The sequence below is a fragment of the Eptesicus fuscus genome, chromosome 9 (assembly GCF_027574615.1).
Source record: "Eptesicus fuscus isolate TK198812 chromosome 9, DD_ASM_mEF_20220401, whole genome shotgun sequence".
Lineage (NCBI taxonomy): Eukaryota > Metazoa > Chordata > Mammalia > Chiroptera > Vespertilionidae > Eptesicus > Eptesicus fuscus.
In genome coordinates, this window is record NC_072481.1 from 32270314 (window position 1) to 32341198 (window position 70885).

General features: G+C 48.4%; 2 protein-coding genes, 1 long non-coding RNA gene and 1 other non-coding gene across 4 annotated transcripts; 2 read left to right on the plus strand and 2 right to left on the minus strand.

The window, feature by feature from the left end:
* Positions 1-5004: 5004 nt before the first annotated feature.
* Positions 5005-13047, minus strand: DMRTB1 (DMRT like family B with proline rich C-terminal 1). Its single transcript, XM_054720881.1, has 4 exons — positions 12507-13047; positions 10534-10739; positions 7122-7377; positions 5005-5831 (listed from the first exon to the last, which is right to left on the minus strand). Exons 1-4 carry the CDS (start codon positions 13039-13041, stop codon positions 5767-5769), a joined length of 1062 nt encoding a protein of 353 aa, XP_054576856.1. The 5' UTR covers positions 13042-13047; the 3' UTR covers positions 5005-5766.
* Positions 13048-26511: 13464 nt separating this feature from the next.
* Positions 26512-49816, plus strand: LOC103284199 (uncharacterized). Its single transcript, XR_003616711.2, has 3 exons — positions 26512-26714; positions 35871-36014; positions 49588-49816. It is a non-coding gene; the product is annotated as an uncharacterized LOC103284199 (long non-coding RNA).
* On the plus strand, positions 27055-28289 carry LOC129147069 (phosphate carrier protein, mitochondrial-like). Its single transcript, XM_054720880.1, has one exon. The coding sequence runs from the start codon at positions 27055-27057 to the stop codon at positions 28045-28047; it is 993 nt and encodes a 330-aa protein (XP_054576855.1). The 3' UTR covers positions 28048-28289.
* On the minus strand, positions 49332-49438 carry LOC114230815 (U6 spliceosomal RNA). The gene has a single exon (XR_003616791.1). It is a non-coding gene; the product is annotated as a U6 spliceosomal RNA (small nuclear RNA).
* Positions 49817-70885: the final 21069 nt, after the last annotated feature.

Below are 70885 nucleotides of genomic sequence, written 5' to 3' on the forward strand. Positions count from 1 at the left end.
GGAAACTGAGTAAAGGCACATGAGATTTCTCTGTATCATTTCTTACAACCTCATGTGAATCTATAATTACCTCAAAATTAAAGATGAGTTAAACACGTTGAGCTTGTACGAATCATCTCTGGAAGGAGACACAAAAGTGGGGGACCTCTCCAAGGAGAGAAATGAGAATGGGTAACGGGGGGGTTGATCCTTTTAAATTGTCATCATTTCCATGCATTACTTTATTCACAATTAATTATTTTAAAACAAAGGTCTGGAGAAAGAGGAAGAAATGAGCCTAAAAAGAAACTAGCTCAGTAAAGATCAAAACTATCTCCTAGGTTCCATTTGAATTAAAAGCATTGTAATCGATAAAGTTCCAATCTACCTTGTGAGAGGGCTTAGATTTAAATTTAAAAAACTATTATGGTAATACTCATTTTTTTAAAAATCGACTTCATGCTTTGTTTATTTTCAAAACAAAATGAAAGGGTTTGGAAATTAAAAAAAAAAATAAGTTTCATTCCTTGTGTAAAACATGAGCTAGATAGGCTGTTCTTTATACTTGGCCTGTCCACCCTGGCTGGGCTGGGTGGACGGCAGTCGGGCAGCAAATCCTGGGGGACTGCAACTTCCCCAAGGCCCACAACTCCCCACCCTGAGAAGCAGGAGAGCACAATGTGGTTAGGAACTTAGCTCTGGAGTCGGGTGGAACCTGGATTTAATCCCAGCTCTACCACTCATAGATAGTATCCCAAGCACAAGAACCTAACCTCTGTAGGCCTCAGTCTTGCCATCTGTGAGATGGGAGCCTATGGTGCCTGCCTGGGCGGTCATTATGAGCATTCGCAGAGAGAATTTGTGGAAAGCGCTCACCATGTGGGGAGCTCCAGGAAGTAAAGAACCACAGCTGTGGGCCTTCACCTCCGCACATGGACCATGACATCCCCGGTGCCCTACTCTGTGCACTGACAGGTGGTGTTTCCCAGGAGAAGAGGCCATGGCTCTTTCTTGGGCTTCTGAGCAGCTCCCAGTAAGAGAGGCCCAGGCCCAGGCCCACAAAGGCCACGGCGTCCAGAAGTGGAAGGGGCTTTAAGAAACCTCAGGGCTGCAGAGAGAGAAACTCATCCCCTGCCCTAGGCCCAGAGAGGTATGTTTTTTCCCGAGGATCCAGAGAAGCTCCATCGGGAGGGCTTCTCTCTGCAGCCTTTGGTCCCTTAGACACACCGTGCTCCGCGCTGGCCACAGGAGCCGGCCCCTGTCAGTCCAGCTGGCAGCGGGGCTGTGCTGAGCCCAGGCCGTGGCGGAGGCTCCGGCCCTAGGAGCCCCTCGCTGATCGCCTTGACGCCTACTTGAGCGCTCGCTCCGGAGGCTCTGTGTGCTGTGGCCGGTGCAGCGGGCAGTGGTTTCAGGAGGCAAATGTCTGGAGGCTGCTCTCCCCAGTCGTCCTGGAATCTGCCCAGAATCTAGGGTGCATTCACGTGGTCCGTGTTCAAAACACGTCAAGATGAAAACTCGGGGCAAAACAGATGTTCAAAACTCTAGACCTGGTGTCCAGGGATGTGTGCTGCTCTCTGCATGCCCTTGGCCACTTGGGATTTGTGTGGCTTTGGGAACATTACTATCCCTCTGTGTCTCTTTCCTCCGTAAAATAGAGGTGACGGCCCATGTCTTCCCTGGGTTGTTGTGAGGCTCAGATGAGGAAAGGGTGCAATGCCTCCCTTAGCATCGTTTTGGTGAGGCCTGACTTCCTGTGCGGGGTCCCAGCAGACAGAGCAAAAACGTGAGGCGAAGAGGCTGCGTGAGGGGCCTGAGGCAGAGCACACCAACCCTCCACCCAAAAAGTCCACAAGGAGGCCCAGAAACTCAGCCATTTATTCTGCAACAGTCACTCAGAAACTACTGGCCTAGCCAATGCTGAGCTCCACAAGCCGGGACACAAAGACAAATGAAGACACTGCCTCCAGGAAGCCCACAGACTTGTAGGAGGGACATCTCCTCAGTGGGATCAGTGTGGCAGAGGGCGGGGCAGGGCCTGGGCAGTCCCTGCAGAGCCTCCTAATCCAGGTGGAGGAGGCCTGGAGGAGGGGGTGCCTGGCCTTAGTCTGAAAGGATGAGTAGGAGATGAGCTGGTGAAGGCAGAAGGAGTCTAGGCAGAAGACTCAGCATGTGCAAAAGTGCAGAACGGAGAGAAAGAGGGGACTATGTCATGGGATACGGGGGCTGGGGTTCAGGCTGGTGTCTGAAGACAAAGATAGGAGGGCATTGATTTCACAGGCAGGGCAGTGCAAAGACAATGGCTGCGAGGTTGGTGACCACATGGTGGCCTGCTGAAAGAAGGTTGAAAACATGCAATACCTGACTATTTAGTCAGAAACACTGACCTCTTTCACCTGAGATCGTCAAATTAAAAAAAATGACAACAGTCAATACAAAGTCATCTGGTGTGAATAAATCAAAATTATACCTTTTTTGTAAGATCAGCAAAAAATGTGTTTTTTGGTGTGCTGCAGAATTTTAGAAATTAATTTGTGTGCCATGATGAAAAAGGTTGAAAATTCCTGGCCTGGCCCACAGGCTTATCGTTTTTATTTTCCAGGAGGAATACAGGTCTTCCAGTCACGTCAAGGCCCAGCTGCAGAAACCTATTGCTGCAGCCAGGCTGGCTCGAAGCTTCTCCTTGGATGCAGGTTGCTAGGCAAAAGGCCCCGCCCCCACAGTGGTCTGGCCTCCATCGGCCCCGCCCACAGCTGCCGCTCGCACGCCCTCTCCTGGCGGCGCCATGCAAGTGCACGGGCGTCAGGGAATGCCGGCCTGCTGGCTGCCTCCCGGAACATCCTCCTGGCTTACAGCCAAGCCTCCGCCATTTGAGATGAGCAGTGCTGCCCCTGCCCACTGGTCTCTTTGCAGCCCATCCTTTCCTGCCTGACTCCACACCTGCAGAACCCAGGCTGGGCCAGCCGGTGAGGGAGAGGAGGCTGCAAAGGTGGGCGGGCAGTTGGTTTGAAGATGCAGGTCTTTACTCTGAGAGCAGTAGGGAGCCATGAAAGGCATGTGAGCAAGGAAGTAACATGCGCAGATCTGTTCTTTCAATGCTCATTCTGCTGCTGGAGAACAGTCTGGAAGAGCAGGGCATTCAGGAGCATGGGCTGGATTGACTGGCAAGGCTATAGGGCGCAAGGGTCCACTGAACCCCTGCCCCCGCCCCCCACCCAGGGTAAGTGATCATGGTGAGAGCCCACAGGAAAGGACAGAACTTGGGGGGGGAAGGAAGGAAGCCAGGCCTCCGACCCTGCCCCACAGTTGGGTTTTTTCACCCCAGCAGGCACCTTCAAGGCTCCAGGAAAGATGCAGAGCATCTCAAGATTCATCAGATCCCAGGCCCATTGGAGAACTGAGAGCCCCGTGGACATGGACTCCTACAATAAGGCAACAGAACATTTTTCTTGCCAGGCTACAGCTTCCCATCTCAAACCCCATATGCTAACTAACATCCTGTTTTCTTGCATTGGTCTGGATTGGTCACAGACTTGATCAGAAATGGAAAAACAGCTTTATTAATGCAGCTTGGTTGGAAAAAATCTTTCAAAACATGGACTCTAGAATAAAACAAAATGCAATTTAAAAATAAAATAAAAAGCAAGGGCTGATCAACCCCACCTAGCCAACTGACAGGTCAGGGGTCCAGTGAGGGCAGGGTGAGTGGGGGTAAGTGGAACCAGAAGTCAGGTCTTCTCCTACCCGCCCAGGGCTTCTGTAGCATTATGGCCCTGGGGACAGGACCAGCATTTGGGTGGCTGTCAGCTCCAGCCACCAAGCCAAGCTAGTGCAAAACCACTGCATCATCAGGCTCAGACTGAAGCCCATGCCTGGCTTTGCCCTGCCGAAACGACTCTGTTTACAATGCAGTAACTGAATAGTCCCATGACTGTGCCTGCCCCAGTGCCTTTCAACAGAGCAGGCCCGGCCCTGGGCCCCCAGCCACCACGCTGACGAGGACAGAAGACTACTTCTCAGTGATCCTCCTGCTACTTGTCCTAGGAGGATGGCTGGGCACCCATGCCCACAGGCAGGACACAAGCAGGTCAGCCTGTTCTCCTGCATGCTCCTCACCCTGGAATCCTTCCCTCCAGATCCCTTGCCCTCTTTCTGCCCACCTAAGAGGGAGTGCCGGTTTTCACCTAACTCATTCTTGCCCTTTGAAAAGGTGCGGTCCTGGCTGGCATGGCTCAGTTGGTTAGAGGTTTGGCCTGTACAGCAAAGGGTCAATGGTTCAATTCCCAGTCAAGGGCATGTACCTGGGTTGCAGGTTCAGTCCCCAAGTGCAGGAAGCAATGGATCGATGTGTCTCTAACACATTGATATTTCTCTCTCTCCCCCTTCTTTCTCCCTCTCCCCTCCTTTCCACTTTCTCTGAAAATCAATGAAAAAAATAACCTTGGGTGAGGATTAAAAAATAAAAGGCAGATGAAGCCCTGCCTCTTCCAGGCTTCCTCTGACCATCCCCGCAGCTCCTCTTCCTCTCTGTCCCCGTCCCATGCCACCGGACAGTATGTTTCTATTAGATTCCACGCTCACGGGCAGAGCTGGTGATTGCCAGGCTCTAAATCCAGTAGAGATGTCGGATGGTTTTTAAATGAAGGGACAAGTGAAACCCGGGGGAGAGCCCCAAGGTCCTAAAACAGCAGAATGGGACCAAGCTCTGTGTTTTAAAGCCATGTCCCTCTGCAGGGCCATGAAAGGAGCTGGGGAAGGGAAACAAACATCTTCACATTTTATGTGTCTCCATCAGATTTCCTGAAGAGGTTTCCATTTCTTAAAACAACAACAACAATTGAAGTAAGTCTGGCCCCAGTCACTTGGTAACTGAAGGGATGGGGAGGAGGTGCAGGGAAGGGCTGGCCTAAGCAAGCACACAGACGCAGGCTGACAGGCCACAAACCCGGGTCCCGACCACTCTACCCAACACTGCCTTCCACATGGATTTAAACAGAATAAATTTCCACACGGATTTCCATTGCGCATTTTATTTCAACAGTCAACTGGCCCCAGAGAAGAAGTGCTGACATCACAGGTACTTTGGAAGCACCAGTCTATTCTGAGAGCTGTATCCGTGCTTACAAATGGCCTACTTTTTAAAGCTGGCAATCACTATAAAAACACCAAATGATAAAACGTTAATGCATTTTTTTAAAACCAGAAATGATGCCTATAAATGGCTTAAACTTTATGGAGGGGGGTGAAGTAGCCCCAGGGGTCACGATGCTTGCTAGTAAAGGCCCCTGGAGAAGGGGCGAGGGGCAGTGGGAGACGGGGCAGCAGAGAAGGACACTCAGAACCTGCTGTCAGTGCCCGGTCCTGGCTGCTCGCACCAGCCACTGCGGGTGCTGGAAGCCCCGGACCAGGCGGAGGCAGAGGCTGAAATACATGGTGCCTCCTGTCCTGCAGCGGGGCCTGAGGAAATCAAACAACGCTTCTGAGGGCGAGTCACCAACGGGCCGCACAGCCAGAGATGGTTAAATTCATTCCTAAACGGGCGTCCCACCGGCCCCCACTCCTCAGAGTCCTGGTCCTCCCCTGGTTAACTTCATCCTCCATTCTCCTGTTCCAGCTCACACTTCAGGATTGAAACTTAGAAACCTCCCTCTTTCCTCCTATCTTGAAATGGGAATTAACTCTATTTATGTCTATCACTGTCCACCCTCCCTATACATCACTGAACACAGACAAGAAAATCATTGCTGTCACCCTCCCAATGCCCCATTTTGCTGGCCAGCGGCCCGGGGCCTAGTCGGACTGCTCCTGAGACGATGGCTGGCTGGGCTCACGAGGCACCCCTTCAACCTGGTCCTCTGCAAAGAACAAAAAAAGGGGGATGCATTAGAAATAGGAAAAAAATGGCCTATTTTCAGGTGTAAGCTTTCTACAAGGCATTCTCATCATTCCCAGGCCCGAAGGAGAATTAATTTGCCTTGATTTGTTCGGTGTCAGGAGGCTGGAATTCTAGTCCTCATATGATACAGGTTCAAGTTCAAACTCCAGTTCTGCCTGCCACAGGCTGGGTGGCAGAAACAAGCTACCCTGAAGCTCTGAACCCCAGTTCCTCCTTCTGTAAATGAAATGATGCCCACCTTGCAACATCAGGTCAGCATGGGAGCAGGGGAAACTGTGAGAACTAACTCCCACTAATGGCTTCATCATTTCAGGTTCTGGTTAAGCCTCAGAATAACCTCATGAGGTAGGGGCATTATCAGTCCACTTTGACAGATACAGACACGGAGGCACCAAGGAGTGGCTTTGCTTCTTGCCCACGGTCACACAGCTGGTAAGTGCTGGAGCCAGGACTTTATGCCCACGCCGTCCAGCACTTCACTAGACCATCTATCTCTCCAGCTAACAGATGTAGGCGTCTCACACACAGCAGGTGTGCAACAGGCCTCAGTTTCCTCTTCAGTAAAATGAGGATATCACCAGACTAACCTCAGGGGAGGGTTAAAAGGGAAAAAAATCCTTGAACATAGAAGTAACACAACCCAGAGATGGTTAAATTCATTCTGCAAAGGGCCCTAAAAAACAAACTCCTCAAAGCATTTCCACATCTAAAATTCCAGTTGACCCTCACAGGGCCCATGTTACAGATGAAATTTACTAGAGGCGGGTGTGTGAGTGACTAAGATCACCCAGTGCACCGTGGCAGAGCTAAGGACAGGGTCTCTCTCCAGAGTGGCTCGAGGAGAGGAATCATCCCTGCCAGACCCAAACTGGCTCCTGCTGCTGCTCCAGGCTCGGCATTTGTCCTTTCCCCAGCCAGAGGCCTGGCACCTCTGTTCTGGGCACACCACACACACCTCCCTCCGCATCTTTGCCCAGGGGCACGAATAGAGCCAGACACACAATCCTGTTGAAATCTGAGCTCTGCCATTTATATCTACAAGAACCCCTCTGGGCTCTCTTGGTTTCCCCACCTCCTTGATGCCTGCCTATAGAATAAGGGGAGGAATATAAGGAAAACACTTATCCCAGGCCCAGCACATGTTAATTCTGTTCTCCATCTCCCCTCTCTCCACATCTATTTTGATTAGCCCCCTTCCTCCAGAAAGCCTCCCTGGCTCCCCCACCACCCAGAAGGCTGGTGCTCTTACCCACGGCCTCCTGGTCCCCATCAGACAGGACGGTCAGTGAGAAAGATGCCGGTGGCGGTGGTGGCGGCGGTGGCGGAAGGAAATGGATGCCAGCGAGGAAGCCTGGCGGGAGGAACGGGGGCGGTGGTGACAGTGGTGGCGGCAGCAGCGGTGGTGGCAGCAGGGGTGATGGCGGCGGCAGCAGAGGCCGCGGCGGTGGCAGTGGCGGTGGCAGCGGGGGATAGCTCGGCTGGAAGTTTTCCACTGGCTCGGGCACCTGCATGGTGCACTCAGCAGAGAAGCCAAACAGGGGAGCGCGTTAGCCAGATGGGCTGATCAAACATGATCTGTTCTCTCTAACTGGGGGGCTCCCAGGGGCTGGACACAAGGCACTTGAAATGAGGGGCTCAGCAAACAAATGATTGAAGGCAAGAAGGAACGCAGGCACACCTCAGATACGCCTGGGAACAGCCACTCAGTCACCCTGACCGAGTCCTCTCTCTAAGCTTAGATCCGTTACCTCATTTCATCCTTATGATCCTCACTGTAATGATGAAATACAGGGTCAGCGAATGAAGCTACAGCCCCAGGGCCACAGAGCTGGTGAGAGGCTGAGGCAGAACTGGACCCCACGTCTGTCTGACCCGGCTGCTCTGCGCTAGGCCAGGGTCCCAGTGCATTCCCAACCTCCTGTGTCCCATTGTCTGTAATGACTTAGACTCAAGAGTCAGGGCCTTCTCCTGGGTGTCGTGCAGCTGCTACTGAGTCAGAAAAGCTGGGTGACCTCAGGAAGAGTGGCTTCAGCCATCAGCTATTCTGTGCTTCTGTTGCTTCTTAGAAGATGGAAGCCAACCCCATGACATAGGACCCCAAGGCTGGAAGAAAGGGATCTAGAGGGGTGATGACTACACAGCTCAAAGTTTATCTAAGACATGAATGTAATAAAAAATAGGAATGAATGTCAGTATAGTTCCTATTATTTACTTCTCCATCCAGATACATCAGAGCAGCACTTCACAAGCTGTGTTCCAGAGAACCTTCGCGTCCTACGAGATTATTTTTAAGTGCTTTTAAGTGTTCTTTGTCAAGGGAGTTTGAAAAACTCCACATAGTGACTCACCACAATGGCGAGTCACATGTAAGCACATTAAAGCCTTGAGGCAGTCTGCAAAAATCTCCTTAGATTAACCCAGCATGTGCTAACTTCATTTGACCACCGAGAAGGGAAGAAAGCCTACTTTCCAGTACCTACGACATGCCAGACCCTGTGCAGACACTTCATATACATCACACCTTCCTCTATCGATGGCCCTGTGAGACAGGTACTCGCACCCCTGTTGTTCAGTAGAAGAGCTGAGTGAGGTCCTCGGAGGTAGGTAACTTCCCCAGGCCATAGACTAGTAAAAAGAAGTACGACTGGACCCAGGTCTGTCCAACTCCAGGCCTGTGATCTTTTGTGGGAGGAGAACAAAAGAAGCAAAGCAGCAGCAGGTGGGACAGAGACAGAAATAAAAGGTGGAAGACGTCTCTTGGGGTTATCTCGGAGCCTGGGCAGGGGCAGCAGGACAAGGGTGAAAGCAATTCATAGGCTCTCGGGTTTGAAACAGCTTTACAAATAAATGTTGGATCCGCTATCCAGACAGGAAAGGGTCGGAGGGGGATTATTAGCCCTTTAATTCCAAGCTACTTGGCTGTTTCTCCCTGGATCACAGCTCCTGCCTGGGGCCTGTGGTGCCAGCTCAGGCCCAGATAAACCAACTGAGATCACACTCTTAACAATGGCCGTCTGGCAGGCCTGTCAATCAGAGCGCTGCTCTGGACGCCAGGCTTCTGTGTGAGCAGACGGTGGGAGCGTGCTCCACTTGGCCAGAACCCTCTCTTTGTGTGGAGGCTAGAGATGCCATGCTGTCCCTGGGCTGCAAGGGGGTGGCCAGCACCCACAGATTCCAGGTGGGGCAGGGCGGTGGGGAGAGTTATGTTTACCTCTGCCTAAGAGACAGGCTCAGGGTAGCAGAAAGCACCTGGGCTCCAAAGGCAGGGCCATCCAGGTATGCATCCTGTTCTGTCACTAATCTGCTGTGCAATTTTGATCCCAGTGCCTCACTCACTAGTTCTGTGACGTTGGACAAACCCATAACTTCTCCGCGCCTTCTTCCTCTACCCTGCAATGGAATAATAACACGTGCTTTGAAGGCTCAACTAGAGGTGGGTAGGCACCCTAGGAATGATCAAGACCAGTGGTCTTCAGGCTTTTCCCCCTTGAACAATGGAAAATGATTTATAAATAAAATTTTACAATGTCTAAAAGAGAGAAGAGATACTATTGAGGCTGAAGCAAGAGTGGGGACGAGCATCCTATGTGCCTGACCTGCCTGGACAGAGCTAGAACCCCACAGTACTGGCTCTATACTCTGTGGCCAGTGGCTCCATTATGTGACTGTCAAGCTTTCATCTTTCTTCTTGATTGCTTTCCACATTAAACCAAAGAAGCCTGCTCTCCCCCAACTCTCCTCTACCCAAGGGGAAATGTGTCTGTAACCCGAGGATAGGCTTTCAGCGCTGAGGTAATGGTGGTCTACATTCCCAGGCACTTGAGCTGCATTTGAGCCAACCTCCCCCACAGATTCAGCCTTCTGGGCCCAAAGTCAGGACTGTCACACAGGCCGTTCACTATCCTGTTACTCTGATGTCCATCAGGAGTTGCCACAAGGGAGAGGGCTTTTAAACTATTCTGGTCTGGAAGGAGCTGGCAAGCAAAGTCACAAAACCTGGTCACCCCAACATGTATCTCATACGACAGGGATGGCCTGACTTACCGTCATTATTCAAAACTTCAGGCTTACAGAACACACCAGTTAGTAACTCACCATAGACCTCATAAAAGGATTACATCTCATTCCTTCTTTCAACTCATAGATCCTTAGGTGATAGGTGTTTGGGGAAAGGTTTCCATATTTTCCATGACTAAGCTTAAATGCCACTTCCTCTTGAAAACCCTCTGCAGTCTCCAGTGGCCATACCCTGGGGCAGGGGACCCACAGCTGCTCCTGGCTCTGCCCTCAACTGTATGGCACTAGGACAGTGGTATTTCCTTCCTGGTAGCAGCAAAACGAAGAGCCCTTGTGGCCCCAGCATTCCATGAGTCCAGGCTGATGGTCACTTGTCAGTGTTCCCAGGTTTACCTACGTGTCTGCATTCCTTCTTGCCTGAGCTCCCAGAGCCTTTTAGCCTACAGCTCTGAAAAGCAAATGCCACAGCTCAGGCTGACCTGTCTACACATGATGAGACTCATCTACGTGTGTGCCCTCCCAGAGGTGCACTGTACAGGCCCAGGGGCCTGGCACAGAGTGGGCACACCAATGGCTTTCTGGGATTGAGCAGCAGAGCAGATGGGATAAGGAGGAACCCAGAAAGGGGTTGGGATGGGACTCACCGAGCCTCCTCCATGGTAGTGGCTGAAGGACACATGCCGGAAGCCCTGCTGCAGGGAGATCCCCAGGCCTGGGGATGGATCCTGGTAGCCCATCGGGAATGGGCGATAGGAGTACATGCCGGAGCAGCTGGGATACAGCTTGGAAGGCTCTCTCTCCAGGTACTCAGACTGCACCATAGCATCCGAGTTGATGCTCAGAGAGAGCCCTGAAAGAGCAAGCAATGGGAGAAGTATTAAAAACACAAAGAGCGAGGGGGGAAAAGCATCACAGTACCGTCCAAAGACGGGGTAAACATTCAGATCCATTACAAAGAGCTCCCACATCCATTATGCTTTGCACCCTCCCTGCTTTTTACACTGTTCAGCCCTGTCCCACGTTCTTAGAAAAAGTCCTCAGCACAGCCATGACGCCCCAGGCGGCCGACCCTGCCTCCCCTCCAGCCTCCTCCAGTGCGAGAACCTGGCAGCTTCTTCTTTTTCGCATCCCCCTCAAAGCCCTTGCAGACGCTCTTCCCTAACCTTGGAGGGCTCTCCCTTCAACCCACTTTGCCTCCTAAGTCCTCAGGCCTCCTCCTTAAGACCTCGGCTAAGCTGTTAACTATGAGAGCTCTCTACACTGATGGGCGATTCTTTATTATTGCTGCTCCTCTCACAAGACAAGATGCTTAGGGAAGGAATCTGACTCCCCCGCACCTTTTGCCACTATGTCTGGCAGTTAAGTGCTCAGCCCCTGTGCGTGGGGAGATGGAAATAAGGAAGCACTGTGCCAGTGGAAAGGTATCCTCCTATAGGACTGCTATTTCAGGTCTGTCCTCCTCATCTAGTTCCGGGGACCAGATTTTCCTAGAATATCCCAGAAGACAGAAATGGCCTTTGGGGAGCACCCAGGCCGATCTCTTTGGCACACAGACGGGAGACTGACCCAGAACGAAGCAGCTTGCCTAAGGTGACAGAGTGAGCCGCCCCAGTCACCTGACTCGGACTTGTGCTCTTTCTATTGCACACCATAGGGAACACCAACAGGGGTCTGCACTTTCAAACGGCCGTTTTTTAAAAGCCTCGGACCTACATGTGACCTGAAGTACTTTAATAGTGAAAGCATAATTTACATTGTTACATAAAGAACATTGTAACTTATGCACATGGTGGGCAGGAGAAAAAAATAGGCAATATCTCAATGAACTATCTTCTCCTCCTTTGTGGAGCAGGAAGGCTGTCGCATCCCCACCCACGCCCAGGGAAAGGGTACAAAATGAGGTGCGCAGGCGCACTGGGCCAGGGCTCCGGTGTAGGGCGGGGCCTTCAGAAAGAGGAGAAGGGTGCGCAGGCGCAGTCATAGTTTAGCTAGCCCATCCGTCCGCAGGAAGTCCTGCCATTGGTAGCCTCCCGCCCAAAAAAAGAGCGGGAAAGAGCGCGCAGGCGGGTTGGAGCAAGGCACAGAGGAAGGGAGGTCTTCTGGGAAGCCTCCAGCTCCTGGAAATGGGGGAAAGTGCGCAGGCGCGGTCAGCATGGCGCTGGCCCACCCACAGAGACATTCTTCCTGTGGGGGAGGTGCCTGCAGCCCAAGAAAAGAGCGGGAAGAGATGCGCAAGCGCAGTAGGGCCCATGTCTCCACAAGACGCCCAGCTAAGCGGACTGGAGGCCATTTTTTTTTTCTTGCAAGATGGAAAGGCAAAGATTGTAACTAAATACTGGAGACCATTTTTTTTTTCTTGCAAGATGGAAAGGCAAAAATTGTAGCTAAATATTGAAAGCCATCTTCACCACCCACTCTTTTCTATCTCTTTTACCTTTATGCAAAAAGGCACTCAATCCGAATCCGTATGTGGAGAAAGGTTTCTGAAAGCAAATTTAACTCAGAAAGTATTTCCCCACCCCCACCCCAAGTCACTCCAGGGACACGAACATGAGGTGCAAGGAGGCTGCAGCCCTGAGAGGAACCGATGGCACAAGAAGGGGCCTGGGGGTCTTACCGAAGGCGAACGGCGGCGGCGGCGGCGGCGGCGGCCTGGGCATGGGCTGCAGAGGCCGGCTCGGCTCCAGGGGACCGGAACCTCCCTGGCCTGCGGCCTCCGCCCCGAGCTGGGGCCTCACGAAACTGGGCCTGGCCACGGCTGCCGGGTCACTCGGGCCCACGTGGCCGCGGCCGCCCAGGACTGGCTGGAAGGCACTCGGGCCCGGGCTTGGGCCGCGCGGGGGTCTCTCCAGCAAGTAGGCGGCCGCGCGGCCCTCGGGGCCCGGCTCCAGGTCTCCAGGAGCGGTGAGCGGAGGCAGCGGGCGGAGGCTGGAGGCCGGGGCGATGGCCGCGGCCCTTGAGGCCAGCTCCCGGTCCTCTTCAGAGGCCTGCTTCTTGAGCATCTTCTGCGCGGCCATGATCTTCTGGCGTTCGGTGATGAGGTAGCACTTCTCGCAGTTGCACTGCTTCCAGCGACACTTGCCCGCATGGCCCTTGACGGCCACCAGGTACCCGTGGTTGCGGCACCGCGAGCAGTTGGGGGTGCGGAGCATCTTGTCGGCCAGCTTGGCGGGGTCTGCCTTCATAGCACAACCGCCACCTCCGGGAGCTGCGGAGCAAGTGAAGCGGCGAAGCCGAGCCCCAGAAGTCCCTGCTGCTGGGGACACTGGATACACTTGTAACGAAGTGGATCTCAGTACAGCCCCGGAACTGCCGCAAGACCCTTGCACTTTCCCAACTTTGGAGGGGGTGCAAAATTTGGAGTTTCTGTGCCTTAATTCGATGCAGGGGGTTAAATAAGTTTTACGTGAAACGCAATTGCATGTATGTCATCTGGGTTATCTGACGGTTTAGGCATTTAATTTTCCAAAGTTTCTATTCTCGTTACCCCCGAGACAGGTGGTTTGTGACGTTAGTCGGCGCGGTGATGTGCAGTGGTCCAGGGATTTAAAGCTCCAGGAACACAGCTCTCGGCAAAGCCGTTCCAGTAGGAAAGCATTCTACGACGCGAGCCGTGTTTCTCCCTCCAAAGCAGCTGCCTCCTCTGCACTTCATTTCTCTACCCTGCAGAGAAGCAGCCCTTCCCAGTGATGCTTCTAGAATATTCTCAAGAGCACGGTGCAGTGTGATCGTGGCTCAAGGGTGCATCCTATGAGTAGCTCCCATTGAAGAGTCTTGTTGGTATAGGAGTTCATTGCTGTCGATGCTTTCCAAAGTAAAGCATACTTAGGATGCTTTAAAGTAAAATAGACTTAGCATGAGTTTGAATCATTGCTTAACTTTGCCATGAATTTAGTTTTACCTGTAAAGCGACCCAAATCTTGGGACATCTGAAAAGCTGGCATGAATTTCATCGTTTCCCAAATCACTTCATTTTCTTATTTGACAGACATTTGTGACCCCTGAGGTCTTTGTCTTTTTTAGGTTCCCAGAAAGAAAAACAATGGGCCACTCACACCTAAGTTGAAAGCTTATAATCATAGAATCAAGCATATTTAAGGAGGTAGTTGTGGTTAACACCTGACTAAAAGGTGCCCTTTAAATTGCCTTTCTCTGAAACTCTCTGGTGGCAGAAGGGCAGAAGCTGAGGCCTCGTGCCCGCCTGGGTTTTCCTGGGCCTCTGGTTGCGGCTGACTCTGCATGTCTCACCGGCCGCCTGGGAATAGGAGACTGTGCCATTCTGAGGCTGGTTAGATACTGGGAGGCTTTTGTAAAGGAGTTTCTAAAGCCTTTTTTTTTTTTTGCTTTAAAGAAATATATTCCTATCTTATTAAGAGGGCAAGAGTATATCCTTCTGTATTATTTGGCCCTTCAGGAATTTCACTGGTAATTTTACATCCATTTAAAGAAATCTAGGTTTGTCTCTGCTTTGCTCTAATATCCTCTATCTTAATTTTTTGTTGTTGTTGTTAATCCTCCCCCAAGGATATTTTTTCCATTGATTTTTAGAGAGAGTGGAAGGGAGGGGGAGAGACAGAGTGAAAGAAACATCAATGTGAGAGAGACACATCGATTGGTTGCTTCTCCCATGTACCCCAACCTGGGCCAGAGATAGAGCCTGCAACCGAGGTGCGGGCCTTTGACCAGAGTCAAACCCGCAACCCTTCAGTCCAAGGGCCAATGCTCTAACCATTTAGCTAGACAGGCTAGGACTCTATCTTAATTTTTTGTTTTAAAAACATGGTCCCATAGATAAAAGGACAAGCAAGCTCTTTTCTGACTCTACCTAATTCAAAATATCAAATTTTTCACAATCCTGTCATTTGAAAATGGTACTTAAAAATCATAGTTTCAGTACTACTGTCAAAAATCTGGATCATTAGCTTCATTGTTTAATGATATTGCAAATTGTAAGGTCACTTTCTACATTATCAAATTTAAATTTTTAACATCAGGTGACATCAGATGATAAGGCCTAAAAAAGAAAACCGCTCTTTTATATATTTTATGCCTGAGCACCCATGCTCTCTTCATCTTCCTATTAATGATTTAAAGTAAATCCTATTTGAAGCCAACTATATGAATTAACATATTTTAGCCTTGTTTACTACAAAATGCTTCCATATTTACTTTATAGCATTAGGGGTAAAATATACCCAAGGTGATGTGAGTTTGCATAGTGTTTTGAGAATATTAATAAACAACCATATATCTTTTTAATCAGTAGTCACATTGTAAGATGTAGAAACCCCAGAGTTTATACAGTAAATAAATCTAAGAAGAAAAAAAGACTAGTTTATTTCTCTTCCTTGCCAAAGTCTCAATTTGTGTAGGTAAATTCCAACAGAGCTTTATTTATTTCACTCTTGGAAATTCAGACAAATTGATAGTTTTGTTCTATTTAGCTTGAGGACTGATTACTTCTTAGGCTGCTGCTTTTCTACTATATATATTTCTTTAAATTGTTCCTTAAAAAAGTGGTAACAGATGGCAATGACATAAACGTGAAAAACTGGAAGTCAAAAGGATGGGAGCAATAAGTACACAACATTCCCTTTCCTTCCCTACACCTAACCTTAGGAAATTTATGTTTAAGAAAGTCTGCATTGTCATAAGCAGTAGTTTATAAAATTATAAGTTATAATTGCCAAGAAATCAGCAGTTAGACTAATTAACCATGAAAGGGCAGGTTGGTGGTCATATCTGACTCACAGCTTCATTTATGTCCCCTTTTCCCTCAGATTCCCAAGTTTTCTACCTTGAATAATGTCTCTTCTCTTTAGTTCATATGGTTGCTATTGGTAATGTTTAATTCATATTCATTGTAAAGAGCCCTATATTATGCAATGCATGCGGTATTATTTATAATTATCAAATATTGTATGCACTGCAATATGTCCTTACTAGTAACACACAAGAGTAAGAAAGGCTTTTTTTGCTAATAGCATCTTTCCCCCAGCAGCTATAACCCAGATATCTGCTATCTTCCCTTCTTCAGGCTCTCTGAGCAATGAAAAGTTTAGTGAAGATTTTGTAGGGAATGACGGGAAGTATTTATATGACACATCCTATACTCGATGCTTTAAAATCCTGCCGTAGCATGTCTGTTCTCTCATGATCCTCTTCTGCTGTGCTACACCCACTGGAAACTGTCTGCCCTCCCTTTTCTCCCCCCACCCCTCGTATCCAGCCTCTCTAGCTTTCTTTTCTAAATTTTTTGAGAGCTCTGTAACAGCTGTGACTATCTTATTTTCCTTTATGTCTAGCACAAAATAGACATTCAGTAAATATTTGTTGAATGTATAAATGAATCTTGCCTCCCTCTCCTGCCAATGTCAAAGTTATAATTGGCACAGTAAATCAACTTGGCTTCAGCAATTTTCACCAAACATTATACAAAACAGAAAGCCCAAAGTGAATAGGATCACTCTCGTGAGAAGCAGAATTTGGGGATTAACTTTGGTTCCTTGAATTCACCCCTATCCCTAATTGTTTGATAATAGTAAATGTAATAGCTAGCACTAAGTGTCTATATGTGCCAGTAATTCTTAAGTCCTAATGTGTATGAATGCATCTAATTCTCATAACAACTCTCTAAGGTAGGTGCTATTATTTTCACCCTCATTTTATACATGAAGAAACTAAGGCCTAGGGAGGTTAAGTAACTTGCCCAAAGTTTTATAGCCATTAAATGGCAGAGCCATGATTCAAAAACAGGAAATCGATCCTCAGAGTCCATATTCTTAACCATATATCTGCTAACTCAATATTTCTTTAAAACAAACACAGCGCTCTCCTCAAGAAAAGTTTGGTGATGAATAGAAATGTTTGTCTTATTACATGTCCTGTCACAGTTGAGGCAAAAGGGGGTGAAGGTGGGAGCAACCTGGGGAAACTTCCTAGGACACCCAGCTTAGTCGTTTTCCTCCACCAACAGCCAGTAGTTATTGAGTACCAACTATGTGCTAAATGTAAGGGGCACAGAAGTAAATAAGAAGACGGGATCCTTACCTTTAGGCATACTTTCTATCTGGCAAACCATACAGTAAACAATTCCAAACAAAAGGGGAATGGTGGGGGTGAGGAAGGGGGCAGGATACTATGGGAACCCACATGAGGATCCTAACCTAGATCAAGAAATCATGGAAGACTTCCTTGAAGGGCTGATTTCTAAGCTGAGGTCTAAAGGATGAGTAGGAATTAGCCAGGTACAGGAGTAGGGAAGGTGTGTTCCTGACAGAGGGAACAACATGGAAGTCTGCAGTGTGGCTCTAATAGTGAGGTCAGGAAACTGGAGAGAGATGAGGTGTAGAGGTTAAGCAGTAGCCAGGCGTTGGAGGGAATGTTGGGGGAAATGATGGGAGTTGCTCTCTAAGACTAAGGAGAGAACATGACATGGCAAGAGGCAGGCCAAACTAGAATCCACACATCCAGACGTCTAACCCCTGCCCTTGGTTTTTCCTTCAGAAAGTGGAACAATAAGTAGCTAGGACTTGCAGAAGGTATGACAGTATTAAAATGGAGTTAAGTGGGGTGTGAGGTTCGTCATGGCCCTGAACTAGTACGATGCTAGGCAGTATTGTTCCTCCTAACCCTGGAGCCCTGCTGACTGGTTCTTATGAATCTCTTAGGAATCATAAAGAGGCTAGGTACAAAGCAGCGGTGATGGAAGACAAAGGAGTGATAGAAAATCAAACAGAAAGTAGTTGAAGAAGCTATATATAGGTAAAGACAGGAACAAACAATTCTGTGGAGCAGATACAAAGTACAACTTTGGGGCAGAGAGGGCATGCTCAAAGTGGCATTGTTAGCTGAATTAGACCCAGTAGCACTGACATTTATTTGGTTTGGTTTTTACTTGCTAATTTGATGGTAAAATGTATTTTTACACACAGAGAAACTTTCACAATATATGTATCAATACATGTACTTTTGATAGTACTATCAAATTTCTGTAAATATCAATAATTTTTTGTCTTAAAAGATATGAGGCAATCGTCCCTATAAATACATTATTAGAAGGGAATGATGGCTTTAATATCTCTGTTCTTTGTTGAAATGCAAATTTGATTTAACACAACATGTAGGGCACTTTTCCCTGGTGAGATTAGAGTCAAAAAGAACAAAGGAGCAAAGAAAATTAAATTTAATCTCCCCTTTTCTATGTATGTTTCTTACCTAGTTTCTTAGAACACTAAATTCCTATTTACTAAGAGAGAGAGAGAGAGAGAGAGAGAGAGAGAGAGAGAGAGAGAACACTAAATTCCTATTTTAAAAGGAGAGTGAGAGAGCCCAGAATTTCCCCTTGAATTCTTCTATGAAAATGGCAAGCAGAGATCAGGAATTTATCTTTCAAGAGACCTTTTCATTTTATGTCACAGCGTCAGTAAAAATTCAATCCATGTTATTACTGTAAACAGATGACAAGAAAAACTACTCTAGAGACACGCAAACTAGGTGAGAGCCTGATCATTACTTATTAGCTGTGTTACCTTGGATAAATCATTTCACTTCTTTGGGTCTCAGTAGTAATAGCAGTAGTAAAAATATTTGTACAAGGTATTGCAAAGTCCAGTGTCCTCCATTTACCCCCAATAATATTAATATTTCATGAATGCTTACAGTTTTGCAGGCATGGTCTCATTTAAACCACAAAACAACATCTGTAAGGTAGGTACATTTATTGTCTCCATTTGACAAATGGTAAAACTGAAGCTTAGAGAAGTTAAGAAATTTCTTATCCAAGGTATACAGGAAATGGCAGACACATGTATGAATGGCCTCTAAGGCATTCTTTTTAAAGAATATATTTTTTATTGACTTCAGAGAGGAAGGGAGAGGGAGGGAGAGAGAGAGAAACATCAATGATGGAAGAGAATCATTGATTGGCTGCCTCCCGCAGGCCCCCTACTGGGGATCAAGTCTGCAACCCGAGCATGTGCCCTGACAGGGAATCATACTGTGACCACCTGGTTTATAGGTCAATGCTCAACCATTGAGCAACACCAGCCAGGCTAAATCTATATTCTTAACCTACACTATTTTGCCATCATTTAGTTATTTCATTTACTTTAGCTATAAAGTAAGATCTCTGATTCTTGCAGGATTAATGAGATAATGCATTTAGAATGCTCAGCACAGTGTCCAGTATTTGGCACATGGTTAGCATTCATTACATGGTATCAAGGAGGAGGAAGGGGAAAGGGACTGGGAAATGAATAGAAAGGTGTATCTCTAACTGACCCAAGGCCACCTCCAACCAGAAAATTTGATTAAGCTGCATAGCCTTTTTGGGGAGAGTCAGGCTCTCCTAGCATAGATAAAATCCTAAACTGTCCAATACTGTAACTGTTACCCCCCTGTAGCTATTGACCACTTGATGTGAGATCAATTCAAATTAAGATGTGCTGAGAGTACAAAATACATACCAGATTTCAAAGATATAGTATGAAAGAAAGAATGTAAAACATCTCATTAATAATTTCATATAGATTGCATACTGAAGTAATGATATTTTGGATGTATTGCATTAAGTAACATTATTTTAATGTGTTTTTTTTTACTTTTTAAATGTCGCTACCAGAATATTTTAAATTATATATATGTTTCGCATTGTATTTCTGTTGGACAGCCCTGAAGTTGAGATCTGTCCCTTCAGTCCTCCTTCCACTTCCAGAGACCAAGTTTTCAAAAGCAGCTCAAATTCACGCTGTTACACCATTGCCATGGGAAACATACCACATTCACAGGTCCTTTTCTCATGTTGGTTAGATTACCTTCACTAACTTGAATGTATCCTGAAATTTAGGGTCTTTCTAATGCTTTACTGTTTCATGCTTTAGAAGTGGAAATATTAATCTGACTACTCGATTATGTTAGCTAGAAGAGTCTAATACAGTGATGGGCAACCTTTTGAGCTTGGTGTGTCAAACTTCGCCAAAAAACTGAGCATAACTCGGGTAGTGTGTCACTTTGAGGAAAAAACTAACTCCAAGACTCTAGTCGCAAATGTTTCATCCTCAGGAGCAGCAAATGTTTCATCCTCGGCATGCAGCCGCGTGTCATCAGAAATGGCTACGCGTGTCAGTGCTGACACACGTGTCATAGGTTCGCCATCACTGGCCTAATAAAACTCAGTTTGCATTTTGAAGCTTCAAATGTATTGATTTTCTTTTTATAGGAATATCTTCATATTTATCATATTAGGTAAATTACCAGTAAAATGCTGTATACAGTTTAAAAAAAGAGAGAAGGAAGTCATTATATACTAAAGTTATACCATTTCTGTGATACATAAATCATCAAATTCTTCTAAGATCCCAACCAGAAGGCATGGGTTGTTTATTTACATGCTGCTTGATAAATGTAGTCCTTTGGATATTTAATATTTTAAGAATGCTGAAAAGTTAATAAAAATTATTTTATTTATGCCCTTTTACCCCAGAACCCACCCCAGGTAAACAATTACCACTAGGAGCACTAATGTTGCTTTGCACAAATAATTCCTTAAACAATTAAAAGGCATGAAGATTTCTAAGCATGTAGTATCATTACCTCCTACAACATTTGCTTTAGACATGGTTAGACTTACTTAGTTTAATGAGTTTGGAGATTGTTGCTCTTTCCCCTTTAACTATCCAGGAATATTTATTTTCAGAGACAGTTTAAGGAACTCCGTAATTCCCAATCTGTCAGAGTTTTACAAATAAATCCAAGTTGAATGCCTGTCATTGTTTCCAGTCTGGTCAAACAAAAAGAAAAAAAGTATACAACTCATCAGAATAATTAGTTGATTGGGGTTAAATAATTCTAAGAATAAACATTTGACCCCCTGGAACATCATAAATCTCCTGGAGTGAGAAGGGTTATAAATTAAACGCAGAAGATTTAAAATGGTCCTGATACACCCTAAACATTATTTCAGGCATGTGGGACACATTTAGATAAGTTAAAACCAAGTGTGGGTTTAGAGTTTAGCCATCTTTGATCGTTGGTTTACTAAAACTTTATTGCTCTGGCATAGAGAAGCCAGAAGAAAAAAAGGAATAGTGGCAACAGTGCCCCCTACTGCCCGATGCCCACCTCCCTTAAATTACAGGGATTTTAAGAAATATGGTCTCCAGGGGATAATGAAACTAATAAGTATAAGGAAGTCAGGAAGGAAAGAACTAATATTCATTAAGAGCCTACACCATTGCAAGCACTGTGCTATAATTTAATTTATTAATAATGTGAATTTCATTATAAATTCATGAAAGACTAGGATGAGTTTATAGATAAAGACACTGAGGCTCAAGAAAGTTAAATAACATTTACAAGAGTCATAGCTAGGTGTGGAATATGCCAGGATTTGAACCCAGGTATACCTAGCTCCAAAGCCAGGGATTCTTATACTGTGGTATGCTGGCAATGACTGAAGTGTAGGCACAGTTCCGACTCCTAATAGTATTATTACTCTAGCCCTCTCCTTTTTTTCCTCTAAGCTCCATTTTTTATACAGTTCAGCGTTTCCCATTCATTCTGATTTGCCTGGGATTGAGAGGGTTCAGGACACTGGACTTTCAGGGTCACAACTGGGTGAGTCCAAGGCAAACCTTGTTAAGTTGGTCACCTAAGCTAGAATTCAACTGAATAAGGAACCAGGCTAGAAGGGTTATTTTGGGGGGAAAAGGAAGGTTGTCCAGTTGTCTGTCCTATTCGTCTCTGTGCCACAGGTGAGTAATCTCTGTCCTACTTGTTTTATGCCATGACACATCTGGGACATTGTTAAAGGAGTGTACATTTCTTCCAGTGATGATTTCTTCAGTTCCTATTCTAAATCATCAAAGTCAGTTGGAATTTAGTTAACTGAATAAATCAACCACTCAAGTGGAGGGGAAACAGCAGAGATTAGCATTGCAGAAACCTGAGTTCTGTGAGAATTAAGGATGGCCAGAAAAGGCGGGTGAGTAACATAATTGACATTTATAGAATCGGGCTAGGTATTTTGTGCTAGATATTATTTCTTCTTATAACATCACTAAAATTACAGATTTTATAACATTACTAATTACAGATTTTTAAATGAAATAGACAAATCTCAGAAAGAGCTAAATAATTTGTCTAAGGTCACACAGAAAAAAAGTGAACTCAGAATTTATTTCTGCCCAAAGCTGTGACTTTTCCCACTATATTATAGTGACTGACTCATAGTAGTGGTTAATAAATATTAAGTTTCCCTGTCCATTAAGTTCCTAAGATCTTATATTTAATAATTTTAATGTCCTTTACTTGCATTTTAAAATAAAATAACATGCCAAAAAACTATATTCTCCAAATTCTTAGATGGATATAGAGATTCATGATGGCAGATGAAGTCACCTGCTTAAGTTCACTGTAAATGTTAAAGCTGAGAGAGTAATTCAAGTAACTACTCCAATTCACTCCAGTGATGAGTTGGCCAATACCCACTGAGACTAGACAGAACACTGATGAGGTGATACATAAACAAAGCAAGCAATGTTTTTTAAAATGACAATTTATCAGTCTAAACTACAAATGAATGTCTAGCACACTACTTAAGTACTATAATTATCAGAAAAATATAAGAGAGGTAGGTTAATAAAGGAAAGTTTGCTGGTGTACATACTTTGCTCCTGATTCTGTAAGACAACTTGAACTGGCAGAAGAAAGTGGAAGGATATACACAAAAACATGGACAGGGATAAGCACATCTTGCATATAGGTATTTGTGTAATGGGACTGGAGACACCATTAATGGGCCTAAATATTTATGGTCCATTAATAAAATACCCTACATGCAAATAAAAATGTGATGAGAAGAAAGTAAACAAATATGATATAGAGATTTTTAAAAATCTGCCAGATACTTGAACAAGCACAAGTTCTGTTAGCAGAAAGGAATAGGAAATTGGCTTTTGGGTAGACAACAATATTGTCTGCCACTTCATATCTATAAAATGGGAAGAATATGTATTTTGTATGGTTGTTCTAGAGATATTTAAATCATCTGGCAAAGAGTAGGTACTCAAGAAACATTGGCTATTGTGTTACCTGTGCACTCTATGATTCTGTTTTAGAGCTTATGAAAATTCTGTTTGGGGACAATGTAGGATATTATTAGTTCTGCTTTGTTATATTAATTTAAAATGTGCCTGGCATATAATAGGAATTTAATAAAAATCTGTTGAATGAATGTCTCTCTTCTCTTTATAACAAAGAGAACATAAAAGTCTATATGTGGCCTTGTTAGTTAAGTTAACAAGAAGAACACAGCAAAAGTGAAATAATGATTTCAAAAAAGAAATGTTGCCCTGTATTAAATAAGTACCACGGAGATAAACTTCATAGTGGTAGATGTGTACTCTGTAATGGCAAAATATTCTCCCAGGCTACATTCAGTTTTTAAAAACCTTATGGCTATGTTGCAGTCAAGTTATTGAACTAAGAATTGTTCAAGAACATTTTGGTCCTGAAGATTCCTAGATTGTTTTCTTCAACTTGTACATGTTATTTCACAATATTTTAACGGCACAGAACAAGTAGCTCATACAAATGAGATAAATTGATTTAACCTCTGTTTTCATACAATAGCCAGTGATCTGTGTTACATGCTAGCAAAACATCTAAGTTGCACCTTTAGGAAACAGAGACCTAAGTAAATGGTAGCTGCTATTATTACTTCTAGCCCTCCCCTCCTTATTTTCTCTAAGTTCCATTTTTTATACAGTTCAGCATTTCCCAAAATATGCTCCATGGAAGACTATGCCTGTAAAATGTGCATAGGTATCATATAAAAAAGGGTGTTTGAGATCCAATAAAATTAGGAAACCCTAAGTGAATGAAGTTAAAGTTCTTTACTATGGAAATTCTCTTTAATATGTTCATGTACCCTGTGAATCTCCAAGAGGATGCTACAGTGCAGTGTTTCTCAACCTTTTATTCATCATTGGCCCTCTTTCCCAGGAGCCTTTTTAGACTTTTTTCTAATCACCCTTTTCTGTCCCCCTTTCCCTGCCCCAAATTAAATACTAAGGAATAAGATTTTGTTGGGTGAGTTGAGTTTTGCAGGGCCACAAACGATTGTACTAAGATTTTTTTGTACCCTAATGGTTTCCCTATGACTCAAGCAGAGTGTCTTCTCTTTAATATTGAACTTACTGGTGTTAAAAGATAAACTGAAGCATATTAAAAATTTTAAGAATTTATTTGAGCAAAAATTGATTCCAATCAAGCAGCGCCAAATGAGAACTAGAAGTATTCCAATGACAGGAGCTGGGGAAAGGCTGTTATAGAGAAGATGCTGAAGGAAATTATTCGATTGGCTGTAACTTAAGTGGTTCCCTTATTTGGGAAAGCCTAGGTTGGCTATTTGTGGTTGCTTGTCTTAGTTGGCTGTCCTTAAGTTTCAGTTTCTTAACCTTGAGGAGTTTACAGGCTTAGGTTTTGGTTCCCTTAGGTAGGCTACTGAGGCATCAGAACCACCTCAGTCTAATGCTCCGCTCATTTAATTAATTTAACACTGGTATAAGAATACAATAAGGACAGGGGTTCAATAAACCATGTTGATTGAGAAAATTTGTATCTGCCTCTGCTCTGGTCATTATCCTAGTTTGTGGTTAGAATTTTATACCAGCCATGTGTAAAAATTATGGTAAAACACACATAGGTGCACTAAGCTTAAGTGCACAGTTTGATGAATTTTCAGAGTTGTATACACACCTAGTTCAGTATTTAAGTACTGAAATCTTTTTAAAATATATTTTTTTATTGATTTCAGAGAGGGAGAGGGCGAGAGAGATAGGAACATCAATGATGAGAGAGAATCATTGATCAGCTGCCTCCTGCATGCCCCACACTGGGGATCAAGCCCACAACCTGGACATGTGCTCTGACTGGGAATTGAACCGGGAATTGAACTCTCCTGATTCATAGGTTGACGCTCAACTACTGAGCCATGCCGGCCGGGCAGTACTGAATTCTTGATCAGAGAAACTTAAAATAAGTCTTGACCTTCTGTCATCCACATACTGTGCTTTTCAAAATTTAGTGAAGTTTAATGAAGAATATACTTAAGGGAGCTTATTAAAATTGTATATCCCTACCCTCAGAGATTCTCATTCAGAGGGTTTAGGATATTATCTGGGATTTTAAATAAAGCATCCCAGGTGATTCTGATGCAGGTTGTCTATGGTTCTCACTTCTGAAAAACATAAGTCAAAGTCCTGAACAAGGCATTAAGGCTTTTCCTAATTTGACCCAATTCTTTTTTTCCAGACTCAACCCTTGTGAGTTTCCACCATGTTGAATTACTCTCCTCTCCTCAACAGGTCATGCACTCATGTTTACCTTTATCTGGAATTACCTTTCTATTCTTATTTACATGGCAGATTTCTATGCATCCTTCAAAGCAGCTATGTTGTCATCTCCTCTGGGAAGTCTTCTTTAACCTCATCAGGCAGAATCAGTTGCCCCTCATTGTTTATCCAGAACTTTATTCAAACTTCTGTTATATTACTGATCACACAATACTGATTTTTGAAATCTCCTTGTTTAGAAGTAAGTAGGAATGTATCTAGCTCTTTCATAAACCTCCAACCCTGCTCAGGACCAGTATACAGTGGGTGAGTGAATGAATGTATACTACTGATTTACACATGGAGTCACTTAGTTCTCATTTTCCAGGCCAATGAAACTGCAAGCTCCCTATAGGGAAGAGAGGATTTCTGACTTATTTTCATAATATTGAAAATCATGGTAGGCATTCAGTAGTCAATGAAAAAATACCTAATGAATAAAAATAACCAGCTCCCCCACCCACCCTCAGTTTATTTCCATGCTTCTTGGAGGGAAAATAGGAATGAAGTATGAGTGTTGAGGGAAGGAAAATGTCATCCCCACCTGCCAGATAAAGAATATTATGTAAATTTACCATAGCTAAGATTTGGAAACAGCCTAAGTGCCCATCAGCAGATGAGTGGGTTAAAAAACTATGGTACATCTACACAATGGAATACTACGCTGCTGTAAACAAGAAGGAACTTTTACCATTCAAAACAGCATGGATGGACATGGAGAGCATTATGCTAAATGAAATAAGCCAGTCGGAGAAAGATAAACATGATCTCACTCATTTGTGGAATATAGTGAACAACATAAACTGATGAAAAGAAATAGATCCAGAGACAGAGAAGCATGGAACAGACCGTTAAACCTCAGAGGGAGTGTGTGTGTGGGGGGGAGGGGGGAGTAAGAGGACTACCAAAGGACTTGTATGCGTGCATATAAGCATAACCAATGGACACAGACAGTAGGGGGGTGAGGGCATGTGCTAGGGGGTGGGAGTGGCCGGTGAGAGGTCAATGGGGGGGGGGGCGGGAAGGAGACATATGTAATACTTTAAACAATAAGGAATAAAAAACAAAAACAAACAAGCAAACAAACAAAAAAAAAAAAGACTATTATGTAAGGCTGGAAGCCTCAAGACTGGGCCTCCAACGCCAGATTCTTAGTTCTCTCTGCCCATTTTCCCCATGGAAAACTCTGTTGCCATGGAGATGACCATTACTTTCAGTGGGCACAGTTGAGGGAGACTCCAGAAAGGCCTCTCCGGAAGACAACGGTGCATGGAGACTCTTCACCCTCTCGCCAACCTCCTCATCTATTTACTCGCCTATTCATGTGTTTACTCATGTTGGTACTTGTTGGTTTACTTTTTTAGTATCTTCGTAGAGCACTAAGTAGCAGAGCTGCCACCGGGGCACGCAAAGCCTTACAAGCGCCCCAGGTAAGACCTAGGGACCGCGGACCATTGGCTGAGAAGGGCTGAGGGGCGGGGTTCCCGCTCTTACCAGAAGCCCCTTCGCGGAGGGTGTGAGGGCGGCGCGCAGTGCAATTCTTACTTAAACTCTCGCGAGTGGGCTTAGGGCTTCACCGCTACCCAGCCGGGAGGAGCTGCGCCTGCGCGGTTGGAGCATTGGCAGAAACCCTGTAGGCGCAGGCTGGGCCGCCCGCTCGCTCCGACCGTTGGGTTTGGCGGCTCGAGGGGAAGCTCACTACGCATGCGCACCTGCTCCTGAGGGAGGAAGGAGGCCTAAGGGACTTGTGTGCTTAGCCGGAGAGTGGCCATGTGTGACAGTGGCGGCAACCCGCCCCTGCACGTAAAAAGTGGGCGCAGAAGCAAGCGGGCGGCGGCCTCGGTGAAACAAAGCTATGAATACGGCTCTCCGAGATACCTGCTCCTGTGCGGCCTGGGCGGGATGCTGAGCTGTGGGCTGACGCACACGGCCATCGTGCCCCTGGACCTGGTCAAGTGCCGCATGCAGGTGGACCCGGGCAAATACAAGGGCATCCTGAGCGGCTTCGCTGTGACCGTGCGGGACGACGGGCTGCGCGGCCTGGCCCGAGGCTGGGCCCCCACCCTCCTGGGCTACTCCATGCAGGGCTTCTTCAAGTTCGGCCTCTACGAGGTCTTCAAGATCCGCTACGCGGAGCTGCTGGGCCCGGAGAAGGCCTACGAGTGGAGAACCGGCCTGTACCTGGCCGCCTCGGCCAGCGCCGAGTTCTTCGCCGACATGGCCCTGTCGCCCATGGAGGCGGTGAAGGTCCGCGTGCAGACGCAGCCGGGCTACGCCCGAACCCTGCGGGCCGCGCTGCCCCGGATGTACGGCGAGGAGGGCCTGTGGGCCTTCTACAAGGGCGTGGCGCCGCTCTGGATGCGGCAGATCCCCTACACCATGATGAAGTTCGCCTGCTTCGAGCGCACCGTGGAGGCCCTCTACAAGTACGTGGTGCCCAAGCCCCAGAGCCAGTGCACCAAAGCCGAGCAGCTCGCCGTGACCTTCGTGGCCGGCTACATTGCCGGCGTCTTCTGCGCCATGGTGTCCCACCCGGCCGACTCCGTCGTTTCCGTTTTGAACAAGGAGAAAGGCAGCACGGCCTTGGGAGTTCTCCGCAGACTGGGGTTTGGGGGCTTGTGGAAGGGCCTGTTCGCCCGAATCCTCATGATTGGCACCCTGACGGCGCTGCAGTGGTTCATCTACGACTCGGTCAAGGTCTATCTCAAGCTGCCCCGCCCTCCAGTCCCTCAGGCGCCGGAATCCTTCCAGAAGCAGAAATAGGCGAGGATTGGTCAAGGGCGGTAGCCACCGCCACGGGGGGCCCCGCATTTCCATCCAGTGGGAGATGGCGTTCGGACATTATTAGTGTGTAAAATGTTAACGTTTTTTGGAGAGGCGATTTCACCGTGCAGTACTTGTTCTCTTTAAATGATTGATTCCTTTTTGGCAATCCAAGGGGATTTGGGGGTTTGAACCATTATCTTTGGGGAGTCGGCAGCGGTGGCTTTAACTCAATAGTTTTTCAGCAATTATTGGGGGTGGGGGGGATCTCTTAACAGGAATTAATGTTAGGTAATTTCGTGTCTTTAGAGTGTATCTCCTTTGATTCGCCATCCAGTGGAGATTATCCAAGCATCACTACTGAATAGCCTACTAATGAGGTTTTAAGGTCATCACAACTATGCAGGAGAGGGAACCAATTAAAATTCTGCTACATGGTATTCATCTCAATAGAAATCGTGCACCTATTGAATAGATAGACTCATTCGGTATCTCCTGTTCATGTCCATTACAGGTAAAAGCTATTAAAGGTTAAATTGTGACTTAGTGCTTGATCCCTTAGAATGTATTCATTGTTTTCAAAGAGACATGACATGAGATGAAATGACATGAGCATTTTCTCATCTTGCTTTGTCCAATTCTCTTCCTGATGTTGCTAGTTAGGACATAGCTCTCTCCAGGAAGTGCTACAATTGGATCAATGTGGAAAACCAAAATGAGATGAAGGGCATGGGCAAGCTTTGGGAATAAGTATGTAAAGAAAAAGCCTCTGTTCTCTATTATTTCTTCTGTATAACTCAGCTTTCAACAGTCATCCATCCAAAGATCATACCACCCTAACATTAACACACAAAAAACCCTACAAATTCCAACAATTTTTTGTTGAATTTTAAAGAATGGTTTTGGTGTCTTTGAAAGGAAAAAAATCTCGCTTTTAATGTAACAAATTCCATTCATTTAATTTGGTAGATATTTTAGTGATCTTTACAGTGATTGAGGTTCATAAGACACATTTTCAGTTTTCTGTAGTCTTCACATCTCTAGGGAAATAAAATTAGTGAAATTCTGTGAATTAGAAATGTTTGTAAAATGTGAATAAGAAATAAACATTCTGTTTAATACAATTTACCAAAATGTTACATGATTGCCTTAATAATTGTGTTAGACTACAAACTTAGAATATGTTAGTGTTTTAAGTATTTGATAAGTTGTTTAATGGTTAACAGAAGTTAAAAAGTGTCTACTTTTAAGTAAGTATGTCATGGTTGGATAATAAAGAACTTGGAGGAAAAATGTCAGAACTTGTGAATGAGAATGGAATTAAATTTATATTTAGTGCTTCTATGTTTACTTATTATTGGGGAGGGAGCAGGGGAAGGGTCATTATCAATTGTTAAGACACTTTAGCTTTCTTTAGGTAGTTAGTGTCCAGGTTTGTTGTAAATAATAGTTCTCAATGAAGAATGATAAACATTTCAAGGAACTAAATTGTGCAGGTTCATGTTTGCAAGACTTTAAAACAAATATATTTCCATCTAGTGTTGTCTTGTAAAATGTTTGTAGGACATTTCTTTGGTCACTGATTTATTAAGTAAAGTATTTTCTATCAGTAATATAATTTAGGGGATTAATACAACATCTATGGAGTTTCAAAGTAGTAAGACACCACTTGTTCTGGTTTGTGGTATTTCATGATTGTTCTGTTGGCAATACCATATAATTTCTGTGTTATGTTTAGAGAAGTATAATCTAAGGAAAAACTGTTTACCATGATTCTGGCTGTCATGAGCATGGTCAAGAAAATGGGTTTACTTAAGTTGTGTCAACAGTTTTCATATTTAGTCCCAGATTTCTATTCATCATTTTTTGTTGGTGGTAGTTTACAAATGTTTGTCTGATAGGAACCAGGATAGCTAATAATGAAGAATAAAAGGTAATTTAATTAAAGAAAATGTGAGTTCAGAATCATTAGGGATTTTTTTTCCTAGTTATTATTCCTTTGGGACAACTCAAATTTCTGTTTTACCTTGTTTATAATAATTACTCTTTGAAATCATGCATCTCTATTAGAAAAGCCATAATATACATCTGGTATTTTCAGACATTTTATATTTAATTTCTGAATCCTTGCAGTAGTCCATTTTATATACTCAGAGGCTAGGCAACTTGCTCACAGTCATATAGCTAAGTGATACAGTCTGAATCAGAGTTCACATTTTCTTCCATTACTCTAGTCCAGCCTTTCAACACAACCAATGACTACCCTTTTCATAAATTGCTTTTTATAGTACCTCCAAATTTTTAAAATTTTCTATTTGTATATACTATGAACTTTCCTATCCTTTTACTAATGGAAAATTGTACTACTAGTATATGTCTCAATTGTGAAAAACCTATGGCATAATTGCTTAGAAGTAATCAAACTGCAAAATGCTTAAGTGCATTTAATTTAATATTTAAATTATTTTCCACACCAGGTCAGTGCCTCAATCCTAACTTGAAGGAACTGATGATCATAAAAACAGTGCTTTTTAATTTTTTTAAAAAAAATAGTGGTACAGCAGTTTTAACAAGAAGCTTTACTATCACATGTTCTAATTTTTTCCTCTAATCTTTAGTTCCTACAGCTAAAAAAGCTGGCTTAGGTCAGTTATCTATTCCCCCAGGTGGTGACTAAAGTAGCTTTTTCAAGTATATGACATTAATTTTATGATAGGATACTGTAATCTCATCCATTGGTCTGTCCTTTGAGAAATGAATAAAGAGAGTAGGTAAAATCTTGAAAAACAAATGCCACATTTACATGTTATTACCACACTGATAAAGCTAGAAAACAATCAAGGTATTATTATTACGAGTATTTTTTCTTGCTGTACAAGTGTTTCTTTAGGAAGTATTTCTTTTGAGCCTTTCAAAAGCAAGAATAATCATAGAAGTCAGATGATCACATTTTGATAGGCAGCCATTCATTTATAGTATGCTTGTTTTATGTGGTCTTATAGATCAGTTATTTTTTTAAAATCATGAGCAAAGAACTGTTTGAAAGAAAAATTCAATTTCAGTGTTATTTACAAGGCTTTGTCTTGTTTTCCTCAGTGCTAATATTTGGGTGGTTGGTTCAGTTAGGGAGGGTACTAACAATCCTATATAATAAAGATGTAATATGAAAATGGTCGTTACGCCGTGAAGCGTAACGACCGACCGCGTAACAACCGGATCACAGATCAGCAGGAGGGTGGGTCAGCGAGCTACAAGCAGGTGGCAGAGAGCTACAGGAGGGGGCAGGGCAGCAAGCTATGAGGGGGGTCCGGGGGGAGCTACAGGAGGGCAGGGCAGTGGGCGGAGAGCTACTGGAGGGCGGCAGCGAGCTACTGGCAAGCTACTGGTGCATGAATTCATGCACAGGGCTACTAGTACTATATAATAAAAGGCTAATATGCAAATAGACTGAATGGCAGAACAACCAATCAAAGCATAATATGCTAATGATATGCTAAGGCTGCTCAACTGCTCGCTATGATGTGCACCGACCACCAGGAGGCAGACAGTCAACTGGTCGACCAGTCACTATTACGTGCACTGACCACCAGGGGGCAGATGCTCTGACCGGTAGGTTAGCTTGCTGCTGGGGTCCAGCCAATCAGGACTGAGTGAGATGGGCCTGACATGCCCTGGACCCCTCCCGAGGTTCCTCCCCAGCCTGATGGTGCACCAGTGGGGTCCCTCAGCCTGACCTGCACCCTCTCGCAATCCGGGACCCCTTGGGGGATGTCAGAGATCCCACAAGCTATTTCCTTTGGGAGGGTGCCAGACGCAGGGCTCATGGCTGGTGAGTGCTGCTGCGGCAGCGCAAGCCTCTCCTGATTGGGACTGACTGGGCGCGAGCCCATGGCAGGCACAGTGGGGCTGGGATGAACGGGAGCGGCAGGTAGGAGCTGCAGGCAGTGTTGGACTGCAGGTTTCAGCCCAATCCCTGCAGGCCACCCAGAGGGACCCCAACCATGCACAAATTTGTGCACTGGGCCTCTAATATAATTATAACTAAGGTTTGTGTGTATGTGTGTGTCCATATTGGTTACTATATTTTGAGACCTTCAGTGATAAGAGTGTCTAAAATTTTAGAGGCAATTTGATAATTCTGCCCATACCTTCTATAACACTATAGATCAACAACTACCATGTGCCAAGCATTGTGCTAGGCAGAAAGGTTTTTGTGGTGAGCATAATATAGTTGATCCTTGAACAACATGGGAGTTAGGAGTGCCAACCCCCCACACAGTCAAAAGTCCATGTATAACTTTTGACTCCCTCAAAACTTAACTACTAATAACCTGTTGACCAGAAGCCTTACTGATAACATAAACTGTTAATTAACACACATTTTGTATGTTGTGTGTATTGTATTCTTATAATAATGTAAGCTAGAGAGAAGAAAATATTAAGAAAATCATAAGGAAGAGAAAATATACTTACAGTATTTATTGGAAAAAAATCTATGTATGAATGGACCCACACAGTTCAAACCCATGTTCAGGAGTCAATTGTACATGGCTCTACCCTTGTGGAGCTTACAGACTAGTAGAAAAAATAAATTAAAGTTATGCAAAGTGCTGCAAAGAAGCACAGGGTGTTTAAGATTGTACATCCAAGTGATGGCTGAGATGAGACCTAGAGGATAAGCGGAAGTTAGACTGGCCTAGAGAATATATATGGCAGTGGGCACAGTATGTGCACCTGCCCTAAAGAAAGAGAAAGCCTGATGGCCTGCAGTGGCCCAGTGGTTGAGTGTAAACCTATGAACCAGGAGGTCACAGTTGGATTCCCAGTCAGGGCACATGCCCGGGTTGCGGCTCGATCCCCAGTGTGGGGTGTGCAGGAGGCAGCTGACCAACAATTCTCTCTCATCATTGATGTTTCTAACTCTCTCTCCCTCTTCCTCCTCTCTGAAATCAATAAAAAATATATATATTTTAAGAGAGAGAGAGAGAGAGAGAGAGAGAGAGAGAGAGAGAGAGAGAGAGAGAAAGCCTGATAATTCCATGGAACTTAGAAAAGTTTCCTTTGTGTGAAGCCATTCAGCAGCAGAGAGGGTGGTATGAAATGAAATGTGAAACAGGAAGAGGGTCACTCCAGGCTTTGTCATTCATTTAGTTCAAGTTTACCCCTGCAAAAGTAAACTTCTGGCTCTGACATTGTCCTGTTAAATTCCATTCAAATGAGGAAGAAAAAATCTACCAGGTTGTAAAGTCTGGAAATTGCCTCTAACGAATGAAAGTCTTTAGAGATGCAGAGATCTCTAAGTTTGGGAGAATCATTTCACAGTGTGAGGAGTTGGGCTACTAACAGTTTTATCCTTTATTGTAAAGAAAGGGGGACAGATAGGTTTTGAGAAAAGCAGGTGTGTGGTGTGTATAGCATACAAGTAAAATCTGAGTTAACCAAAATGTCCAGGAGTTGGTAGTTTATTTCATTAACTGCAAGGTAACCAGAAGTCCCCTTTTGTTTTCAGTTCTTGATGAATTTTTGTCTAAATGTTTGATTACTAGTCTTTTATAATATGCTGAATATGATTAATAATTCAGGGATTTATAAAGCCACATGGCCATCAGTTATGAAAATCAATGCTTGCTGTATACTACCATAGCTATAGAAGGTGTAGGGCTTTTGAATGGGTATACATTGACCCTAGTGGATATGGATGTATGTGCGTGTTTAATCTTCATTGTTAGTTGGAATTCTTGTCATATGCATCTTTGCTAAAACAAAGTGAAGAAAAAAATATGGGTTACTTTAAAATTATTTATTGAGTATCTACTGCAGGGGTCCTCAAACTTTTTAAACAGGGGGCCAGTTCACTGTCCCTCAGACCGTTGGAGGGCCAGACTATAGTTTAAAAAAAAACTATGAACAAATTCCTATACACACGGCACATATCTTATTTTGAAGTAAAAAAACAAAACGGCAAAAACACCCGCATGTGGCCCGCGGGCCGTAGTTTGAGGACGCCTGATCTACTGTATAATATTACCTCTGTTATCTAGGTTCTTTCACATGTTATCTTACTGTATTCCTACTTTGTGTTGTAGTAGGTTGTTTCAAAAATTGGTGGTTTCATCTGTAAACTATATGTAGTCCTGTGAGTTTACCACACTGCTCCAAAATGATAGGCTATATCTAAGAAAATGATATTCCTAAATTAGTATACTTTTAATATAGATCAGTAGATTATCTTTCCCGCCTTTAAGAAATAAACCAGGTGTTTAGAAAATACTAGTAAATTTTACTATTCTAAAAAGATATTCTGTGGGTTGACAGAACCCTGCCCCTTTGCAAGGCTGGTAATTCACATTCACGTAATTGTTAGTCTTAGACATGAATTGGAGCTGCTGACAGGGTGATTGTCTGTTTGTGAGAGGGTGGATGGAAACCTGGCAAGGAACCCCAGTCCTTTCATCTCCCAATAGCGTTTGTGCTCTGGCTGCAGTTCCTAGTACATCTTACTCCCCGAGAGGAGGGTTTGTTGGTGTAATCACTGTCTTGTACCTCAGTGTCTCCCCTCCTTACCAAGAATATAAAGCTGTTTAGTCATGTTAAATCAGTGCCATTCATCTTATATGTTGTGTTTTGAAACGTTTGATCTTTTAGATCATTACTTATGTTTGATAAGTGTTACTAATATTTCTAACAACCATTTACTATGCCAGGTATTGTGCTGAGCATGTTACATACACTGTAGGTTGGTATTTGTATAAGTTGGGATTTTTTTTTTTTTTTTGCGGGGGGAGGGCTGCAAGCAACACAAAACCCAAAACACATCAGGTTACAGCACAAAGACATTTATGGTTAACAAGAAATCTGGAGGTAGGTGAATGAAGGTTGTTAATAGATCAGTGTTATATCCAAGAACCTGGCTCTTTCAGTCCTTCTTCTCTGCCATTTTTTTAAAAATGCATTTTTATTGATTTCCGAGAGGCAAGGAGAGGGAGAGGGAGAGATAGAAACATCAACAATGAGAGAGAATCATTGATCGACTGCCTCCTGCATGCCCCACACTGGGGATTGAGCCCACAACCCAGGCATGTGCCGTGACTGGGAATAGAACCGTGAGCCACAGCAGCCAGGCCACTCTGCCATCTTTGACGTGTCAGTATTGATTCCTCTCTTGTTCAAGAGAGGGCTGCTCCACAACAGCATCCAGAGAGGGAGCGGGGGAGGGGGCTGCACAAGAAGATGGGCTTTTCTCTCTATGTGCCTTATCAGAGAGGAAAATCTTTCTCAGGAGCTTCTGGAAGATTTCCCCTTCAGCCTCATTGGCCAGAATTAGGTGGCATACGTTCTGTAGACCCTATAAACCAATCACTGACAACAGCTACGGAGGATTCAGATCAATGGAAAGCTTTTGCTGGGATTTGGCACATTAGGACCTGAACAACATCAGATTTGTTGTTGTTGTTGCTGTTAGCGAGGAAGAAAAGGGAGATTGTTGTTGGGTAGGCAGTCGGGGTCTGCCCTTATATTCTTTCTCTTATTTTACAGATGAGGAAACTGAGGGCCAGAGAGATTAAGGTAAAAGTGTAGTGCTGAAACCGGGATTCAAACCAGGCCTGTCTGCCTCCAAAGCAGTTTGCCATCACGTTACTTGCTTTAGCCTGGAACTTGCTATGAGGCAGGCCTGCTATAGATCCTATCGAAAGGGATTTGTTACTGAAAGTGTCGGGAAAAACTGCTTTCTAACAGAGACTAATACATAGTAAAAGAAAGCAAATGTTTTGCAGTCATCCTCAGTCTTTTCATTCTGTACTTTTCTCCCATTGACTTTCTAGAAATGGCTGATTTCTTTCAAATGCTATCTACTGGAATAATCCAAAGGATTCATCCAGGATTCATGAACAAATTTCAAAGAGCCACTACCATGTTTTTTCTTAAGAAGTGCATCAAGCATCTGATTTGCTGCTGATAAATTCTCTGTAAGTAGCATTATAATTAAGCGCACACAAAACCATTCTGTGTTTCCCAGAATACAGCTGGGCTGGCACTGAATTGGTGATAGCGCATGGGCACCGAGCGGGAGGGTTCCGTTGCATCTCAACTACCATGTACCTTCTTTGTGCAGCGACCAATCCGTCTCTCCCCGCTGACACCCTCTGAATCACAGGCCATTGCCCATTCACCCCATGTCTGTCACTGAGCTGGTTCATTGGGTTCCTTCACTGAGCCTTGAGACTGGATGCTTCCAGGATTTGGTCAGGAAAAAAAAAAAAATGCCAGGAAACCAAGTGGTACACCTCTTCCAGCATGACTTCCTACCACCCCCAGACTGGTAGACTCGGCCCTTGGATATGAAACAATGGTATTTGGCAAACTGGGGGAAAGGAGGCAGTGGTGGTGGTGGTGGGGGTCATGCAGGAAAGGGCTGAGCAATTAGACCTGAATTCCAAACCAGGCTTCCCCCCTGCAAGTTGCTTCACCTCCCCAAGCCTCGGTTTTCTCATGTGTAAAATGGGGAACCATAGCACCTACCTTGAAGACTTATTATGAGAATTAGCAATAATTTATGTAAAACGCATAATATAAAATGAAAGCTTAATATATTATAACACTTACATTACCAGCCCCTTAGTAAAAAGTTGAAGGTTGTTAACATGGAAAGATTTAGCCTGTGTTGATATTGTTGTTATGGTTGTTCTTGGAGATATAGATATAGATATAGATATAGATATAGATATAGATGATATATTTGCTTTAATTTTTAATGCATCGTAAAGTACACAACGCTTTGTGGGGAATGCAGCACATAGGAAATGAAACGCAAGCAGCCTGGGATGTGTGTACAGAAGCCAACAGTGGCAACCCCATCTCTCCCTGACTTCTATGAAAACAGTTTCTTTTACAAACGTGTTTTTGGTATGCAAATCATTCTATGCAGATTTCTGTGTGCAAAATACAGCATAGAAAAATGGCCCTCTTGCCAAGGAAGATAGGAGATGTTGGCTGCCATCAAATGAATTAGCAGCAAATTTTAGATTTTTTTTTCCTAACAATGTATGGGATGAGCATATTTTTGGCACATTAAACTGAACTATTTTGGCTTTAGATTGTGCGTGCTTGTGATAAAAGTGTGCTTATTGAAGCCTTTAACTACTTTTTGAAGCCACAATAATGTTTGGTGGTCTTTAATTTAGCATTTCACAACAGTGTGCCACCTCCAGTTAGTAAAAATGCCTATTTGAAAGTCACAGATGGCTTCCCGTCTAAGGTTAAGCTGCTAGCCTCCATATCCTTCCTACTTTTCTGTGAAGATTTGTGTTTATTAACAGACTGAAGTTTATGTTTTGGAAAATGTTTTCTCCCTAATTAATGTATGTCTTAGAAAATGAAAGGAATACATTTGATATTAAAGTCATCCTTTTCTTTGGGTGAGCACGGGAAGCTAGCATTTAATTCACAAGACCGTGTTTTACCATCAGGGAAGAATTAATAATTAATAATGAATAATATGCCTTTTAGGTGCGCCTTACCGGTTTTCCTATTGGCTCCTTTTGCGCGTTAATGGAAGGAGGGGAAGTAAAACTTTGTCCCAGTCCTGGGTGTTTCATTTCGCCTGATCATGCTCAGGAAAATACAGCACCTGTAGGCCAATGGCCCCATCATGATTCTCCTCTCTCCTTTTCTTTCCTGTCTGCCCCCCCCCCCCCCCCCCCAAGCTTTTTTTTTTTTTTTTTGCTTGTGTTGGGTGTTTCAAATTTGCCAAATGAGACACACATTATTTTTACAGAAACAAAGCTTAAACTGAAGGTATTCTTCAGAACAAAGTACCTCATCTGAGAGAGAATGTCAAGTGTAGCTTACTTCTATTTGGCATCACATAGCTAGAAAAGAGTGCAGAGTCTAACATGCCAATCATCTACTCGTTCATACATTCATAAATTCAACATCCTGCTTCGTATGTGTCAGGCATTGCCCTAGGCACAAGAACACAAAGGTGAAAATAGTCTCAACCATTGAGGAGTTCACTCTCTACCAGGGCAGGCGGATGTGCAAACAAACTACACTGACACTGATGTCCCGACCGAACTGTGTACAAGGTATAAAGGTGATACAAAGGTGGGATCATTAACTCCGTCATGCTTGTAGTGAGGAAAGACTTTTTGGAGGGTTTACATCTGAGCAAGGTTTTGAAGGATGCATAGGTGTTCCGTAGATATGTGGGGTGTAAGGAGACAAAAGCCCTTGAGGCAGAGAGAACATAAGTACTGAGGCATAGAGGCCTAAACCAGAAAAGGAGGGGCATGTTTTTCAATGGAGAAATTTATTTGGCCTAAGAACAGAGAAGGGAATAGGTATGGGAAATATTCTCAACATCTCATGTATCTGTTGCCCCTTATTTATTTCTATTCTACTATCCAGGGTAGGTCACCTTATGGTTTTTGAAATTATTGCCATAGCCTGTAACTAGTCTTGTTGGCTCTAGCCTCTTCTCCCACTACCATATAAGAATACGCCAAAGGCCCCTGCAGAATTCATCCCCCACTGACATCAGTAATACTGTGGACAAATTAAAGTCCAAGTACCTTTCCCCAGAGCATCTAAGGACTCTTTGAGTCAATCCCTCCTGGCCATTGGCACTGATCATTTCCTGTCTCACTGCCCACACCTCACACTGTCCCTCAGGTCCCAGGTCCCAGGTCCCAAGCCTAGCCTGCTTGCTTCCATCTCCCATCCTTTGCCCATGTCAATCCCACTGACCAGGCTGTCCAGCCCTCACTGGTCTTCACTTTAGTTCTTCGAGCTTTAGCTAGGGCATACTTTGTCTGGCTGGGATTGATTCCATCCTCCTGTCTGTCAACATGGTATCAGGGACTAATGAAAGGTTTTGGAGTCCCAAGACGGGGGTTCTAATCCAAGCCCTGGCTTTAGATAAGTTTCCAAGGCTCAGTTCCCTCAGCTGTAGAAGATGACGGTCTACCTTGCGCAGCTGTTCTGGGATTAACAGAACAGGGTATTGAGGGCCTGACACACAGCCAGTCCCCAGACAGTGGAGCTATTATTGTTGTTGTAATTTAACCTCTTTGAGAAATTCAGGCATAGTAACTATTTTTCTGACTTGCCATGAAAATCACTGACGAGTATATAATTCTTGCAAATTGAAAAGCCCTTTAGGTAAAGCGAATTGTTATTTGTATCTAGTAATATTCATTCACACTCATCTATTTACTCATTTAACACTTACTAATTCCCAATATTTGGTGCATCTTAACCTCACCTTGTAGGATATAAAGATGAATTTGAAATGTCCCCAAAGCCTGTGGGAGAATCAGATAGAAAGGCAGTCAAGTCCAAAGCCGTGTGGGGGACCCTGGGACCAAGTTGGGTGCTGTGGCATCAGGAAAGGCTGAGAGCTGAGGGAGGAGCTCAGGGAGAACAGGCTGTGCTTGCGTCAGGACGGATGTGACCAGGTGGGGACACGGGTAGCAGGTTGAGGGACCTGAGTCAACATGGACCACAGGGTGTGAGGCTGCTTAGGGTGTGGGGGAAACAGTGTCGGAACCAGGACCTGAGCTTCTGGGGCTGTGGGTGAGAGGGACGAGTAACAGTGGGGTGAGGAGGGGTGGACCTGCAGAGACTGGGCCTGGGGTGAGGCTCTCAGTGCCTACAAGCTTGGGAGGTGTGAAGTGGTCTACAGTCCCAGCTGGGTGAAAGCTCCTTGAAAGCAGAGAAGGCTCTCAGTCATCTCTTAGTGCCCCCGACCCTCCAGCGTGCAGGGCACATCACTGCACAGTGAGCCTGGAGGGCAGATCCTGATGGAAGTGCTAGAGGGCAGTGAGGAGAGCCTCCCGGCGCCCAGGCAGTGAGCTTCTAGTCCTCTGGATCCTCTTGGAGCCACTGAGGAGTGGAGGTGGCATGTTTTTGCCAAGGAGCTCCATCTTACCTAATAATAGACAAACATGTAAATTGACTGTACCTCCCCTATGCCCACAGCCAATCAGGAGTGAGCATGCAAATTAACCCAACAAAGATGGCAGGTTAATTTTCATATGCAGGCGAGGAGCGGCCAGGAGGGACGGGACGCCTGCTATGAGGGGGAGGGGGGCGGTGGAGGGAGCTACATGAGCGTGCTCCTGCCGGGAATGAGGACTTGCAGGCTCCCAGGCAGCCAGGAGCAAAGCCAGGAGAAGGAAGGCCTATTCTTGCACGAATATTGTGCAACGGGCCTCTAGTAGTGTAATGAAAGAAGTCAACAGGAAACTAACTAGTGCTGTGTTACAGAATTTCACTTCGAGTAAATTTTGCTGAAATGCATGGAGTTTCAAACTGAAAGAGTCAGGCTGCCCAAAGGCTTTAAAGTGCAGTGCTTCCCTGTGGCGGCGACCCCTTTCAAAGCCTGTTAGGGTCTGGGGACAAGCCCCACAGCCTGGTAGGTGTTAAAATAAAAATTAATTGTTGAACACAAAATGGGCTGAAGGGTACCGACTTTCCCCCCATATGTGAATAAATACGTGCTCGGAACAGAAATGCTCTCTATCCAAACCCCTGAAATCTAGTCAGGCCTGGTACTAGGTTACTAGTTTTGAAAACAAACACTTGAATGTCTGCCCAGATTGTTGTAATCTTATTAACCTAACAAAGAGACTCAGTAACTTCCTCAACCAGGGGGACCGGCGTTTCCCATGTAATTTGCAACAAGCTGATGAACACACCCTTGCTCCACTTGCAGAGAAGTCTCATGCTGCCTGCAAGGAAGGGTTGAGAGAAAACGGCAATAGCGGGTTAGAGACCAGAACATGGTGGGCCAGGTCCTGGCTAAGTGTTTGCTCCTCTCCCCACCCCTGGCCTCCCAGCCACCTGCCATCTCCACGTTCAGAGGTGGTGTGTGGTTCCTCCCAGCCTGGCCCTCCATGGCCATGGCCATGTTGCTGCTGGCACTCTGGGCAGTCTGCCAAGCTCTCCTATGCAGGGTTTCTGCGCTGGGGTCTTGCTGGGAGGCTCTGGGGTCATTTTGGATTCTGTGGTAGATTTTAGGCCGTCTTCTCTCCCTAGGCTGAGGGATTGCAGGGGGCTGTGCTCCTCGCCTCCTGGTCTCTAGGGGGCAGTGGTGTTCAGCACCACCATTGAACGTGGCTTCTCTTAAAGCCAGGGGGGTCAGGCAGCTGGGGGTATGCCAGGTTACCACAGGGACAGTCTGTCTCCCTCACCACACTGTCCCAGTCACCCCTTCTCCACAGCCACCAGCTCCGCACACCATCTCTGAGCATGGCCCAGCACCGTTGTCTCCTCCCTCAGGAGTAACATCCCAGGAGGAGGTATCGGTTTGGCCGCCCCAGGCCCACCCTCCTCTTCCTTTGTGCAAGGTAAGCCTTGCCTCCCACCAGTACCCACATGAGAGGAAGAGATTTGGATGTTGGGTGGTTAAAAATGGGAAAAAAGTTCATTTCACCCCTCTGGATATAATAGCTAATATTTACTGGGCACTGTGCCAAGCAATTTGAATGGACGAGCTCACCGAGTCCTTACAACAGGCCTATAAGAAAGGGCTTCATTTTACAGATGAGATCTGAGGCTCAAGAAACTGAGGCACAAGTTCATGGTCACACAGCTAGAAAGCTACAGAACTGGGGGAGGCGGGGGTTGGACAGAGGTCAGACGTTGTCCGTAAAGGCTCTGGAAGCTACAGGTAAGCTCACTGGAGACGAGCCCCTCTCAGATTAGCGGGCTCAGCCCAGTTCCCACCTCCAGCCTCCTCTCCTTCCTCTGTGCCCTGCTTTGTTCTGCTTCCAGGCCCCTCTTGTCACTAACTCTGGTTCACAAAAGCATGTGGTCCGAATCGGAAATGCACCACGATGCCAAATGCCAGGATTGATTCCACGTGATAAATTCCCCCATTACATATTAAAAAACGGTTTGTCCGTAGGAGAATCTCTTCCAGTATCTGAATCACGAAGTAAAAAAGCACATTAACCTTTATAAATCGAATGTATCTAATTTTAAAATATGTCTTGCCAATCAGTGATAGCAACATGGTAGGAATAGAATTTGACATTAAAATTTTTCTATTACTTTAAAAAAATAGGCATGCTTGGAATCGGAACATGGCACCTGATCAATATTTGCTGCATTAAGGAATGAGAACCAAGGCCTGTCATTCTGGTAATTGCAGCCTTTCTTGAAAGATTGACATCCTTTTTGTGGGCATGTTACAAGCAAAGCCCCATTTTCAGCCTTAAAATGTCCTAATTTTTCAGCTCTCTGTTTATTCCCCCCATTTCTTGCCTCCTTTCACATTACTGATTACCTCCACTTACACTGTTGGAAAGGGCTTTTCTCCTTCAGAAGTAATTTTAGTGACCCTCCCCCACCCCCACACACAGCGTGAGACCATTCTTCCTGCTCCACACCATTACTGAAACCTAAACATGACTAGATTCTGAAGCACCAGGCAGGAACGTGCGGGTCTGTCTTCTTCGGTGTATCCCATATCCCACTGTGATTTCTCAGCAAGACATAGTAATTATCCATAATTGTAGTGGGCATGACAGTCAGACAAAGTCTGAACATTAAACCCATCCCGCTAAAGACAAAATAGAGCCGTGCACTATGTCGTCTGCAGTCCCAAATTGTGGTCAGAAGGCACCTGACCAGCTTCTTAAACTCCACTCTGAGTGAGGTTTCTAAAATGACAGTGGGCCAACACTTCAGAAATAAATTTGTTTTGAATGAAAATTTAGGACTTCAGACTCCAGGAGTGATGCCAAAAGGAAGGGAAAGGCCTCAAACACCTTCCCCTGAATCGGAATGACTGAATTCTTTCCCACCAGCTCGATCCTTTCCCGAAGGCGGCGAACAGGAGTGCATCCAGTCATCCTCAAACATCTCATCAATCTCCTGCCACAAAAATGAATCAGTGCCACATCCAGGCCCTAATCCTACTTCCCCCTCAGCCGGAGCACCTGCCAGGCCGCGTTAGGAATGAGTGATGCCGACACAGATGGAAATCCGCGTGCTCCCGTGCTGGGGGGGCCCACGGGAGGCGAGGAGGAGCCCCCCAGCCACAGTCGGCCTCTCCTCCCAGACACATCGGCTCACACTCCCTCCGGCTTGGATCTGTCATAGCCCGTTGTCAGCAGCAGAGCGAGGGGGCAGATGTGTCTGTGGACAGACGGCTGAGATGCTGCCGCACGGGGCGGCTGCTGGGCGAGTTTCTGCAGAGGCTGACAGTCCCTGACGCTGGTTGTTTAGAGGACTCCCCTCTCCCAAGTGGTTTCCCTAAACTCCCCCAAGGCTGCTTCTCACACCGAGTTCCCTGAGGGTAGGTGGCTGGCCCGTCAGGGTGAACTCAGCATCTGGTGCATGCATGGGACCTCTGTGATACAGCAGCACTGATCTCTCTTCGGCCTGGACAGGTTGACGAGAGTCTCCTGAGGTCCCTGGGCCTCCCTGTGGGACAAACAGATGTGGGCTCAGAGAGGGGTGGGTTCAGATTCCAGCCCAGCCACTCGGGCGAGTGCCCTAATTTCTCCGAGCCTCGATTTCCTCACAGGAAAAGGGGAGATCATACTACTCAGCTCAGAGGTGGTTGCGAGGCTCAGATGTGCACACAGACAGCACCGAGCATGGCACCTGGCACAGTCTGGCACAGTCTGGTGTCCTATGGATGGACTCTATTGGCAAGGTCTCTAAGAAGGCCCCCTGGGTGGTGGGGAGGAGACTATTGAGATCAGAAACAGAGGCCACCAGGGAGAGAGGCTTCCTGACTCCAGGTTCTCAGGGACCTCTCCTTTCACTGGGCTCCCCAACAGTCTGAAACCCCCAGCCAGGCCCTAGCTCGTGGGCCCAAACGCCCTCGCGGTCTACTTAGCTCATGAGAGAGCTTGCAATCTACCCAATGATTGCTTCTCTCAAAACCCTCTCCTTTTGTGCGTGCACCTTCCACAGTTGGCATTAATGGCTTCAAAGAGCCAGAAGGGACCCTGATCATCTGGGTCCAGGATGGGCAGGCTCTGTGTGATATCTCTGGACTCCTGTTCCAGTGTTCCTTCTGTTCTCCACGCTGCCCTGGGCATGCGTGTCCTGAAGTGTGGATGCCCAGGAAAACACTGTTCAGATGTGCTGCCCCAGCAACACTCCCAGCCTTGTGCAGGAAGGAAGGTGGGTGGCAGCGGTTTTGGGGGGGGGTGGCCCCTGTTGACTGAGGAGGTTGAACACAAGTTGTCCTGGCACCCACAGTTGCTGTCTAGAGACATCACATGAGTATCATTTCTGGTTTTCTTCAGATCCTGCAAAGTTTATAGCCTATGAGCGCATTCTGGCCTCCCTCCTCTCCTCACCAGGCCCAGACACTGGTGCCCAATCCTTCCCCTCACCCATCTGGCAAATGCCACCCAAGGTCAGTCCAACCATCCCCCTCCTACCCGGGCTGCTGAGCACTGCTGGGCTGTTCAGAACTGTCATTCCCTGTTCCACCCAAAGTCCAGCTCAACCCCTCACTCCTCTCCTGAACCCCCTGCCCAATCCCCTGGCCCCTGGTTCCAACTCTCCCTGGGAAATCTCAACCTCTGTGCGTTCTCTTTTCTAAACAGGTCTCGACAGGCTACCTTCTCTTGGCTCCTATGGTCACAATCACCTTGGTTCAGAACACAGTCACCTTTGGTCTTGGTTCCTACACTAGCCTCCATGGGCACCCTGCCCCAGCCTGACCCCCTTCCCCAGCCCCTCCCCCTATATTGAATGGATTATTTGTCCAAGCCAGATGTTCCTCCCCATCCATGACTCAGGGCTCCCCTGTCCTGGGTGGACTCTGCCCCTGACCTTCTGTGATCTGGTCTCTGCCAACCACTCTAGTCCTCCCTCTCTACCCCTCTGACCCCCTGGGGCCATGTCCATGCAGTTCCCCAGCCTGGCAGGCCTACCTCCCCTCCCAGGCCCCTCCTCAACTGGCTGACTCCTTGCCATCCTTCCAGACCCAGCCCCTGCATCTCCACCTCCCAGACCCACCTGCAACCTCTAGGGTTAAGGTAACAGCCCTTGATCATCTCTCTGGATCACAAGGTGCTACTGTCATCTGTTTACACATCTGTCTCCCAGAGCTGGGTGTTCTTCCAGGGCAGGGCACCTGGTGGGCGGTCAGCAGCTAACGTGATGGAGCTCAGCCTGGACTGTGAACATCCAGTGCCTCTGGGCTGGCCAGAGGAATGACGTTTTCTGTTCATGTGGAAGGACCTTACCCCCAATTCATCTTCGGTGCCTCGTCAACGCTGATGGCAGGAGCAGGGCTCCAGGGTCAGACAGTCTCGGCTCCAAAGACTGACTCGATGACTTGCTAATTCTTAGGACTTTGAGCAAGACACTAACCTCTCTGAGCCTTAGTTTTCCTGCATGTGAAATGGAGACGATAATGCCTCCCTCATTACAGTGCTGATAAAGATGAGGTGATTCAAATGGGGACCTGGCAGGTCCGCCCACAGCAGACACTTGACAGTGGGAGCTATTATTCCCGTGGGCTTTTTAGTAAACATGTGTTACAGTAAAAGGAGCAGAACTGAGATGATAAGATGCGCTATCACATTAGCTGCAGGAACAAAAGGGGGAATGGGATGTGTACTGGGATAGAAGCAAAAAGACCCCAGTTCTACCTCGGCCGCCAAGTAAGGTCCTCATTGGTTTAAAGGGGGAAGGTTCTCTCCCAGCTCATGGATCATCTGATCCTAAGAGTTTTTGATCCAACAATTTCATGAAGCTCTACTGAGGTTTTAGGTTTGCATCCAAAACGTAATTCCACTGAAGGGCAAACGACCAGTATTGGAAGTCCAAAAGGCAGCAAGTCCTTACTTGCAAATATTTCCACCCACATGGGAAGGTGACTTTCCTTCTGAAGGGGTTAGAGGCAACAATGCTCAAAATGACCACTTTGTGAATCCTGACAATGCTCAGCATTTCAGCAATATCCCTGTGAATGGCTGGCAGAAGCTTACGTCTGCAAAATGCAGCCTTCTAGATGAAATTTGCAGGGAAACAGAGCCTTCAGACATTACAGTGTTTTCAAATATCATTATTACTGTTCTATAAATATCTGACGCCCACGGTGTATCAGGTGCCACATGGGAAATATTGGATTCGGTTGGAGGTTTTCTTAAAAGACACATAACAGTACCATATGCCAGTCATCTTGGATAATATTTATGTACATGCTGCAGAAGCAAAGATTAGCTGTGTCAATATGTATAGGAAAAACCCACAAAAGAAAGTCTGTGGGAAGTGTATTATCGGCACTTACGATCAAAAGCATTTGCCTAAGTCTTCACTTCTTTAAGAGCTATTTCACCCATAAAGTACAGCAAGGTTAGAGGAGTGAGGGATTAATACAGCAATAATTGGGGGGAAATTATCAGAGGTCCCTGGGGTCTCCTACGAGGAGTAGTTCAGAGCCTCTGCAGCTAAAAGGAGCAGTTCCAGAGCTGTGGATGGCAATTAACTCTTCTGTTTGCTTTTAACTAATGGGTTTCAAACATAGTTCATTCCTTTTCAAGTGTCCTCACCAGCATCCCCAAGGGTAAATAGCTTGCAGGAAAGGAGTTGTGCCTGGGAGGTGTGCAAGAGGAACAATTATTCCCGCAAACATGAGCACTGTGCCAGTAACCAGTCATCATTTTAATAGGTGGTTGGTATAGACTGAGTTGTGTCCCCTCCAAATTCACATATTGAAGCCCTACCCCTCAGTGGGATGGTATTTGGAGATGGGGACTTTCCGAGGTCATGAGGGTGGAGTTCTTGTGAGGGGATTAGTCTCCTGGTAAGAAGAGCGGAGAGAACTTGCTTCCCCTCTCTCTGCTGTGAAGACACAGCAAGAAGGCAACCATCTGCAAGCCAGGAAGAGAGCCCTCACCAGAAAGGACCAGGCCGACAGCTGCTCTCAGACTTCAGCCTCCAGAGCCGTGCCTGTTGTTTAAGGTGCCCGCCCACGGTATTTTGCTATGGCAGCCTGAGCAGACAAACACGATGGGGTTCGCACACCCTGAGCTTTCGTGTTAGACAGTGATGAGATCGGAATTTGGGGTTTCATCTAGCATTCAAGTGGCCATGTAGGCAGAGGGAATCCTGCCTTTGACCAGCTGGTGAGGCCTGGCATCACTGTCTCCCTGTTTTCTTGGTAGAGCTGCTGTTACCGACTGAAAGGATGTGTGACTCTGCGTTAGGGAATCAGTCCCGAGCTAAAAATGTTCCAACTGTTTGGAGAACAGAGCGGCACTAAACAGCTTAAAGGTTGAAACTGAGAAGCAATATCGTGGAGCTCAGGCGGTGAAGGGCAAGAAAGGGAACAACTTTGTTTATTGTGAATTGCATCTCTCTTTACTGCGCAGTTCTACTTTTAATTGCAACGTGTCTGGTTGAGCAGTTATTACTGAAATTTATTTTTGTAATAACATCTCTTTGTCAGATCACAGTTTTATTAACAGTGGTGTGAACTGGGTTTTGCTGTAGTAAATAAGATGTTGAAGTGCTTTTAAAATTAGGGGGGAAACCCCTCTGCAGCCCACTCCAAATCTTAACATGTCTGTTGGGCAGAGAAAAACAGTGAGCTAACTGGATTGTTTGAGAACTCACAAGGCACTTGTCTTAAGCATGCCGAGGACGCAGCTGGCTTCAGGAGCCTGGTGTTCTGGATTCAATTAGACCCCAAATGGCTGACCTGGAGCAAGTCGTTTCCCTTCTCTGGGCCTCCATTGCCTCATCTGTTTAAAAACAACGAAGATATAAGGAGGCTGACTCTTCCTGCTCTGACATTGTCCTGGGGAATGCGGCTTCACTCAGCAGCAAGCAGCTCTGAAAGATGACTTCCCAGACCCGGCAGAAGATGAAGGGTTAGGGACGGAATTGGAACATGAAAGCCATTTACCCCAGTGTGGGAGCCCCATTCTGTCACCATTATTGCCCTGCCCTTTGTAGGACACCAGCTCCCGCCTTTACATCATGTTGGTGGCCAAGGGTGGTCCAAAGCCACGTGTGGGAAGCTCCAGGTCGTGGGAGGAAGGGCCCAGGCCAAGGCAAGGGGCCTGGCACGGGAGTGGCCTGGGGAGAGCACATTCATCCCCCTGGACTGATGTCCTGGGCCCTGGATGAGGTCTCTTTGCTCCTGAAAGGGCTGGGCAGGCGCCAGGTGGAGCCCACAGCCCTGCGCACTGACTCTCCCCACCCCAACCTGAGTGAGCTCATGGAGGCCACAGCCCCTCCTCCCCCCCCCCCCCCCGCGAAGCAGATGAGGCTCCAGCCACCCTCCTCCAGCAGGCTGGAGAATGTTGGGGTTTGGGAGGGTGTATTAAGTTGCTAGGGCTCCCATAACAAGGTACCATAGACTGTGTGGCTTAAACAACAGAAATATATTTTCTCACAATTCTGGAGGCTGGAAGTCCAAGATCCAGGTGTCAGTCAGCAGGTTTGGTTTCTTCTGAGGCCTCTCTCCTTGGCTTGCAGACGGCGGCCACCTTCTGTTTTCACATGGTCTTCCCTCTGTCTGTCTGTGTCCAAATATCCTCCTCTTATAAGGTGGGTTAGGGCTCACCCTAATGACCTATTTTAATTGCAACACCTCTTTAAAGCCCTTACCTCCAAATACAGCCATATTCTGAGGTCCTGGGGGTTAGGACTTCACCATGTGAATTTTGGGGAGACTCAATGTGTTCTCTATAACAGGGGCATGCTGATGCTTTATTTTGATGGGGATCCTGTGTTAGTATCCTAAGGATGTCATAACAGGTGAGCACAGAGTGGGTAGCTTAAAACAACCAAAGCTGGTTTGGTCCCCAGTTCTGGAGGCCAGAAGCCCAAGATCCAAGTGTAGGCAGGGCCAGGCTCTCTCCCCAAAGGCTCCGGGCAGGTTCCTTCTTCGCCTCTCCCAGCTTCTGGGGTTTCCTGGCAATGCTTGGCATTCCTTGGCGTGTAGACATATCATTCCAACCTCTGCCTCCATCTTCACATGCGTTCTTCTCTCTGTGCCTCTGTGCGTGAACTTCCTTCCTCTTACAAGCCCCTTAATGCAACATGACCTCGCTTAACTTGATTCCATCTGCAAAGACCCTGTTTCCAAGTAAAGTCACATTCCCAGGTACTGGGATCTAGGACTGGAGCATATCTTTTTGGGGGACACAATTCAACCCCCAACAGCCCCATTCTCCTTACTTCCCTGCCCTCCTGCCCTCTGAGCTGCCCAGGTACCATTACTTTGCTTAAAGGTTGAAAGAGGGTGCTAACTGGCTTTCCTTGCTCAATGCTTTTTTTTTTTTTTTTCTTTAAAAAAATATATGGAACACTTGACGAATTTGCGTGTCATCCTTGGGCAGGGGCCATGCTAATCTACTCTGTATCGTTCCAATTTTAGTATATGTGCTGCCGTAGCGAGCATGCTCAGTGATTTTTTAAATGACTAACATCTTTCTGTTTCCTGTCCCCTTTCCCTCCCTCTTTTTTCTTTTTTCCTCTCCCTTCTCCCTGGACCTCTCTTTTTTTTGTCTCTCTGTTCTGCCTCTCACTCCCCATCTCCCCTTACACCAGGTCCCCGGTCTCCTCCCCTCCTTGCTCAGGCATCTGCCCAGAGGACACCGTTTTTTCCTCAGATGTGAAGACCAGGAGGAAAAATCCCGAATCTCTGCTTTGCTCTACTGACCACATGGCGCCTCTCTTTCAGAGTGGTCATGGGTTGGCTCTGCTTTTTTCAAGCATTTTATAATAATTATTTGGTTTTTTATCCTTCTGAATTCTCTCTGGAATTAATAAAGTTAAAACACACACACACACACAACACACACACACACACACACACACACACACAACCCTGGTTGTTTCCTCCTTCTAAGGAAGCCCCAAACTGAGATGGGTTAGCTAATTCAGCTCGAGTCCACTCCCTACCCAGCGGAGAGGACCATTGTCGGTCCCTCGCTAATAGAGGCCACCATGGGCCACGTGTGGGGTTTGCGCAGGGACCACGGTAGCACACAATCACACCATTTCCTAAATTTTCATTGCCAGTGCCTGAAGCCTCCGCCAGGCTTTTTCTAGGCTGCTCTTTGCAACCTGGTTGGTCCAAATCTTGGTTCATTGCCCTCACGAAGGACTGTAGATGCTTACGTCCTAGGTAATCAATGAGCAAACCCAATCCAGCTGAGTATTAAGAGACGAATAGGCCACCACCAAGTCGGGCGTATCACAGACACCAAGAGAGACCCCAAGAAATGAACCACAGATAAATCTCAAAATCATTACTCTGAGTGAAAGAAGCCGGCCAAAACGAGAAGACATCTAAAACGCCAGCAAGTGCAAGCTGGTCAACAGTGACAGGAAGCGCCAGGCGGAGGGGTGCTGGGCGGGGCCGGGAGGAATGGATTTCAAAGGAGCAGGAGGGGCCTCCTGGGGATGATGGGTGTGTTCTCTCCATTGATGGTGGGGATGTTTTCACAGAGGACAGGCTTATGCCAAACATCAAAGCACACACACAACCATCACAGAAGACTCCACGTTAAGAAACCTATTAATGCAGTCGTGTGCACGAGACTTGGCACAAGGGGTGAAGACATAAAAAGGAAAGGCACTGGCAGACGGGGGGGGGGGGGGGGGAGGATGTGGTGCCGGCCCCCCCTCCCTCCCACACAGCTTTCTTCACTGACAGTGGACGCTGGAACCCACAGTCCCCCAGGTTCTCACCGTGTCTCTGCCTGCGGTTGCAACTGGTGTCTTGTGTTTGGGCTTTGAGCCTGTTTTCTGCAAAATGAGGATAATAACTGTGAAATGAGGGTAGTAACACCGACGGCGGCTGTGGTGAGGGCGAGAGGTCATATGCGTGAGGTGTTCACGGCAGAGTGGAGCCTCTGTGGCTGGTAACAGCGAGAAAAGGATGACTCCTCGCAGCTTTCCCGAGAACCTGCTGTGTGCCAGGTACTGCTTAGCGCCGGGTCCCGAGAGGAAAGACGTGGGCCTGGCAGAGTGCCCTCTCCGGTCTGTGTGCAGGGAAAAGCGGGGCCCGCGCTGCTGCAGGGACCAGCCCGCCGCGTGCTCAGCCCAGGATGGGTCCGTCCTCACCCCTTTCCCAGGAATTGTTCTGGGATCTCCCAGGGGAGGGAGGCCTTTCCTCACAAGCAAATGTCGCCTGTTTGAGAAGCATTCTGAAAGCAGGGGGAACATTATACACAGTAGAGTAACATGTACGTTGGAAAGGAAATTCATTTAAAAAGAAAGAAAGTCATAGTATTGACCAGTACAAGGGAGAGCATGACATTGAGGGAATAAGGCATTAAGGGCATGTTTTGCGAGGTGAGGTCTTAGGTTTTAGAATACATACCCAAGTTCTCCTGACTTTGGAGGAAGGGCCTGGTTTCATGATCAGCACCTGCCATTCCCAGGGGAGGCAGAGATTGGGGTGTGGTATGAGAAGGTGCTCTCAGAGGCTGCACCAGGTGGGGGGCAGCAGGTGTTCCAACAGGTGTAGGTACACCTGCATGATGGCTGGTGATGAGCCCTCAATCTCTCTTGGTAGCCCAGGGGTAGGCGCCATCGTAGATCTGGTCAGGCTGCTGAAGGACAAACCATCACCACCACCATCGTCATCACAGCAGCGAGCTTCTGTTGAGTCCTTGCGTTGAGCTAGGTGATGTTTGAAACACTTTCCATCGTTCATGTATATCTTGTTTAGTCCTTACAACAGCCCTATGAAGGTTAGTACTATTTATGAGGGGTATAATATAATCCCTATTTTACAGATGAGTAAACTGAGGCATTGAAGGTTAAGTAGCTTGCTTGAAGTCATACATACCAGTCCGTGGCTGGGGAGGGGAGAAGAGAGTTGACATGCTGGCAAGAAGAATCAATAGAGAGCTGCTCTTGTTGATGGATCATTAATCTAAAATTTTTATTTTAAGGGCATTGGCTCCCTAATCTCTAGGAGGATACAGGCCTGGGAACACTCAACCAGTTTGTGTGTGCGTGTGTATGTGTGCGTGTGTATGTGTGAGTGTGAGTGTGTGTGTGTGAGTGTGTGTGAGTGTGTGTGTGAGTGAGAGTGTGAGTGAGTGTGAGTGTGTGTGCGTATGTGTGAGAGAGTGTGTGTGCGTGTGTGTGAGTGAGTGTGTGTGTGAGTGTGTGTGTGTGAGTGAGTGTATGTATGTGTGTGTGAGTGTATGAGTGTGTAGTGTGTTTTTGTGTGTGAGTGTGAGTGTGTGAGTGTGTGAGTGAGTGTGTGTGTGAGTGCGTGTGTGAGAGAGTGTGTGAGTGAGTGTGTGTGTGTGTGAAAGAGTGTGTGTGTGTGTGTGTGTGTGAGTGTGTGCGTGTGTGTGAGTGAGTGAGTGTGTGTGTGTGTGTGTTTGTGTGTGAGATGCACGTCATGACCATTGTAATGATGTTCAGAAAACAGAAGTAGGGGGCTGGGCCCATGGCTCCCAGACCAAACAGGGGACGTGGGGTGACTCCCCAGCTTTTCTGCTCACAGAATATCTGAGTGACCTCACACTTCACAGATGAAGAAACTGAGTCAAAAAGAGCTAAACAACTTGGCCAGGGCCCCACAGCGAGTACAAGCTGGGACTTGAACTCAGGACCTCCGTGGGCTAGCTGTGCCCACAGCTAAGACCTGTTATGTACGGTTACAATGACCTACCTCAGACAATCCCGTGAAACTGATGCGTGTTTGAGCCCCATCCCACTCGTGGCAGGTAGTGGAGAGATTTGCCCAGAGTCCCTGTCATTTTGGAGTGGGCCAAGGCTGGAGCCTGGCATGTCCCTCGCCATCCTGTCTGCGAAAGAGGCAGAGGAGGAACTGTCATTCGCACTCCTCTGTGTTCAGTAGTTTGGTGCGGTCGCCTCTGGGGTGCTGCCTGCGCATGCCCAGGAGGACTGCCTGGCCCGCCTGGAAGGCCGAGGCCTGAAGAGCAGAGCAGGTGTGCATCCACCCTCTGAGCCTTTGTCCACAGAGCCCAGGTCTGAGCTTGGCAGAACGCCGTTTTGCCTGTGGCCAGCAGGGGGCGCCGCAGGACATGACTTCTTTGGGCCCTACCGCAAGCATTACCCAGGAATCATGTCCTTCATACACTATAAACCAGTGTCCTTGCTCTCCCTCTTCTCCCAGATTAGGCCTTCTGCACCTAATACCCTTTACCAGGCCCAGACCCTTGGAATGAGAGGCCCTTGAAAAGCCCCCACCAGCAGTTTTTTCCAAAACACTTAGTCAGTCCCATTCATCAAGGAAGGAGAACAGCTCATCTTAGGGAGAGGGCTGAGGGAACGCTGATTGGAAGAGGCTCCCGGGGGGCCCTATTATTAGCATTCACCAGAGCCATTGCTTGGTGCCTACTCAGCCCTTCCCCTCTTTAAGCTCCTTGCCCTCGGGGGATCTGCCTGCCAGGAGGGATGTCAGAATCCTGGGCTCCTACACCCATGACAGTCCCAGAACGGCCCTGGGGTGGCAGAGGGCACTGCGGGGCCTGGAGGGAAGTCTTCTCTGGTTATGTTAGGCTGAGACAGACAGACAGCCTTGTGCAGGACTATGCAATGGGCCTTGCAGATAACGCCATATGAGCAGAGTTCAGCGTTGTGATGAAATACTGCGTACAACGAGTTATCTCACACCTACTTGAAGACACATGTGATGGCGACTGTGCGGCATGATAGTTGGGCAGAAATGGAAAAAGCGTGTGTAGTGGCTATAATTAACACTGCTTTGCTCGGCCGCCTTTCTTACAGCTTCCTGTCCCCTGCTAGTGCTTTGCTAAGGCAGGTGGACGGTGTCTCCTGAATGACTGGATTTGTCGAGAGATGGAGAGAGATGAGAGGGATGAGCCAGAGGACAGGGTCATGCTACTCACTAGGCAGAGAGGACGAAGAAGAGAGTACGTGCCACCACCACCAGCTTCCACTTTGCAGATGTGTGGTTTGAGTAGCTGTGGGCATCCGGGCACGTGTCTGGTGGGCTGCTGGCCATGTAGGTCTGAGGGTGAGGGGGCTCTGGAGAATTCCTCTCCAGAGAGGAGAGGAGGACAGAGGAGGACAGAGGAGCAGGGCCAGGTGCCGACAGGTACCTACGTTAAGGGAGGAAGAGGGTTTGAAAGAGGGAGAAGAGAGTTTGGAGGTGCCCATTCCAAAGAGCCCTGCCCGAGTCACTGCCAGCCCCACCCACACTGACCTGGCTGCACCAGCCCATCTCCAGGCAGGGACCGTGTCTGAGTCCTCCCCTCAGCACCAGCCTACACCTGGCAGGTGAGGGAGCTCATAACTGTTTGCTGGACGAATGAGCGGATGGAAAAGGAAAAAGCAGCGGGGCTGGTGCACGACTGATATGAATTTGGTCCAACGTCTCACCAAAATAATCAGGTTGGGACATTAGGACACCAGGTTGGCTTGTTCCTTGGGGTGGCACTTTTGTCTGACACCTCTGAGAGGGACTGTCTCCTCCAGCCGAGGGGCCAGGGTCCTCCCCACGCCCCTCCCTCCCTTATGCCGCTCAAGTCACAGCCAGGAGGAGCCGGCATGGAAACAGGCCACTTGTTTTCCTCTCCCTTTCCAACACTTTGGTTCTTCTTTAATGTGGGTGCCCCAGCGCCTGGCCCCAGCGCCTGGGTGCTCCTCTCCCCTCTCCCCAGGCAATGCCTCCATTCTCAAGGCTTCCAGATGCTCCCCTCTGCTGACCACTGTGGTGCCCGCTCAGACCCACACGGCCAGCAAACAGCCCACTGGACAAATGCCCGATGCCCAGGGGTACCCAAACCACACATTGGCCAAGTGTCTTTCCGTGTACCCAGCCCTCCTTGCACTCGCCTTGGAGAGGAGCATGGCCCTGGCCTGATCAGCTCTCAGTGGAGGCAGGAGGGAGGTGGTCTCCAGAGCTTTCTCTCTGGGCAGCTCCCTCTTTGTTGCTCTTGGCTCCGTGGGCCTCCACTCTGTCTCCTGACTCAGGGGACAGGCTCCCCCTGGGACCCCTCCCTGCGCAGCAGCCTGAAAGCACTCCCCAGGCGGGAAACTGGGCAATAAAGGCTCCTTCCTCGGGGTGTCTCCTCTCCCGGGGGTCCCCGTCCTGCGCTGCCTGTGGTTCAATGTCTGAAATCCGCTGTTTCATGTATCTTGTCTAGCGTTTTAGTTGTTTCGGGTGGAAAGTGAGCCTGGTCCCTGCTGCGCCATCTCGGACGGAAGCACAGCTCCAGCTTTTGTTTATTTTAAGTGAGAAGCGTGGTCGGTGTTTCTGTTTTTCTCACTCAACGTTTTAGCAGAGTGTTTTCCCGGGCTGTAAGCTTTCCACAGATGTCATTGTGAGGGATTCAAAACATCCAGTCAAGGGCATTGACCTTGCCCTTCAGTCTGGACACCCCCCATCCCAGCCAAGTATAAAGGGGTGCGGCCCCCCAGGTCGGGGGCTCTGCTTTCCCTCCTCAGACTTCGCCCATCACTCAGAGGCACTTCCTCAAAGGAAGATGTCTTGTGTTTTGTGCCGCAGACTTCAATGAGGTGGTGATTAAGGGCTGCAGAAGAAGCGTTTTTCCATTGAAACCTTTTTTTTTTTTTTTTTTTTCTGAATGGAGCAGGTGTCTGGAAGTCACAGTTACAGGAATGAAAGGATTACATTATTCACAATTTTTCTGTAATTAGACTCATCCACTTTCTGAATGAAGCCATGTGCCTCAAATAATAACTATAGCTCCCACTTGTGGTTTGCTAAAGAGAACAGTGAACCCCAAAAGGCCCTCCTGGGACCCCAGAGCAGACCAAGGTCTGTTGTTAGCTGAATTCCCACTCTAACCAGGCTTCCTTTTCTCTGGTGCTGGCAGAGACCTGGCGGAGGAGATAAACCGAGCGTGTTACCAGGGGGTTGACAAGATAAACTCAGCAACATAATACTAATTCCTACCATTTATTAAGACTTAGTGCTAAGTGCTCACGAAAACCCTCTGAGGGTCAGAATGAGAAATTCCAGCTCAGAGAGGTGAGTTCACTTGCTCAAGGTCACACAGTGAGCTGGTGGTGTTACTGGGATTCTAACCTGGACACTAACTCCAAAAACATTTCTTTTAACCACTATGATTTGCTTATCGACTAGAAGCCCCTCCCCCAATTCCCTTCCACCCTTCTCTCCACAAGAAGCGCAGGGGAGCGTGGGTAGGTGGGTGAGTCTGAGAAGTGCTGAGCCCCAAAGAAAACTGCAGTCCTGGGAACTGATCACAGTGTGGCCTGAGCACATGGAACTTGAAGAGCCATACCACAGCCATGCCACACCGCAGCCATGCCTCGCTGCAGCCATGCCACACCACAGTCACGCCTCGCCGCAGCCATGCAGGTCTCTCCTGCCCCCACGCCCATACCTGTCCCCAAGTCCCAGTGCCCTCTTCCTGCCCCGAGCTCTGAAAGAACCAGAAAATCCTTTAGTGAAGTCCTGCAGCCAGCACTCCCAGTGTGGTTGTTACAGTGTTCTCTTTTGAAATTCTCTGGGTATTTTTTTATTTAATATATTTTTATTGATTTTAGAGAGGAAGGGAGAGGAAGGGAGAGAGAGAAGCATCAGTGATGAGAGAGAATCATTGATCGGCTGCCTCCCGCAGGGCCCACACTGGGGATGGAGCCTGCAACCCGGACATGTGCCCTGACCAGGAATCGAACCGTGACCTCCTGGTTCATAGGTCAATGCTCAACCACTGAGCCCACTGGCCGGGCTCTCTGGGTATTCTTATTCCAACTGTACTGATGAGGAAACCAGTCTGTGGGGGGTGATTTGTCTGAGACGTGGAGGAGGGGCTCTGAAGGGAGGGCTGCTGAGGAGCCTGTCGCGTTGTGTGGGAAGAGGACCCCCGGCCGTGAAGTCCTTCACCTGCCAGGAGCCTGTGTCCCCGCTCCGTGGTGAATCTGTAAGTGCTCACTGAGCGAGGGGACAGCAGACGGCGCTCTGCTTCTCCGGGGGGATGTGGGGGGGGGGGGGGGGGAGGGGGGCAGGATCAGACAGATGACGTGTGTTACACTCAGTCCAAGGCAGCCTGGCCACACACACTGATTCTGAGAGCTCCCTCCAAACCATTCTGTGGCGTCATTATGGCGTGTGTCCAACAGGGTCCTTGGTTAAGAGCAACAGAAACGGACGTAAGCAACTGGCTCAGAAAAGGGCTGAAAGGATATTGACGGGAGCCCAGGGAGGCCGGGCACCCAGGACCCCCCACAGCCATGCCACCTGGAGTCCCTGCACCACTATGGGGAGTCCCACCGAGGACCTACCCCACCGGCAGGATCTGGAGAAATGACAGCAGCAGCTAACCTGCGCTAAGCTGCCCCAGGTCCCGGCACATGCCAAACGCTTTGCCTGCACTAACTCGTTTTATAGATGAGGAAACTGAGGCACAGATGGCAAGTCAGGTTGCCCAAGATGAATGGAAGAGCCAGGATCCCGTTTGGCTGGCCTGTTCTGGAATCTGTTCTTTTTTAAAAATACATTCTTATTGGTTTCTAGAGAGAGAGGAAGGGAGAGGTGTAGGGAGACAGAAACATCAATGAGAGAGAAACATCGATTGGCTGTGTCCTGCACACCCCCTACTGGGGGTGGAGCCCGCAACCCAGGCATGTGCCCTGACCAGGAATCGAACCGGTGACCTCTTGGTTCATGGGTCGATGCTCAACCACTGAGCCACACCGGCCGGGTGGAACCCACGTTCTTAACCACCGTGGTGCTACCATCGCTGACGGCCCTTTCTGCTTTGTTTCCCTCCTTCAGGGTCCAAGGTCCTAGCACAGCTCTGAACCAAGCCCACATCTCAGCTTTCAGGAGGAGGAGACCATCTTCGCTGCCTCAGTTTCCAAAGTGGGGGGCATGGCCCTGAATCTTGAGATCCCCCCCGCCCACCACCAAGTGGAAGGGGCATGCTAATGGCCCCTAAGGACTGAGATGACTCCTCCTGAGGGCTGTCTGCCGTGGCTAGCCCTCACAATCTTAGACCCGCGGATCGGACTCAGTATGCGTTACAGACTTTGGGATCCTTAGCAAATAGTTCAGTACCCGGTTCAGGGGTGGAAAGGGTACTCTGTGGCATGGGCTGACGCTCCTGCCTGGGGACAGCTGGGCTGGGCCAGTTCCAGGCAGGCCGGAAGTCATGTTCTCCCAGGATGGTGCTCGCATCCCTCACCCCGCTTTCGGGAGAGGCGGAGCGGCTGCCTCCCATTCCTGGAGTCACATCGCAAGGAGATCAGAGCTGCTATCTTTGTTTGGCATTTTTCAGTGTCAGCAACAGAGAAGCAAAATCAGCCCCGCGGACTGTTTAATTGCAATATGAAAAAAATCATGCTTTTTCAAGGGAAAAAGGAGAGTTCTCCACCCCTTCGGTTTCCAGCGCAAGACCGTATCTGCTGATTCGGTCCCATTCAAACCCAAACAAGCACATTTATCATCACAAAAATTGCCATTTAAGCGAACGCTCTCCACGGGCCTGTATTTCACCTCAAATGTTCCCAAGCCCAATTAAGCCTGGTGCAAGCAGAGTGGGCATGCAGGGAGGTGCTGATGGGGCACCCTGGCAAAGGCCAGCTGGCTTCTCTGGCCCCCCGGGGCAGGGGACAGTCAGCAGGAGCCCTGGACGGAGTCAAAAGCCCTGGCCTACATACCAGCTCGGACCTGGGGCCTGTCCCTTCCCCTCTCGGGGGCTTAGTTTCCTCTCTGTAAAAGCAGCAGTCAGGCTGGATCAGGGATGGCAAGTTTGTGAAACCTGCACCCCCTCCTCCCCTCCCTTGCTCGCGCCTACGTCTCTCGTTGCTCAAGGCTTTTATTGGCTGAGCCCAGGTTCGGTCTCAGAATCCTTCTCAACACAGCACTTGAGGCAACTGCCACTGCCGATGGAGTGCGGCCCAGCCTGGGCTAGAACACTCTCCCTGGCCCCCTCCAGGTCATGCACCTGAACTTGGAGAGTCTTAGGAACATCCACAGACCCCTGCTAAGTGCTCCCTGTGGGTCAGAAGCATTCCGAGTGCTTGACCCACCTGAATATATACTGGATATTTACTGAATCCCTTCAATGACCTGCTGCTAACGGCCCCATTTTATGGAGGAGGCCCAACTGGGTAAGTAACCTGGCCAAGGTTGTACAGCTGGCAAGCAGAGGCGTTGGGATTCAAACGTAGGTCATCAGGTTCCAGACTGAGCTCACACCCCTCACTATGATACAGGTCCGTCCACCAAGAATCCACTTCCGGGAGAGGCAGTGGCCACCCCCGGTCATCTTTCTGTCCCCAGCACTCTGCACTCACTGAATGTTGAATAAGCAGATGAATGAACGAATGGAGTGAGAACTAGAAGAACGCAGTAACAATGATGGAAATGATGGCTGCCATTTCTTAAGTGCGCACTGTGTGCCAGAAGTGACCACCACCACGTGGGAGAAGCTCCACATGTCTTTGTTGAAAAATAAAGAGAGTAACACTTGTTCCATCCAATCTCCCCACACCCCTCTGAGGTAAGCGCCCCGTGGCCTCATTTGATCGAGGGGAGAATGGACCACGTCTCCTCTGTTAGCAATGGGAGAGCCAGGCTCTGTGCTCAAGTCCGACTCGAATACTACCCTTCTGGACTCATCCTAAGTGCCATGGGAGGACCCGGGGAGAGAGCAGCTAGGGAACCTGGAGGGGGGTGTCCTGGTTAAGCTGGCCAGGGACCCCCCTCAAGCTGCTGGAAAAGAGAAGGTTCAGAGGCCAGCCTGGCAGCCTCCAGGTTTCCTCCCTCCGTGGCCAGTGCTTTCGCTGCCTGGCTGCTCGGGGACAAGCGGGCCGCGTGGGGCCGCACGGGGAGGTGTCCTGCCCTCGGCGTCCTCTCCCTCCACTCCTGCCTCATCTCAGGGAAGGACGCGGCCTGCCCATGCTCAGGCAGGGCTTTTACATCTGTTTGGAAGCACTTTGTTTTGTACACACTCGGAAACAACAGTCCCACCAAACAATACTTACCCTTTTGAATTGCAAAACGTTGTGATAGCTTTCTATTCTATCAAAGGAAAATGCCAGTGGTGACTCACTAAGTGGATTCCATGGCCCATGAGTGGGTTGTGTGATTTGAAACACTTCACTCCGGCGTCATGCATTAGTAATAGCTAATATTAACTGCGCTCTCACTACCAACAGCGCCCGCAGGACTGGGCTCCGGCAACAGCCGTTACTCTATTTTTCAGGCGAAGGCCCTGCGACTCAGCGAGTTTGGTGCCTCAGCGGTGCACCCTGAAGCGCTGGTCAACCACGGCTGCAGCACAGGCAGCCCCGGGACCTCAGCGGAGCCAACAGTGCGCACTGCTTTCTCCCCCGGAGGCCAGGGGCTGGCTGGCGTGGCTCTGCTCCCTGTCTCCCCCTCATCCTGGGCAGCAGGCCGGCCTGCCAGGGGCAGGGGCACGTGAGCCCCCCGACAAAGCACATCTCGAGCTCCTGCTTGCATCTCCTCTGCCAGCTGCCAAGTCATGGGGATGCACTGCTGCTCCTTCGATGAAGGTTTGGGCTCTTCAGAAGAAAAGAGAGCGACCTACTAGTATGCATCTCGGCACAGCCGTGCACATTCCATGCAGCTGCTTGTGGGGTGTGGGGTCAAACACAGCACTTAAACCTCATCCTTTACATACCCGATGCCTAGGGCAGTGGTCGGCAAACCGCGGCTCTTGAGCCACATGCGGCTCTTTGGCCCCTTGCGTTTTTAGCAAAGGCCAGCTTAGGAGTACCCTAATTAAGTTAATAACAATGTACCTACCTATATAGTTTAAGTTTAAAAAATTTGGCTCTCAAAAGAAATTTCAATCGTTGTACTGTTGATATTTGGCTCTGTTGACTAATGAGTTTGCCGACCACTGGCCTAGGGCAAGACTGCCATATGTGCTTCCAGGAATTCATTCTTGTCAGAAGAAAAGAAAGGGGAGAGGAAAGAAGGAAGGAAGGAAGGAAGGAAGGAAGGAAGGAAGGAAGGAAGGAAGGAAGGAAGGAAGGGAGGGAGGGAGGGAGGAAGGAAGAAAGGAAGGGAGGAAGAAAGGGAGGGAGGGAGGAAAGAGGGAGGGAGGGAGGGAGGGAGGGAGGGAGGGAGGGAGGAAAGAAGGAGAAAGAACCCAGAGGGTGGGCATTCAAGTGGCCTCACGTCTCTGAGCAGAAATTTCTTCACCTTTGAAATGATGACACAGATGAATACGTTTTCACATGCTGTTGAGTGACAAAATTGGGTTACAGCACAGCGTGTAGAGTAGCGTCTCATTTTTGCAGCTTTGTATTCATGTGTAATATATATGCATGTGCGTATGTATTTAGGTGCATAAAGAGATGTCTGCAAAAGCTTTACCTAAATCTTACCAGCGGCTACTCACAGTGGTGGGATTTGGAGTGATTTTTTGTGTGTTTTTCTGTGTACTTTCTCTGTTCTGCATAAATGTTTTACCAGGAGAACCTATTACGTAGATCATCAGAGAAAGCAACAAGGATAATGATATTTTGCTAAACAAAACCCACATCGCCAGCACTGTGTCCTGTCCCAGCGCCCTGTGATGCAAGCAGCCCACACCCCCAGCTGGCCCGCTGTTGGAGCCCAGGCCTGCTTATCTCCCGGTCAGGGCGCAGACCCACGCACACACCCTCACGTTCTGGTCCCGTGTCCTTGTTCCTCCTGCTCATCACTCTGAACACGCTGCACATCTTATCTTTCACATTCCATTTTCCTACCCCGTTCCCATGACCCTTAACAACATGGAGTTCATCCTCACGAACACTGTGAGGTTGGAATTCATTTATTCATTCATTCATTTTTCCATATATTCATTCATCTATCTGTTCATTTATCAAACATTTACTGGTGCCCACTTTGTACCAACCAAGCTCTGTGCTTGATGCCAGGGACCCAGAAATAAATCAGAAGCCTGCCCTCAAAGCACCCCTCGTCTGACATGTGGCACGCATCAGCATTACAAAATGCTCCAGGAGCGCAGAGGAAACTTTGATTTCCCTGGTCTAACCCTCAAGCTTACAAAGAGAGGACTACGATCACTTCCACAGTACAGAGAAGCATGGCAGAGGTCCTGGCTTCAGGCCTGGAGGGCCCTTCCAGGCACCGGTTAGGGATGATAACTACATGGCGTGGGCAGCATCTCTCCTAGCCCGGGACCATGTCGGACACTATTGCTCCACCAGGCATCTTTCCCCAGCGCCCTGGCACCTTTGAGTCCATGTCTGCTCTCCGTTCCAAGGAGCCAGACCGGGCAACTGGAGTGGCATGAGTGCCATCAAGTCCAATCCCAGATGGGGGAGTGGAGACTCAGGCTCAGGGTTCTGAAGGTCATGTAACAGGTTAATCTCCTGACTCCTTGCTCTTCTTAGTCACAGAGGGAACTGACCGCAGAGGGGCTGTGTCGGCATCTGCGGGAGCTGCTCCAACCTCCCTCCCTGCGCTGTCTGCAGGTGAACTCCGGCTCCCTCCGTTCTCTGCCCTGTGGCCGGCGGGAGGAAAAATGACCCTCAGCTGAAAAACTCCAGCAGGTGAAGTGGCAGGGCGGCTCTTCCGTAGGCCCGTAAATTGCCGAGTGGATTAGGAAGGATAACTAAGCCGGAACACAAAGGCCCACACAGGGTAACGGGCATGCTTGGACGTATTTTATTTCTGATCACACCAGAACGGAGCAAGAATTATGGACACAGTGCATAAACCTAAGCAGCCGTTTCTGATAATTTACACTCCTCACTGTCATTTTTAGCACACCATGGCCGCCTCTCTCCAACCCAGGAAACACTAAATCCGGCCGCTTGAAGAACCACTTCACGCTACACTATGCCAAGAGTCTTTCTGTATTGGATGGGTGGGTGGGTGGATGGGTGGGTGGATGGATGAGTGGGTGGATGGATGGATGGATAGATGGATGGATGGTTGGATGGACAGAGGGATGGGTGGATGAATGGATGGATGGCTAGATGGGTGGATGGATAGATGGGTGGATGGATGGGTAGGTGGATGGGTGGATGGATGGATGGATGGATAGATGGATGGTTGGATGGATGGATGGATGGATGGATGGATGGATGGATGGATAGATGGGTGGATGGATGGATAGATGGATGGGTGGATGGATGGATGGATAGATGGGTGGATGGATGGATGGATGGATAGATGGATACATGGGTAGATGGATGGATAGATGGATACATGGGTGGATGGATGGATAGATGGATGGGTGGATGGATGGAAGGATAGATGGATGGATGAGTGGATGGATGGATGAATGGATGGATGGATGGATGGATGGATGGATGGGTGGATGTATGGATGGATGGATGGATGGATGGATGGATGGATGGATGGATGGGTAGGTGGGTAGGTGGATAGGTGGATGGATGGATGGATGGATGGATGGGTGGATGGGTGGATGGATAGGTGGATGGGTGGATGGACGGATGAAAGGATGTCTAAATAGGTTCTATTTCTGGCACAGAGACAATCCAAGCAGGGGTTTGAGAAGGCCCAAGTTTGGCCTCCCTGATGTCAATCTCAAAAGTGACATTTTCTACTTCCCTCAGTAAGCCATCACTCACCCACTGTTAGAGAATTTTGCTGAATTCTTCACAAACCTATCCAGATCCTCAGTAGGACTACATAGATCCCACTCTCCCCTTCTGCCTTATTAAGTCCAAAATCCTTAGCCCTTAGCTTTGACCACTACAGCCAGGTCTGTCCACCCACACCCTGAGCTGGGGCTCCGTAGAGGGCAGGGATGGCTCTGGGAGGGGCCCGAGCCCTACTCCTGGCTCAGCACATAGAGCTGAGGCATCTTGGGGAGTATACCCCGCTGGCAAGTATGACTGGGGTGGTCCCTCTCGAAGTCTGCAGAGCTGCTCAAGGTCTCTGGTTCTTGGCTCAGCTGGGGCCAGCTTTAATCGAAAGCGCAGAGTCCCCCAGTTGGCAGCCTCCCATCTCAGTCAGATGCCCACGGCGGTGCAGGGTGGCGCCTTCCTCCTATCTCCTGCCATTACTTGACACATCATAAATTGCTTTTTATGAACTCAGGCAGGAGGCAGTCCAGGGGGAGCCACTGCCTCATGACAAGTGACATTCATAAGGTGCAATCTTCATTCTGCGCAGGCAGGACGGGCTGCCTGGCATGGAGGACCCGCAGCGGCGGCGGCGGCTGTACCATGGCCTGGGCCAAGTGCACCAGCCCGTGGGGCTCTGGGGAGGGGAGAGGGGGAGCAGAGACACCGGAGGAGGTGGGCGAGGCGTCCTGCAGGGACCAGTGCCAGCTGCCCGCTGCTAGTTCTGAGCTTTGGCTTCCTCTGCTTTCAAGTGAGTGCGGTGGCCGCTCCCACCTCACTGTATTATTCTGAGGATCAAAGACACAGACGTCATTGCAATCATAACAGCGCTGGCATTTGCACCGTGTCCTAAGCTAACCAAGGCCCCTCCTTGCCAGGAACACCCTCCCCTCACCCATGAACTGCTGCCTATGATTCCACCGTGAGAGTCGAGTTCCTTTGTCCTAAGCCTGGATTGCTCCCCTCCGGTCCCTTCCCAGAAGGGAATGTTGGGGAGCAGCCCCGGCTCTCTCCTCTGCACCCTGCTGGCCACCTCCCATCTTCCAGCGGGCAGGTTCAGGGAGGAGCAGGACCGCGCTGGGGGCCAGGACAGGGGTCTGGATGCCACGGAGGAAGCCTCTACCCTGGAGAGGATGGAAAGGAAGGGACATGTCACCCCCAGGTGCTGGCTGCTCCCAGCTGTGTGCTGGGTATTGCACAAGGTATTGCGATGCTCCCAACAACCACTGCTAGGTCGATACGTATTAATACCCCCATTTCACAGGGGAAACAGACTCAGAGAGGGCAGGGAGTGTGTCCCAGCCACAAGGCCAGCAGGTGGCCAGGCCATGCACATATCTGGATCTGCTCTGTCTGAGGTGAGGGGGGGAAGCGGGAGGGGAAGCCAGAGGACAACTGGATGGGTCTTGGCCATGTGCGCAGACAGGCGAGGAGGGAATGGAAGGGTGTGCTGGTGAAGGAACTAGGAGAGTGCAGGTTAGGGCACAAGTTAACAGCAGAGGGTGAGTCAGGCTTCCCCCTCCAGCGGGGTCTTCTCCTGGGCTCCTCTGGTCTGGGCCCCGGGGCCTCCAGTCGAGGGCAGGAGAGGCCTTTACCTGGGCATGGTCTCCAGGAAGCTGGGTGGGCCCCGGGGAGGAATAGGGAGGGGACAAGAACAGGAGAGGAGACTGACTTCCTTCCCTTCCTCCTGCCCCCCCCCCCCGCCCCCCCAGGTGTGAGGGCACAGGCGGGCAGCCGGCAGCAGGAAAGCTGCAGGAAGTCCTGCCTGGTGGGAGCTGTGCTAGAACAGTCACAGCGTTACTCCTGCTGGAACGGAGGAAGCCACGGGGAAAGGGTCCCTGGGAGTCCTGAGCGGCCGGCACAGAGCTGATCCCACCCAGAGGCCAGCAGCTTCTCCTCTTCGAAGGCGCAGCAGCCTGCGCGGTGCACCCGGCCAGGCACTCCCCCAGATCCCCACACCCAGGGCCCCCCCCTCTCCGGCCCCTCCTTTCGCCCCGGGAGTCTTGCACACCCGACACTTCTCTGTCTGTGCTCATTCCCATCCTCGTCTCCTAATCCATTTGCAGGGACAGCTCTTTTATTTTATTTTATTTTATTTTTATTTTTCTAGGGACAGCTCTTCCTTCCAGTTGCCCAGGCCAGGAACCTGGGGCCCATCTTGGGAGACTCTGCCTCTCCCACCACATTGTCGTCAGATCATAGGCAGCAGTTCATAGGTGAGGGGAGGGTGTTTCTGGCAAGGAAGGGCCTTGCTTAGCTTAGGACACGGTGCAAATGCCACCACACTGTCTTCAGGTTCCAGCACCTTCCACAGTCCCGCCCTGGCCTGGGCACCCCTCCTAGACCTAGACACACAGTGGCTGCCCATTGGTCTCCCTGCTTCTGCCCCTGTCCCCTGCAGTCCCTTCTCAGCTCAGTGTTGAGAAAGAGCCCCATCAAATCCAGGTCAGATTACAGCGCCCCTGGGCTCAGAACCCTGCATGGCTCCCAGCTCAGAGTCTGTCCTGTGGCCTCAGGCCCCGCATGACCAGGTCCCACCTCCTCTCTGGTTCCCCCACTCACTTGGTTCTCCCTCACTGGCCTCCTGTCTGTTCCTGGCGTCCTCCCGGCACATTCTCACCTCAGGGTCCTTGCCCTGGCTGTTCCCCCTGCCTGGAACCCCCACCACCCTCTTCAGTCCTGCAACCTGCCTCCCCCAACGAAGCACACCCAAGCTCCTTCACGTCCTCTCCTTTTCCCCAACCGCCCTAGTACCTTCTCGCAGCTTCATAATTCCGAACTTACTGTGCCCATTGTTCATTGCTCCCCTGCTCAGGCAAGACAGAGGCAGGGGGTTTTGTCTGTCTTATTCCTCCATGCATCTCAAAGCCTGGAGCAGTGCTTGGCACTCTGGAGGCACTCAATCAGTGTTTGTTGCATGAGTTTTAAGTCATTAGAAATGTTCTACCGTGTTATAAAAAAATGGGAAACAGAATAGAAAGATGGAAATGTACATTGCTCATGATTTTACCACTTAGACACAGACTATCATTAATGTTTTGGGATAGTGTCTTCTAATCCCTTTTGTTAAAATGTGTATAGCAAGAACCAGGAATTGTTTGTCCACTACAGACCCTGTCCTGGGCCATTTCCAAAGACCCTCTTACTCTTTTTCACAACAAGCCCCGTGGCAGGTGTCGTGCCTGTTCCTCAGAGGAAACAGAGGCCCAGAGAGATGAAGAAATTTGCCCAAGTTTAAACAATCGCCTTAATAATTGTGTTAACTGGATTATAGCATTTTTTTTTATCCTGCCCTTTTCACTAAACTATAATCAGAATCCTGTCCTCAAGTCACTAAAATGATTTGTAAACATAATTTTTAATGGCTACAGAATATTCTGCCCAGAGGTTACACTATTATTTCCCTAACTAATTTCTACTGTTTAGAATTTCGGTTATTTTCTAAATTTTTATTATTATAAATAATAAATGAATATTCTAAAACATAGAGCTTTTCCCACATGTTTCATCTGGACTTCAAGGAAAACCTAGGGGTAAAGTTGCACAAACGTTAGAAAGTCTCTAGATGCCCGTTACGAAACGCCATGCTGACGTCTGGGAGGGAACGGTTCCGAGTGTGTGAGTCCACGTCGGGGCTCATCTCAGATGTTCTCCTGCGGTGTCTGTGTCCTGTTCGTGGGCCAGAGCAGCTCACGTTTCTCCAGGTGAGGCCCTCGTTCATTATTGAAGCCCCAGCTCGCAGCATGGCTGCAGCCAGGGCCCTTGGCCGGCCACGTTCACTTTGCAGACAGCACCCCTGAGGCCCCAAATATTTGATCAGAGTGTGTGCCAGGCTGCCCATGAGCCGTATTTGGTGCAAACGAGACCTTCCTACCTTCTGCAGGACCAAAGCAGTGTGAGGCCTGGGCACCATCAGGCATGCGGTCAGCTGTCTGTGCAGAGCAAATAACTCTGGGGAAGACCCGTTAAAACAATAATAACACATATTACAGCAGCCTCACCGTTCACTCTTTATATCCCACATCTGACAGCCTGCAACAGCACCTTGCCATCTGCCGGGCAGGGAAAGGCGGGGTTTATAACACCCAGCCCAATGCCTGGCACACAGTAGGCTCCCATGCATGTTCATCTGTGAGTGGATGACTTGTCCTTGAAAACAGGGAATGTTCATTCAGGTCATTTGCCCACCACATATTAAGCACCTACTACTGAGTACGAGGCTCCAAGTAATGCGCTTTGCAGTAATTATTTTAATTGCACTTAGAACAGTACCTATCACATAGTGTTTTTAAAAGGTTAGCTATTATATTTATTATCTCAACTTAGAGGCCCAGTGCACGACATTCATGCACTGGGGGGCAGAGGTCCTTCAGCCTGGCCTGAGCCCTCTTGCAGTCCAGGACCCCTCGGGGAATGTCTGCCTGCTGGCTTAGGGGGAGCGGGCCTAAACCGGCAGGTGGACTTCCCCTGAGGGGTCCTTAGCGCTGCCGTGGAGGCAGGAGAGGCTCCCGTGACCACCACTGCGCTCGCCAGCTGTGAGCCCGGTTTCTGGTTGAGCAGCGCTCCCCCTATGGGAGCTCACTGACCACCAGGGGGCAGCTCGTGTGCATCATAGTGACTGGTTGTTCCACCATTCAGTTGATTTGCATATTAGCCTTTTATTATATAGGATTCTCTATGGGAGGAATGATCACTATTCCCATTTTAGATGAGAAACAGAGGCTCAGAGACTCAACTAAGGAGTCAGGAGGCTGACCACAGATCTTGATCATTCATTCCAGATCTGGAACTGGACATGGATACGATGGCCCTGGCTGAAGCTTGGAGGCTGCGTGGGGCTCCACATTCATCTACCCAGGCTCCTCCTGCCCTGGCTCAAACCCCAGTTCTCCACCACCTGCTCCTTGCCCAGCCTCAGCTATAGGGAGAGAGGAACAGATAAACTCCTGGGGCCGAGGATCTGCCTCTCCTGACAAGTGTGGCCCTGAGGGGGCAAGACCCTGGTTTTCACAGTAGAAGGTCCCCACCTCAAGCTGATGTCTAGCCTCTCACCTACTAGGATGCTCTAAGGCCTGGTGACAGGGCCTGGAAGGAGAATAAGAATGAGCTCTGGGGTGGCTGGGGTTGATACAGTGCAGAGGATGGTGAGGGAGGAGGCCCAAGGCAGAGAGTTGACCCTTGGGGACACCTGGCCATGTGACACTAATACAGAGCTGCATCTCCAGATGAGGCCATCTGGAGCCGCCACATCCCAGCCCCCGTGAGGAGGGAGGATCTGCCCTGCACTGGGCCAAGGGGAGGGGCAGGGCTCCCCTGGCTGTCTAAAGGTCACCCCTCTGGCCTTGGGCAGACTTCTGACAGATGTGTCCTGCTCCCCATGCTCTCTCTGTGGCACCAGGTCCTCTCATGTCCCAATAATATCGTGTATTACCACTTCCAGGAGTGTCTTTTTGGAAAATAATGAAAGAGGCTTGCACATTTAGTCACAATGGTGTTCATCATGGTGCTGATAACAAGAATGCTGCATCCATATGACTAGACCCATTCATATACACAGTCACTAATTCTCTCCCTCCCTCATTTGTTCATTCATTCATCAGACACGCTAAGAGGAGGTGGAAGGGGCTATCACTCCTCTCCCTTAAATCCTCCTATGACTTCCCTTCACACTTACCAGGAATCAAACTCCTTACCTGGCCTACAAGGCCCTAAATAATCCTCCCTGGCCTCCCTCTGATGCCTTCCTGTTTCTCCGTTAGCATCTGCTGTTCCCTTTGTCTAAAACTCCCTTCCCCACATCCTCCCACCATCTGTCAGTCTCAGCTCAGCCTCCCCTTCCTGGCAGACCTGGCAGCTGAGGTGGCCTCCCTACTGGAGTATCTCGACCCCATCACCCTGTTTTAGTTACTCACTAGGTTATCTTATTTAGTAATTTCCTTGTTTGTTGTCCACTCTGATTGCAAAGCCTCATGAGCGCAGGGCCCAGTCTTGGTCACTCTGTTCCCAGAGTGTGCACTTGCACGCCTGGCATCGCTGAGGGGAAGGAGAAAGGGAAGGAGGAGGACAGACCCAGCAGGCTCTCTGTGCCAGCTCTGAGCGGGTTTGGGGTGCAGCTGAGAGTGCCTAGCCAGCTGAGACTGGTGCAAGGGGAGGGAGGGACCCACGTGCCCGGCCTGTGGGGTCTCTTTATCCCATGAGAGGAAAAGGACGGGCCTGACTTTGCCCATTTTGCAGATGAGCCTGAGAAGAGACTGACAGGCCCTGGGATCAGAGGCCCCTCTCTCCCCGTCCCTGGCATTCTGCCCCACCCCCTCCATGGTCAGTGCATGGCTCCCAGTCGGGGAGCCTGCCCGCCCTGCTTGTCATTCCGGCCTCGGCTTCCTCCACTCTCCTGCTTCCCACCGCGCCAGGAGTAGGTTTGTGATAACGTCTGAATAAATTATTTAAGCGGCTTTCCGTGAGGTGGAGATGAAACTGCAGGCTGATAACAGAGTGGGGCTGGAGGGGAGGTTCAGGGCCCCCATCCTGCACCAGCTGTGACCATTTCAGGTGGGCCCCCTGCAGGTGGCTGCCTGCCCTGCAATAGCTGTTAATTATACGGGGCAGTGCTGGGAGGGGGGCAGTGCTGGGAGGGGGCAGTGCTGGGAGGGGGCAGTGCTGGGAGGGGGGCAGTGCTGGGAGGGGCAGTGCTGGGAGGGGGCAGTGCTGGGAGGGGCAGAGCTGGGAGGGGGCAGTGCTGGGAGGGGGCAGTGCTGGGAGGGGGGCAGTGCTGGGAGGGGGCAGAGCTGGGAGGGGGCAGTGCTGGGAGGGGGCAGTGCTGGGATGGGGCAGTGCTGGGAGGGGGGGCAGTGCTGGGATGGGGCAGAGCTGGGAGGGGGCAGTGCTGGGAGGGGGCAGTGCTGGGATGGGGCAGTGCTGGGAAGGGGGGCAGTGCTGGGATGGGGCAGTGCTGGGAGGGGGCAGTGCTGGGAGGGGGCAGTGCTGGGAGGGGGGCAGTGCTGGGAGGGGGCAGTGCTGGGAGGGGGCAGTGCTGGGAGGGGGCAGTGCTGGGAGGGGGCAGTGCTGGGAGGGGGCAGTGCTGGGAGGGGGCAGTGCTGGGAGGGGGCAGTGCTGGGAGGGGGCAGTGCTGGGAGGGGGCAGTGCGGTGGTGCGTGGGGAGGCAGCTGTGGGATTGTCCATACTCTTGGGCTCAAAGGAAAGCAGGCCGGGGTCACACGCTGAGAGGACCAGAAGGAGCGCCTGCCCTCCTCCCCCACCCCCACCCCCAGGACCTCCCCGAGGGGAAAGGGTTCCTGAGAGAGGCAGGGCTGGCCCTTCGCAT

Coding starts and splice junctions, on each gene's coding strand:
- LOC129147069 (XM_054720880.1), top strand. CDS start 27,055: ATGTGTGACAGTGGCGGCAACCCGCCCCTGCACGTAAAAAGTGGGCGC.
- DMRTB1 (XM_054720881.1), bottom strand. CDS start 13,041: ATGCTCCGCACCCCCAACTGCTCGCGGTGCCGCAACCACGGGTACCTG. Junction 10,740..12,506: donor GCCGCCGCCGTTCGCCTTCG/GTAAGACCCCCA, acceptor TTGCTCTTTCAG/GGCTCTCTCTGAGCATCAAC. Junction 5,832..7,121: donor TGGGGACCAGGAGGCCGTGG/GTAAGAGCACCA, acceptor TGTTCTTTGCAG/AGGACCAGGTTGAAGGGGTG.